Below are 69,161 nucleotides of genomic sequence, written 5' to 3'. Positions count from 1 at the left end.
TTATGCTCATTTTCTTTCTTGATGGTGATGATATATGATCATATCATTTAATACATTCTTTTTGCAACTGTCAAGTATTCTGATGCATAGATTTTGGGCACATATAGGTGTATGGTAGGATTGGGATGCAGGTTTATCTTCATGCATGTTAGTTTATTTTACGCAGTATTTATGACCCTTTTTCTTCACCTTATTGTCATACGATTGGATAGTATGCAGGTTTGCTTCTGTTTTTACGAATGGCGAATATATTCTTAACCATTAAATTGTATTGTAAGCATAAATATTATTTGGGATTTCGGGTTATGCTGCTCTGACATTTTTTTTTCTAAAAATACCCTTGTTTCCCATCCATTTCCAGCCCATATGAATATGGGTATGGGGAGACGGCTCTTATATGCTTCTACTAATTTACATTTGCAGATTGAATGACACGCCGGACGCAATGAGGCAGATGCCACAACTTCGGGAGAGAATAAAGGACAAGATGTTCAACTACCTCCTTTCTCCTCCACCCCATCCTATGCAGTTGTGATCCACCTTTTGACTCGTTAAGTTTCTTGACATAGTTTCCCTTAAAACATGGCACGGTGTGGCCTTGCTGAACGAGAAAATTACAGTCCATCGATGAGGTTAGCTCAGTTTTAGCGTTTAGGAAATTAGAAGACTTAGGGTTGTGTTCTATTTGGCTTCTGAACTTAATAGTTTGATTGTTGGTTGATGCAGTAGAAGGTGATTTAGGGCTTGTATAGGGGATATTATGCATATACAATGGATTAGTAACATTTTATTTTATTTCTTTGTGTTGGTATAGTTTTGAAATCTTTCTCTGTTTCTTCTCTTGTTTTTCTTATTTTCCTCTCCAACTCCGACATCGACCCTTGAATTATTATCATTAAAATAAATTATATTTTTAATATTTGTCAGTAATATACATTATTTAATATTCGCATAAAAACTAAATCATATAAATCTTTTTTAAAATATGTTAGGTTACCTATACTTAAAAATTTTAATAAAATGAAAATTATTAAATATAAAATTGAAATTAATATAAATATTTTTAAAATAAAAATATATTTAGGTTAAAATAAGCTTCAGTCATTTAAGCTCATATTTCAAGCTTAGGTAAGTATAATTTAATTTGGTCATATTGGCCTGACCAATAAAAATTATTATCCAAGTTAAGTTGAAGCTCAATTTAAAAAAAATATTTTGAGCTCAAATTGAGCTTGACCTAAGTTCATTTTATGGTTTAAAAAATAATATACCAAAATTTTGTTTTATTTAAATTTAATTATATAAGCTTATTTTTATAAATTTTATTATTTATAAACAGAGTTAAACCAGGCCTGCAAGAGATTGAAAAATATAAATCTAAACTTAATCCAAAACAAATTGAATTACCTAATCTATAAACATTTTTATCCATCACCATTACTCTTTAGTCCACTATCGTTATAAGTCCGACATAAATAAGTATATTTATTTTTGTATTTCATTCTAATGAATCAAACATTTATTTTAATTAAACAAATTTCAAGTAGAATAAAATCGAAGTTTATACTAATATAAAGGAATTTTTATAATTAAATTTAAATTAAAACATATTTATTGTTAAATAATAATTTGAGTCGTGTTCTGCCCTCGGATACGTATTATAGTAAAAATTATATAACCAAGGCCAAAACGAGAACGTATTATGGTAAAATTATATAACCAAGGCCAAAACGGGCAATGCGAGGGAAATATCTTCTAGGGTTTTGTCAGGAGATCCTATATTTTGTTGATACCAGAGAATCTAAAGGTTCGGCGCGTGCTGGGTTTCAAACTGAAAAAAGTCTCCAAAACTTTCAATCCAAAATGGTTAATTTCATTTCTCACTTCAATTCTCTCTTTATATTTCTGAATCTGTTCTTCAGTTGATGCTCATTTCCCCCATCTTACGTTAATTGCTGATTATTACTTCGGATCCTTTTTCTTGTTTATGTTTATAGCTTCCCTACTGCTGTGTTTTTTTCCCCTAATTGAAGTGGGATTGAACCTTGACAACTTATGAATGATGTTACTTAAAATATTGATTGGGTTTAGGGTTTATGCCCTAATAGTTCTAGGGATTGTAGAACTATGATAACTAGTACTTTCCATCGATGGGGTTGCTTAAAATATTGATTGGGTTTAGGGTTTTGATTTTTGAGCGCTGGTTTTGTAACTTTGATTCATCTGTGAAAATAACAATTTGTGTTTTTAGGCCTTGTTCTTTTGAGTTGTTTATTTGCTACATTGTCACCTTTGTGTTTGTTCATTTGGAGGTGTCACTTTATTATATCGAACATAAATTCTCGAATGAAAAATGAAGTCGGAGTAGAGGTGTCACCTTTTATGCTTGTGTGTGGTTATGATCTCTGATTCAGATGTTATGATGGACAGCCTAAGCAAATTCATGAGATCAAGGACTTCCTTCTCACAGCTAGAAGGAAAGATGCTCGCTCGGTAAAGATCAAAAAGAGCAAAGATGTAGTGAAGTTCAAGGTCCGTTGCTCCAAGTACTTGTACACACTTTGTGTGTCTGATGCTGAGAAAGCCGACAAATTGAAGCAGTCCCTTCCTCCAGGTAGATAGATATGCATTATTGGAAGTAGTCTCTTGTTTTCTTGTTTCGATTGAACCAGCATGTTATAGAATTGTAGATGCAACGACTTATTGTTTCTGTCTCAATGTTCTTGGTCCCGACCATTCCCTTTGTTCTTTTCTTGATTGAACAAGCATGTTAGAAAATTGTATATACATACATAGTTGAAATGAAGTATTGTTGCCATTGCTGTCATTCTTGCAACATTACAAGTTGTCCCAGTGTTCTTTCTTATCGTTCTTGGCCTTGACTATACCTTTCATTCTTAGTGTTGTTTCTATTATTGTAACATCTCGATGTTCTGGGTCATTAGTGTTGACCATTACCTCTCATTCTTTTTCATATTTGCAGGTTTGAGTGTCCAAGATCTGTGAAAATAGTGCTTCTCCAAGTCTGTTATTCAATTACTAGACCAAGAAATCTAGATTTTGATTTATGGTTTATTGTATTTCACGCCATTTGGTGTTTATAGAATTGTAGATGCAACGACTTATTGTTTCTGTCTCAATGTTCTTGGTCCCGACCATTCCCTTTGTTCTTTTCTTGATTGAACAAGCATGTTAGAAAATTGTATATACATACATAGTTGAAATGAAGTATTGTTGCCATTGCTGTCATTCTTGCAACATTACAAGTTGTCCCAGTGTTCTTTCTTATCGTTCTTGGCCTTGACTATACCTTTCATTCTTAGTGTTGTTTCTATTATTGTAACATCTCGATGTTCTGGGTCATTAGTGTTGACCATTACCTATCATTCTTTTTCATATTTGCAGGTTTGAGTGTCCAAGATCTGTGAAAATAGTGCTTCTCCAAGTCTGTTATTCAATTACTAGGCCAAGAAATCTAGATTTTGATTTATGGTTTATTGTATTTCACGCCATTTGGTGTTCGGAGGATGTACTTTTTCATGTTCAATTAAACCTTGGCACTCTTTAAATTAATTGATTGGGAGATTGAACAAAAGTGATTTTCTGTTGAATTCAATAATTGTCAAAATTTTCCATCATCTTTGTGTAAGTTGCGGATGTTGCCAGTATAGTTTATTTTTTAATGTTAATTTTGTTTATAGATTAAGCACTACTTCTAGACATGATTAGATCAATGAATTCATCAAATCTAATGGTTAAACGAATTGTATTGAGATTTTGCATCATTTCCATAAATCTAATATAATGACTGTTAACCGCTCCAACCCTTCTCTACAGAGTTATACTTCGGATCAAAACAACACTTCAATTAGTTTTCAGCCTTTCTATTAGCATACAGTTTGTTGAAATCTCTAACTAAATCATTGGAGCTCAAAATTTCAGTTTAAAAATACACATTTAATTATATAAATAACAAAGAACTAAGACTAGAATTGTTTAAGGAACTAAGACTAGAACTATGAAGCAGTGTTACTTAGACTCATTTAGACATAAAGGTCAAATAACATTATGCCGGTGTCAACAAGAAGAGTTTAAGGAACCTTGTTGACACCCCAGTGACCAAAATTTAGACTGTTAATGTAATTCCGACTTGGTACCAAATAAAAATAACATTATGACGGCGCAAGTTTAGCCAGAGAACATCTAGTAAGAGACAAACATAAGTTCTGTATACTCGAAACCAATTCATCAAGAAAGCATACCTACATGCATGTATGTAAATCGTGATCATCAACCAAGAACTAACAAATCAATATGCTGCTACATCCCAGTAAAAATCAGTCTCATAAAGTTAATGTTAGTGCACAATCAAATAAGCTTCTTTTGTTGATCTTTTGATGTTAGGTGTTTCGATAACATCCATTGCTTTGAATTGAAGTAAAAAGTAAACAAGACAAACTGAGAGAAGCAGATAAGCATGATCACTGCTTCGAAAAGGAAAAGATACTTATTCGGAGGATGCATGGTTAGGTAAATAACATGCAGAATCAGAGAGCACAAACCAAGAAAGCCCATTACAAGCGGGTGGAAAGTAATGGAAGTAATGAAATCCTCACTTCTCTTGGTCTTTTGGGTATTATTGAGAGTCTTGGTGCCGTGGCATCTTCCACCTGGCCCACAGGGTGCAAAATACACAAGGATAAAGAGCGCGTAAAGAGCCATATACGCTAGAACCAGTTTGTCCCGGTGTAGAAGAGGAAACATAGAGAACATAGCGAAGTGTGTTAACCACAATATCAAGCGACTTTCTTCCAGGGCTAATAGGGTAAGAGGCAGAAGCGGAAGCAGAATAGATTTCTCATGCACTGCATATTTCAAGGACAAGTAATGATTCTGAGAACTGGTACCAAAAAAAAAAAGGCTAGAAGGACGAAAATCGAAAGGAAATACATACCTTGAAATGAGAACAAGTAGAACGAGAAAGAACTATTAAGCAACGCATAGAGAAAACCCTTACTGCTCGGAGCAAGGATTTGTTGAACCATTGAGGGCAGACATGTTATAAGAGTTGCAGCAAGGCTAAAAATCCTCAATGATTGTGTAGAATATAACTTTTTCCATTTCACAAGCACTGAACTGGTGCACCAAAAATTAGCCACATAATCCTCGTATATCCCTCTCTCAAATGGTGCAAGACGAGATAGAACCTGCAACAGGCAAACATATTAGAGGAAGTCACAGTGGCATTCTTAAACGACTAAAATACCTCAATTTCTTAAGAACCAGTGAGAAAATTTTCTTTCAACAAAATGGAAGCTACTTGCAGGCACCAGCTTAGCAGCAGTGGTGTGTCAGTAACTCGGTATTCAACCCTATAAATATGATGTGTCACCTCTGGTCAAATGGAATATAACAAATTATTGGGTGTCGGAATTTTTTCTATCCATCGTTATGGGAATTATCCATGAGTTTCATTTAGTCCTCAAGCAATTATACTCTCCAGACAAGATTATTAGCATATGGGATACTTTGATGGGTGAATCTCAGGGGCTTTTGGCCTTGAGTTCCAATATCATTTAACAGATAGCTCCACACCAACTAGATGCAATATGATTAAATATTCAGAAGCATCTGGCCTCTTGTCTGACAAAAAGATTAACAACAGATATAGTTACTAATCCTAAATAAATCCCATAAGTAAATGTATATTCAATAAAAAAAATATAAAAGGTAATTAACATGGGTCTGTCTATTTCTCTAGCAAGCATGAATTCTTCATATATAAGAAGAGAACTGGAAAAGAGAAGCCCTATTAAAAATAATAATAAGAGCAAGCTATAAAAGAACAGAAAGCTAACTAGGGAGTAAAGAAATTTAGAGAGAGAACAAGAAGGAAAAAGATAAAGGGATTTTATTCTGCCACTTACAGCCAAAGCAGCATCTTTCGACTGAAGATATGGCCACCAGACGACAGCAAATGTTCCTATAACCATCAATCCCAGTTTTGTCACCTCGAGCAGTGGATTCTTTTTCCTCAGGCATTTACCCAATAGATAGCCAGAAAAGGCAGGTGCAAAATATGCACTCATCTGGAAAACATAAAAACATAGGAAGACCCATATTAAAATTCTAATCCTGAATATATCAACAAATAAACATCTTACATAGCACAAATAACAAATAAATTTTAAGTGGATGTATTGATTTTTCATGTTAATTTATTTCATACAGTTGGATTTCTCACTTCTTAACTGAAATATGGCCTTCATGCTAGTATATCCAAACAGTTTCACTAAGGCTCTTCTTGGTAGGATAAGGATGGAAAAATGTTTAGTTTAATGGTTAAGCTAAAAAGTAGGAAAGTGGCTATGAAATCTTTCCGCTAAATTACCTCTTTCCATCTTTTCAACCAAGCAAAGCCTAAGACATATAACCAGACCAAAGAAGAATCAGGTCATCCATGGCCCAAATTAGAATATCAGTTCTTATAAAGCTTGCTGGTTTTTCAAGATTCCAGCAGATAGACACATGCGATGCAAGAAAAGCTAATATTGTTACAGCACCTACAAGGACCTTCATCTCCTAAGCTAAAGCATAACAGTCATCAGCAAAGTTTTTTTTACATGGATCTATAATCAAAGGTTACAGGAATAAAGCTGGGCATTTTCTGAACAACTTATAACATCGTGAAGGGGGGGGGGGGGCTCCACATGACACAGCATGTGCATGTAACTTCTGAATAATTTTGAATAACAAAAATCTCAAACAGGTAACAGCTTGATCATGTTCAGAATTTAAAGTATACCTATAAAAGAGTATTCTCAAGAAAAGGCCCTATGTGGTTAACACAAGTTCTTATAACATTGAGAGTTTCCATGCAACATATTTAACATTAAACAACACGCTGAAACCTTGTCCAGCAAAAGTATAATAGCTATATTTTTCTTTTTTCTTAATTTTTTTGTCATCTGATTATTCCCAATGTTGTTTAAATTATAAAATTAAAGAAAACATCACAAAACTTCCCGTAGCAGTGACCTCAATAAAATTATAGTCATACCCCACTCATTTATGAAAATGATGTAAAAATCTGCTTGAAAAGGTATCTTCAATGTGGTACCTCACAAATGATCTACACTTCAACATGTGCCAATGTAAATCCTTCCTTTCACATCTATTAGCATTTATCAACCATCCAGGATTATAGGACATCACAAAGTTGTTAAGAAATGTAATGGACAACACAGATCCGCTAGTTATTAGGAGATTAAGTTATCTTTATTTTATATATTATATGGTTAATGATAACCTTCGTTTATTTAGGCTATTATAAATTATGTAGTGTATTTACTATGGGACAAATCTCAGATTTACACATGAATTTTGACCCAACATGTTGCGATTTTGCACAACAATACACATGAAACTTTGATTTTGGCTCAATCATACACATAAAACTTTAATTTTGAGTCAATTGTACACATTATTTTCATATTAGATAAATATAAGTGTTTGTAAAGCAATATGCAACTGTGGCTGTGCTATGTCCACAACAATGTTAATGCTTTGTGAAATTTGAAAGACAAAATCTCTTCTATAAAATTACACAAGATCAAAGTTCACGTATCACATTGCATTTTGGACTTTAGGGCTACAATTTGAAATAAATCAAAATCTCATGTATACTATTTTCTTCTTTTCTACAAATTAGGACTTTAGGGCTATAATTGATACTTGATGTTTCTATTAAGGTTCAGTTGAGTTATAAATATGCCAAGTTCTAATAGTTTTAAGGGCTTTTGACGAATGAAAGATCGATATTTCTGAAAATTGAGTTTTAAGTTACTTGTTCTCTATGGTACTGAGACTCATGTGAGTGCCAGATACGAGTATGTGTCCAATACAGCTATGTTCATTCTTTTAGATTTTTCCACATATTTGGACGTCTTTAAAGGTCATATCCCCCTATCCATGTTTGAAAAAAGAGTTGGACTCTAGTATTAGCTTGTCCTACAACAATATGAGTAGGAGCTTTTAATGAGAAACAATAAACAGTCCACGAATGCAGTAAATCACACATCTGATCAAACAGTTCTCAAATCCGAAGAAAACCTGAAAACTTAAAATTTTGCAAAACAATAGCTAAACCATAAATTACCTGTTTATGGTTGAGAGCAAGACAATATAGCACGGAAGCCACAAGATCCTTTTGAGAGAGTGCTGCAGCAATGGCAGCTATGGTAAGACCCAAGCTGATACAATTGTACTGCAAAAGGAACCAAGCAAATATCAAGATCCAATATAATTTTTCATAATTTTGTGGAAGTAGACTGGAAAAAAGGGCTTGAAAGTACCTGAAAATGACCGTGATCGATTAAGATCAGGCATGGGTTCAGTAAAATCATTGCAATGTGCCAAGCTACATCGCTGTTTTGGCCCATGCCGAACCGCATCGAACGATACACCAACACAAAATAAAGAACTGCCGGGAAGAATATCAGCACATCAGAAGATAAAACAGTCCATCTCATTAGCAATTTCCTGCAAACACGTGCCCAAACACCACAGTCAAATGCCTACAAATTGAAAATCTACAAACCTAAACGTAGAAACAATGAAAACCCACCCAAGATAAGATTCATAGCCTCGTGAAGTGAAGAGTGCAACGGAGTCAGGATCGAAGGTTTTAAGGAAAACCCCATGAACGTAACTCTGGTAAGCAGTTAATGGCGGATAATCAAGACCCCAATAAGAAAGATCGTTAACACTACTGTTGCGATACCAATCTTTTGGTGGAAGATTAAGAGTGATCTCCATCCAATGCCTCTGCGCCTCATAATCACCGAACTTGGGCAGAGTACCGGCACCGGAATATGGGTGAAGACCAACAGCGACGCGTACCAATAGCGCGAAAAGGGATATACAAAGGAAGGAGGGTCTGATCCCTTCTTGAACTAACCACCACCAAGGATCATCATCTTGACCATCGTTGACCTTATCTTTAACCTTTATAACTTTTTCCATTTCTCCTTTTTTCTTCATTCTTGTGCCGTAAAGTTCATTCCGTCAGTAAAACCTCGTCGGAAGCTGCCGCTGGCGGTGGCGAGTATGGATCTGTACTAGAGCGAGGTTAGCCTTTAAGGGTCTATATTTTTACAATACACATTTAAATTTTAAGCCTCGTTTACAAGTATGAAATCCATTTGAATATTGATTCGAATCAAATGTATTGTAAAAAAAAAAATGCGTAAACTTAATTGTTGGGACCTATATGGGCAATTTGGGGTTTTTCTTGGTTTAATCCAAAAAGTTTTAAAATGTTGAGACTTAAATTTTTTCTTAATTTTCTAAATACTCAGTACTAATTTGGGAGCATATATAAAATTCAAGTACCAAATGTATATTTAAATTAAAGAAATTAAAATATAAAATAGCTCAGAAAGGGAAAAAAATAAGGATTAATATAATTTACTTTAAAATTTTCGTCTAAAATAATGATATAATGCATTACTTTAACTTGTCATTATATTATTAATTATAATTAATAACTCAACTATCTAAATGCTTTAAACTAGATATTAGTAACTATATCGTGACTTTCAATAATATTAAAAATCATATCATAATTTTTTAAAATTTAATATTCAAAACATAATATAAATTATTCAAATTACTACACATAAAATAAAATATATAATAATATAATACTAGGTAAACACTAATAAATATGTTAAGTTGTATATTTAAATATTGAATAGAAAAACATTTAAAATATAAAATTGAAGTATAATATATTTAGAAAAAAAATTAATATAAATAGATTTAAAAAATGAGTGAATTTAAGTAAAATTTTAGAATATAAAATTAAGCCAAGTTTATATAAATATTATTCGTAAGCTTGACTCAATTAAGTATATTCTATTATCAATTAAATAAAAAAAAATCTCTCAAGTTTAAAATGATGTAAAATCTTTTTTTAATATTTTATTATTATTCATTATTATAAACATGTTGGCGAAGTTTTTATAAGATAATAATCTATTTAAATATAATAAATGGGTGAGAATTTAGTATAATGGTAATATAATTTTTTTATTTTATAAATAATTTTAAAATTTTAACATGAGTTTTTTAAAAAAAAATTAATTTTTTTTAAAATTAACTATTTTTAAAAATTAAATTTTATTTATTTTTATAAAATTTCCATAATAATAAAAAATAACCCCATACAATATCAATATTCAAAGGCAAATCTAACCACCCAGGCACCCAAAATAAAACTCGCTCATTATTGAGTGACAGCCCATAAATACACGTACTTTCTCTCACTACAGAGTAAACTTTCTGGAAAAGGAGAACCCATTTTAGAGAGAGAAACTGATATGCAAATGCTCTGTAAGGCTTCTTCTGCTGTCGCCTCCTTTCCTTGTTCCAGGGTTTGCTTTCTCTCCTTCCTTTTTCTTGGATTTTCTTTTTCCTCTGCTTTTTTATTAGGCAAGTTTGCGTTTTCATATGTTCAATTTGTAAATTATTTCTTTGTTTTTGGCAAGAGAAATGAAAATATAGTGGTAAAGATCTGATTTTTGCTTCTAGCCCTTCTAGGAAAATGACAATTCTTGCTGTGGCTAATTCAGGAAATGGGTGTATTTGTTTTTTATTTTGTTTTTTTTTTCATTTTTCTTTATTTTCCCTCTTCATATGGCCTAGAGTTAGTCTTAGTTTTGCTTAATTGGAAGGCTGAGTTTTGGCTTTGTATTATGTTATTATATTATAATTTTAACTATCTTTTCTTAGTTTCATTTCATCTTCCAAAATTTAGACATATGTTTTCCTATAGTTTTACCTTAATAAGAACAATTTAAACTTGTTTTGAAAAAGATAGCAAATTATTTTATCACCACTTTTTTATATGAATCTTGTCTTGTCTTGTCTTGAAATGGTGTATGCAAATTATTTTCAGTATAGTTTATTTGGCTTGTTTTGGAGTTTTGGTTTTCTGGATTATATGGTACGAATTGTTTCCAACAACTCATAAAAGTAAAGCATCGACTTCGATATGAACTCAAACAGTTGAACTTGTTGCTGTGTCCATATATATAAATATATATATTAAGTATTGTATGCTGATATGAACTATTTGAAATCATTTAATGCAGAGTAGTACTATGTATTAATGAGAAATGATTGGTGGTTTACAATCTGGTTAATAGTTCCAAATCGCTTTTTTGTGATATTGTATTACTATTTTCTGCAGAGCTTCTCTGAAATTCATTGATTTTTGTTGTGGGAACTTTTTCTTACATATGTGTTGGTTTATGGTATTTAAGTTTGAAAGCCTGGTTTGTGATGTTTTAGGTGAGGAGTGGACAGTGTTTGTGGCCAGGCATGAGACAGCTTTGCCTTAGGAAGGGTCTTGTGTATGGCTTTATGCGGTTATTATCAACACCCTTCAAAACCTTGCGTGGAGCAAGTCGGTCTCTTAGGGTTGCAGAGTTTTGCAGTGTTTCAAACATGTCTTCCTCTTTACAAATTGAACTGGTGAGTGCACTGCTTTCCATCTTTCTCAGTTTTGAATGTGCAGTTTTAATCATTTTCACTTTTTTCTCCCGTTCTGGTGCCATCCTTGTGTTTTTTTTTTTAAGATCTTCTGCCATTGTTAACAAGGATGCCTTCAAACATAGCTTTTATGAGCAAAATAGTTCAGTTCACATTTTCTTAGGACCGGGGCCCAGGGGGGGGGGGTCAGGTTGAGGATTAGAGCTCCTTGATCTATTAGGTTCTGTGTCTTCATTCTTGCTGATTGTTTTGAATACTTAGATATTCGTTTGAATAGCGAAACATCAAATTTAAGGTATTTAGTTGGTTGTCATCATTCAAATGAGTAAGATGACATCGGAGTTCAAATGGTGAAATGACAATGTGTAAAATATGAAATTTAAGGTACATCCATTCTCTTATTAATTATTTTCAAATTCTTAAGACCGTTTCAGTTGGAATAGTGGAAAAAAAGGAATTTGCCAAATGAAATTCAGAGGTTCTTATATCCATGTTTGGATATGGGTGCCAAAAAAAATGAGAAGTGGGAGCATCAGATAGGTGGTATCAATGGGCCCCTGCTGAAGTAGCTTGATACCTTTACCAACCGATGCCTATAATTTGTTGAACCGAGCTACCAGGTATTAGAGTTGCTTTCTTTAAGGGACGGAAACTGTGTAGTCTATTACTCTTAGGTTTGAGCTGATAGAGTGATATTGAATCTCATGCTCGATTTCCTAGATTCTGCCGTTGGAGTAACTTTGTTTATGCTTATAACTTGAAATGGAAGTTCTTCAATTTGTTGTTGTTGAAGGTTATAATAACTGATTTCATATACATTACCCATATACTAGATACGAACTTTTAGCTTACGGTTATTTTTGTTAGGTACCATGTCTCAGAGACAATTATGCATATCTTTTACATGATGCGGAAACAGGCACTGTTGGAGTTGTTGATCCTTCAGAAGCTGTGCCAATTATTGATACTTTGAGTCGGAAAAACTGGAATTTGACTTATATATTGAATACCCACCACCATCATGATCACACTGGTGGGAACGCAGAGTTAAAAGCAAGGTATGGTGCAAAGGTATGAAAATGTCATCTCCTTGTAACTTTTCTATCACTTTTCAGCTCATATCAGATGAGTAATTTCCTTTCAAAGGAACATTTAAATGGAATAACCATGTGTAGTCTAATAGGGTTTTTGTATCTTTCTCGTAATGATGGGTATGTTGCTCTGATTATCTTTCTTCAAGGACTGGCAATTGTCCCTGACACATATTCAAATAGGGTATAGGTATATATGACCCTCGAAGGACCCTCCAAATACATTAAGAATTTTTTTTTTTAAATTACATTCTAGTGTCAAACACTTACCTGTATCTAACATCACACCCATTTCTGGGAATAGATAATGACCTATAATAATGTTCTTCTTCATGTAGGTGATTGGTTCAGGAATAGACAAAGATAGGATTCCTGGAATCGATATTGTTCTAAAAGATGGGGACAAGTGGATGTTTGCAGGTCATGAGGTGCGCGTTATTGAAACTCCTGGCCATACCCGAGGTTTGATTCATTAGTCATTTCCATCGAAAATCGTTGAATTCAATATTTGTCATTATTTCAAAATTCAATGCAATAACACTTGAATTTAGAAATAAGAAAAGTCAGTCTTGGTTGTGCAAGCTTTGTGGTTGTTTATTCCTTCGAACCCCCTTTCGTCATTATTACTATTGTTGTTGTTGTTGTTGTTAAATTGAAAAAGTGTCATACAGGCCATATAAGCTTCTATTTTCCGGGTTCTGGAGCAATATTTACTGGAGACACTTTATTCAGCTTATCATGTGGCAAGCTTTTTGAAGGAACTCCAGAGCAGGTAATTTAGCTTCTATCATGTATGATCTCTTAGTTGACAACTATGCTATTGCTACTCAAGACTCGGGTTTGAGCTTCGGATATGCGTATGTGTCCAACATAGTATATTCAGATTTTTAAAGTTTTTCCATTTATTCAAGAAAAATGAATAGTTGGAGCAAAATAGCTTTTGAACATTAGTTCCTTTACTATTGAAGGTTCATGAAGTTAAAATTATTTCCGAATTAATGTAAAATTTGAGTAACATATTGTGATCTTTATATTAGGGCAAATCTTCTTCATTGTTCTTGATAGTATCATAATGGCTGAATTCTGTTCCACAGATGCATTCTTCCCTTCAGAGGATCATGTCTTTGCCTGATGGTACAAATGTATATTGTGGTCATGAATATACTTTGGTCAGTCTATTTAATTTTCGGGACCAACCACTTAATTTCCCCCAAATTGGCATTCTGAAAAGCACTAACCAATATGTGTACCCATTTTGGCAGAGTAATTCGAAATTTGCATTATCTATAGAACCCAAGAACGAGGCGCTTAGGTTGTATGCGGCCCATGTAACTCAACTTCGCAATAAAGGATTGCCTACGGTAATTTCTGGGTTTAACATCAAAATTATGCTCCAACTGCTAATTTTGTGTTCTTGTTACAATTCATCCAAGGATTAGATCATGAAATTTGTCAATAAATGAGCATTATTTTGTTTGACTGAGCCTGGGGCCAGTCTTTTTTTGTACTTTTTCTTCCATGCACAGACATAAACGGCTTTTGCACTTGCTATCTATACATTTGCATGCATGTTGTACATTCTTTACACCATATTTGACTGAGAACACGTCGTGAATCATGTTTTTCCTTAATGTCTTTGACGTAGGACAGTTTGTTGGTTTGACCACAGTTTGGTTATTTTGATATGAGCAATATTTCCCTATTTGATTTGCCCGTGTCGTATACATTTTTCTTGATTTAACATATTATGGAACTGCACACGCCGTAGTTTGACTCCATCTGTACTAGCTTGGCAGCAAGCACCCATTTTGTCGATGCTGCTGCTGCATATTCTATCTAAATTTTGTATGATAAGTTGATTATCAACTTGCTGTTTCAGATTCCGACTACGTTAAAGACAGAGAAGGCATGCAATCCCTTCCTTCGGACGTCAAGTACAGAAATCCGGCAGGCATTAGATATTCCAGCCACCATGAATGAAGCAGAAGCCTTGGGTGTCATCCGTCGAGCAAAGGACAATTTCTAGGATTACTTTTGGGGTTAATACAAAAATTGGTCCCCGAATGCAATCCGGTAAATCCGATCCCTCAACATATATTATTTTAGCTACGAATGAGTTAGTTCTGTTACATAAAATACTGATGTGACATAATTGATCAAATATTAAATTGTGATTTTAGTATTAGTTGATCATGTCACGTTAGTATTTTATGTTTTGTTTTTAAGTGTATAGTTTAGGGATCAATTTACGGAATACCCCTTAGTTATACTCGGTTCCTCTTTGTGTATAGGTTATGTAATAATGTTTAGCATGTCAATACACTTTCTTAAAACCCAAATTCATTCTTTACTATCGTATCATTAGCTTGGATGTTAAATGGATCAAATTGCAAATACATGGTTGCTTATTGCACAAATGTGTTAGAAGAAAAGAAAATAACTCTCATACATATTTAAAAATATTTCATGGTAGATTCAAATTGGTTAAGTTTAATGGTAGGGTCTGATTCATGTAATTTTGATAATTTGAGAATCGAATTAGAATTTTTTGAAGTTCAAGGATTGGTAAGAATCTCGGTGATATTTTGGGGACTCTTCGGGAATTAACCCTTTCTTGTTTCTTTTTAAAGTTCTGAAATTGAATTCTCAAGATGTTCGTTTTGTATTTTTCATTGATATTTTAAACTTCTTAAAGATTGAAATAATTAAAATTAAAATAATAAAAGCACCAATAAAATGGATTTTAAATAGAATCGGAGAGGTTAAAAAAATAAATGAGAGAAAATTGGATCAAAATATGATTGAATTAGAAGATTAAGGAAATTGATTGTAGTACATGTAATGGAAAACAATTTTTTAAAAAATAAATAGAATTTGATGAATAAAAAACTTGAATTTATACCAGCTTTAAGAATTGTGTAATGCAATATATGTATTAAAGCAAGCTTGGACGAGTTGAAAAATAAATGAAGTATTTTATATAGCCTAAAAATGGTGATAGGTAGTGTATCTCTTTCACATTGCTGCAAAATCTAAAAAATAATATCATTTTGTTTTTTATCAATATCAATTCTTTGATTGAATTTCATCTACTAATTAATTAGAGATTAATTCAATTGTGAAGTTATAAAAAGAAAAATTCTATATAAAATACATTTTGTCTATTATTAAAATAATTTTATTTCTTTTTTTATATTTTTATATGAAACATAGAATTTAAACTCACAATAAATTTTTAAGTTCGTCCTTAAACTTTTCAAAATTTTGGAATTCAGCCACTACACCTTTATCTTTAAGAATTTAAAATTCAAGTCCAACGGTTAACTTTATGTTTTTTTGTTAAATTTAGCATCATTTTTAATTACATGATAACTAAGTGAATATTTTTTTATTTTAAAATGTGACACCAATAAATTTAACAAAAAATAATAACAATATCAACTATTGAATGTGAATTTTAAAATTTAAAAAGTAAAAAAATTAAATTTATAAAAATAAAAATACATTAACTAAATTTTAAATTTTAAAAAAATACAAAAATTATAACATATTTTAACCAAATTCAAATTTATTTTCAATCAATCAAAAAAACCCTGCACTATCTCAATAAAATATTTATTTAATTTTCAATAAAGATATTTATTAGGAATATTTTTTTCAAATATAGTATTTTTTTAATTAATATTTATATCTATTCCAAAATTGGGGAATGTAAATAACATGCGACTAAATTACCAAATAATGCCTTTTTTTTATAAATTATGAAAATAGGCTGAATTTTTAAAGAATTATGGAAATGGGCCCTTTTTTTATAAAATGATTCCATCTGGTGTCGTTTTTAGGGAAAACTCAGAAAAACGCTTTCACTTGAAAGCGTTTTATCTTGTGTTTTTATTAGGGTTTTGGATAAAATTTAAGAGTTTTAGGGTTTATTATTAGGGTTTTATGGTTTTATGGTTAGAGTTTATGTTTTAACGACGTCGAATCGAATATGCGACAATATGGATATTCGAGACAGGTCAAACCAACAAGGTTATGCGGGTGATGTAGGAACTCGGGCCATACAATGCCGCTATGTCCACATCAAAAGGACCATGCAAAGTAGAGAACAAATATCAATTCCATTATAGTATGTAAATGCGCGGTTCTGTGAAATGATAACAAATATCAACTAGCATTTTGTTAAATGATAACAATATTCCTCTAAAAACATAATAATAAATATCATCAATACAATATAAATGTTTGATACAAGGACAAAATTAATCAGTGCATACGCCGATCAGAATCTGTGCCACATCAGGGTGGTCGATGGTTACGCATTGGATTCCTTTTTTATTCTGCCTCTGGGCGGGGTTGTGGAATCGATTGCTCCTTTTCTTCGCTTTCGGTCAATTGTGATCCTTGCATTCTCGGTTGCTATCGTGCATCCTCCAATCTTGGAATATGTGGTTGAGAAGATGACTTACCCTGGTAGAACAAAGATTTTGGAGGTGTTTACGTCACAAACAACGAATGAGCATAACTATGTTGAGTCTCATACACCAACTGGATAACGAGTGGACTTTTCGTCGGTGTCTGAGACATAGATGGCTTATACATCGTCGTCGGTGTCGACATCATAGGGAAAGTAGATGCTCAGGCGTGTAAAACATCGGGGATGGATGTCCAACAGTCCAACATATGGTGCATATTCTAACCCTATCGTCTTTACACAAGCACCTCGTATGGTGTCCATTCAAACTATATTAACGTGATAAAAACATTAGTTAGATATATACTACTAAATACGAAATTGACTACGTTATTTGTATATAGTTCAAAATTAAATAAATACATACCCCCGCTTCAGATCGTTGGTCTAATAAAAGCCGTATATCTTGAAGCTCAGTAGGTAATCCACATGACTCGGCGCATGGTTCCACCTATTTAAATAACTTATTAGCATAATAATTTTAATTTAAATCAATTTAATCATGGTAATATCTACTAAAATTTGTCTTATTACGAGTGGGAATGTATACGGGTAGTTCGCTCGAAGAAGTAAAAATGGAAATCGGAACTGAACCCATGATTGTAGTAGTAAAAGGTAACCCACCAATTTTGATTTTTCCTGGTTGCGTCGCCCTACACATCTCTCGGTACAATGTCACCAACACAACGGACCCCCTAACTAAGTATGCCTGCTGCTCTAAAATCGACGAGTTTCAACAGCCACCTAAGATAGACGAGATTCCGTGACTTATCCGGCATCAGGATACCCCCTATGATCTGAATGATGTACGCCCGAGCATATCGTTCTCTTTAGACTTCAGTCGAATCCTCAGCCAGTTACGTGAAAATTTTTCGTATTTAAGCCATTTCGATCCGACCTTCGTAAATCGTCTCTGGAGCCGTACCCAAAAGTTCACCACATATGGCTCCCCAATCAGCAGACTGAACAAACTCGGTGACTACTGACCCGTCCACGAGTAACCTCAATTGTAAATGCACGTCCTTTAGAGTGATAGTACACTCGTCACATGGAAGATGAAATATGTGCGTCCCGAGTCTCCACCTCTCCACCAACGCGCTTATGAGTTTCGGGTCCAACTTACACCCCTAGCCTACAAGGGCCATGTGCCAAAAACCAGTTTCTCTCAAGTATGGTTCGACCAACGATGATGGATGACCGAGTAGATTACGAATATGACATTGTAAAATTCGATCTTCTACCTATTTACTTAAAAATTATAAAAAATATTAAGTTAAAATATAACAATGAAACAAAAAAAAATTAAACAAGATTAAAATTTATTCTTACCATTTTCAATTGGTTGACGGAGATGTACTTGTAATCAAGACAGATTAGAGACCCGACCATTGCTAAATTATATAGAACACAAAATAATTTTTAATAAAAAATATTTCTTGAAAATATTAATAAAAATAGAATTTAGATAGAAATAGAATTTTAGTAAAAAAATAAAGAGAGAATTTGAGAGATTTTTTAGAGTGGATTGTGAAATTTGAGAGATTTAAAAGAGAAATGTGAGAAATGTGGGGATTTATAGTTTTTTTTTTTTAGCATTGGAGGGCAACAGCTATTTAAATAGCCATAGGAAGTAATCATTGGGAAAACGTGTTCACGTAGACGCATTTTACTGGTTGGTCAGAAATTCCCACTAGAAGCCTTTTTTTCAACTTTCCCTGAAAACAACATCAACAGAAAGTGTTTTAGCAAACACGGCCCATTCCAATAATTTTTAAAAAAATCAGCCTATAGGTTTTATTTGGTAATTTACTCAAAATTCATATAATAATTCTCTTATTCTAAAAAAAAAAAAAACTCCTCTTTTATGTTTATTTTATATAAAATAGCACTGTCTCAGATTTCTCGTTCTCTTTTCTCTGGAAAAACATTTCCCACTATGTGATTTCCTTGATTCGATTCTGTTCTCCTCATCCATGTTGACAATTGCTCTCCCCGATTCCTCTTTTCCTTTCCTTCCCTTCCCATTTCCTATTTTCCTTAGTGAGTTGTTTCCATCTTTCTCCTTTGTTTAATTTGAAGATCTACTGTTAGATTTTCTTGTCCCTGAAAATCCATTCCATTTTCCCGGAAAATCTTCTTTCTTTGCTGTTGTTTTCCATTTTCTTCACCGAATTCCCAGTTTGGTTTTACTTTCTACGTAATTACTTTGTGAAAGTCGTCTCCATTGGGTTTTCTTTATTCCTTTTCGGAATTTCAAGTTCATATATTTCCTAAAATGGAAAAGGATAAATCTCCATGTTTACCGCCAATGTCAGGTCGAGTTCCGGGGTTTTCATCTTCCGGAAATGCTGCAAACACTTCAAATACGATATCTGAAACGGGAAATTTGGGTCAAACTTCGGATTCGAATCGTTTTAGTCACGATATAAGCAAAATGCCTGATAATCCACCGAAGAATTTAGGTCACCGCCGTGCCCATTCCGAAATCATAACTCTTCCTGATGATATTAACTTCGATGGTGATCTCGGCGTCGTTGGGGCAGCCGACGGGCCTTCCTATTCCGATGAAACGGAGGACGATATGTTGTCTATGTATCTCGATATCGATAAGTTCAATTCTTCTTCCGTCACCTCAATGTTTCAGGTTGCCAAGTCGTCGGCAATGACTGCTCCAAATTCTGGTCCATCGGCTGCGGTGAGTATGGGAGCAGGGACGGCAACGTCCGGTGAGGAAAATGCGAGTGCTGGTGTTGGGTCTTCTGAGAAGCCTAGAATTAGGCACCAACATAGCCAGTCGATGGATGGGTCGACAAGTATTAAGCCCGAAATGCTCCTCTCTGGTTCGGATGAGGTTACGCCTGCTGATTCTAAGAAAGCAATGTCCGCTGCTAAGCTTGCTGAGCTTGCTCTTATTGATCCCAAGCGTGCTAAGAGGTATCCTGTTTTTCATTTCAATTTCTTATATTTGCTAAGTGAATGGAATTTGACTGCCATACCATTTTCTTTTGTTATGAATTCAATTAAAAATTCGCGTTTATAAGGAAAGTTTGTGGGGTTTTGGCAGTAAGTATTAATGATGACAATGAGTTTGGTCACTATATTTTGGAATGTAAGCGTGTTGTAACTCATGACTGAATGTAGAATTAATATGAATGTATTACCAGTTATTGAAGCAATTGTGCTTCATATAATCTCATTAACTTCGTAGTTGTTATTAAAGTTTGGCATTAAGTGCTTTGTCGTCTGGTCAAAACCATTTTGATAAAGATGTGGTGGCAGAGATCACAATGAGACTATATTTTAAACTGAAACCGTTTCGATAAAGATGTGGTGGCGGAGATCACTGTGAGACTATGTTTTAAATTGAAAATAGTCTTAAATTGAAACCGTTTCGATAAAGATGTGGTGGTGGAGATCACTTGAGACTATGTTTTAAATTGAAACTGTTTCGATAAAGATGTGTTTTAAATTGAAACCATGTTTTAACTTGGAACTGTTTCTTTAAAGATGCGGTGGCGGAGATCACTATGAGACTATGTTTTAAATTGAAACCGTTTCAATAAAGATGTGGTGGCGGATATCACTATGAGACCATGTTTTAACTTGAAACAGTTTCGATAAAGATGTGGTGGCGGAGATCACTATGAGACTATGTTTTAAATTGAAACCGTTTCGATAAAGATGTGTTTTAACTTGAAACTGTTTCAATAAAGATGTGGTGGCGGAGATCACTATGAGATTATGTTTTAAATTGAAACCGTTTCGATAAAGATGTGTTTTAAATTGAAACCGTTTCGATAAAGATGTGTTTTAAATTGAAACCGTTTCGATAAAGATGTGTTTTAACTTGAAACCGTTTCGATAAAGATGTGGTGGCAGAGATCACTATGAGACTATGTTTTAACTCGAGATCGTTTCTATAAAGATGTGTGGCGGAGATCACTATGAGATTATGTTTTAACTTGAAACTAGTGTAGTTTCATATGTTATAGTTGATATCTTTTATCTTCCCGTGTTCGTGTTTCTTGATAATTCTCCTCCTGTTCCCCTCCCGTTCCTTTTCTTCCCCTCTGGTTTAAGGAATCTCTACCTTTCTATAGATTTCATCTCTTCCAGAACTGAAATGTACGTTGTTATCCTGATATGTTTTTTTGTCTTTGCCATGCAATAGGATCTGGGCGAATAGGCAGTCTGCTGCGAGGTCAAAGGAAAGAAAGATGCGGTATATAGCTGAGCTTGAACGGAAAATACAGACATTGCAAACAGAAGCAACGTCGCTCGCTGCTCAGCTGACTCTACTACAGGTATTTGCATCAGCTCTGGCCCCTCTCTTCGTGTCTTTGCTAAATGTTTTCCACATTCATGGGTTCCATTGGTCATAAATATGTATTTATATATTCCAGTGGACCTTCATTTTCTTTTCTTTCTTACTTTTATGTTTTTTTTATCTAATGGTTCATTTGACTCTTCTCATGGTAACTTATGAGCAGAAAGACTCCACTGGTATGAGTGCTGAAAATAGTGAGTTGAAACTGCGGTTACAAACAATGGAGCAACAGGTTTACTTGCAAGATTGTGAGCACCTCTCAAAATATTTTGTTCAAATACCTAAATCTTTGTCTTACTGTCTTTTCTTTCCTTATTGTTTTTGTCTATTGTCCTCCTTATAAGGGAAAGGGATTTGAAAGGTTTTGCGTGTGAGAATTTAGCGGATGGGCAGTCAAAGAGAGAGAAAATAGACTGAATCCACAATACATTGGATGTGTGTTCTTTACATATACTTACCATCATAGATATTTAATAGTAATGAGGCCATATGTATGAGGGAAGAGAGGGGCTGAGAGGTCTGCTTGTTAGTCTTTCTTGATGAATCAATTCAAGTGCAGTGAGGACGTATAAAGAGTATTTATTGCAAATACCCCAATACATTCTTTCCCTTGGATATTCATATTATAACTGATGTTATGGTAGGTTACACCTTTTGCGGACTGCTTGTTAATATCCATTTTACACTTACAGTACCTCAGACTGTCTATGTAATGGAATGGTTCTTAAAGTAGGTTTTCTACTCTTGGGTTGCATATTAGTTGGGAATATAATGCCATTTGTTCTACTATGAGCACCTTGTTAATGTTTTCAGCTGCTTTTATTGTTGTCCATATTATGATGATTTATTTGTCTTCTGTTATCTGATAGCATTGAATGATGCACTGAAAGAAGAAATCCAGCATCTGAAGGTGCTGACTGCCCAACCTATGCCAAATGGTGGACCAATGATGAACTTTGCATCTTTTGGAGCTAGTCAGCAATACATCCCAAATAATCATGCTATGCAGGCTCTTCTAACGGCCCAGCAGTTCCAGCAACTACAGATTCAGTTGCAAAAGCATCAGCATCAGTTCCCACCGCATCAACTGCATCAACTTCAGCAGCAACTTCAGCTGCAACAAGAGCACCAACAGCAATCAGGGGAGATGAGAGTTAGAGGATCCATGCCTTCCCCCAACCGAAGAGATGGTCCATCTTCATCAGATGTCAGCTCAACGGCATCAAATGATTGAGGAGTTAATGGTCCGTAGGGCCAGGTATTCATGGCTCTTCACAATTGGTTCCAAGTTTTGGTTAACAGTCCATTGTTAGATAGGACATTTCTTCTTTCACACCTCTTTTATCTCTCTAGGCATTTCTATATAACATTTATTTCTAGGTATATATAATCATCCAGTATATCTTTTTCTGGAATTATCCGATTTTGATCTGTTACATTTGCTTTCATCGCTAGTTTGAAGGGCCGAGCTGCTGTTGAGGCGTTAGATAGGGATGAACTTGTCGTGCGAGCTTTATTCGCTTATGATGCTTACAAAGTTCCTATATGAATTTTGCAGGGCACAATGCTTTTGTTTATGTCTAGTTTTTATGACTATTGTAGTATTGTTTAAGCTTGTCTTGTAAGTGTTTGGCAACATTGTTTAGTTGCCCATCTGCCTTACCGGAGTAAAGAAAACGGGCTAGTTTGAACTTTGAACAAATTACATTGAACCCAATTCATATTTTTTTGAATCAAAGTTGATAATGTGCATCTCTAACATTAAACCAATTGATTGAAATTCATTGATAAAACTAGAGAAAAACAGGGATTAAAAAGTTCATAATCGAAGGAAAAGATAGCTATAGAACACATAGTTATAAGAGTTTTAAGGCAAACATAATATATAAGAGAAATGTCATGTAAAATGAGATGAAAGAGATTTTAAGGGTAAGACAAAGTAGCAATGTGATTATGAGCCACAGTTCCAATCCACAGTTTCCCTTCAACTTCTCTAACTTCACTCACCAACCTCATCACCACACCTTTTCTATCTTCAAGGACTTCGACGATTTCTCCATTTTCGTCGAAAAGCGAGATTACAGTGTACATCTTCATCCCCATAATTCTTGCTAAAATCTTCATTTTAATGGGTAATCTGAAGTATAAACTCCTCATCCATGGGTTATGAACCAGGATCTCTTGTGCTTGTGTTCTACAACAATCTATGGCTACCCAGAATTGACCTTTGTCGTTTATTCTTACGTTGTCTGGAAAACCAGGCAAATGTGCAACCAGTTCCGTTGTCCCTGCTCTTGGACCTTCAACCCAGTATTTCATTAGCCTGTCACCATGGCAAAAATCAGTATCAAAATGCATCCAATGGGCAAGTAGTTTTAAGATTCGAATCTCAACATTTGCAATCTTTTCTTTATTTTAAGATTAGGGTCTCGTTTGTATCCAAAAAAGAAAAGAAATGAAAAATTGAAAGAGAGGAAAAAATGAAAATGGGAAATGCCTGCAATTGCTAGTCTCAGTGAATAAAAGGAAACTCTGGCCCTTAGATAACTGAATTCCATTTGGAAAAGCTAAACCATCCAAAACTACATGAGTTGTCTTTGTTGGAGGATCATATCTGAGAATCCTTCCGGTCGTTTCGCCTTCCAACAATATGAAGAAATGATACCTGCTCAATAATCTTCTGTAAGTAACCCTTCATTGTATATATATATGTACATATGTATCCATGTGTGTATATATATGTTTAAGAATTTGGTTCACTTACACTCTATTGTACTTTCTACTAGTGTCAGTAAAAAAGATTGAACCATTTTTATGGATATCCAGATCATTAGCAAACAGTATTGGCTTCCCTTCGACATGAGTCGCTAATGGTGTGGCGAGTCCCCCTCCCGGTCCAACCACGAGCAATCCGTAATAGGCATCAGCAATGTACAAATCTCCACTGTCTTTGTTGAACCTTAGGCCTAATGGTCTACCACACCATTTCTCATGTTTCCATTGCTTTGATGTTGTTGAGTCCACACCTCTAGCACATAGCTTCTCTGACCTTTATTTTTTTATGTACATGTTCACCACGAATTAGCATTAAGGTTATATCTTATCATCTATCCGACCATATGTTGCTCAGACTCGAAAAATGAAGAATCCGAGCAACAAAGATCCGTAGATTTTCATTTCCATCAAAGTTCTAAACAAAATGATTGAAAGAAGCTCACCAGTTTGATGTAACAATGGCAAATGTCTCCCACCCGAAATCCTCACCCATCCATCGAACAATACGCCCATCGGCTAATCCAGTGTAAGGTCCACGACCGAATCCATCAAACTCCAACGATTCGGGACCGAAAACTTCGCCGACAAACTCGAGTTTCCCATTTCCCAACCGGCTTTTATTGTCTCTAGGCCAACTTGCCATGACTTCCTTGTATGGTGCAATGTCATGTTTCACAGGCCTAAACTCGATCCCACCGACCGGACCGATTTCAAAAGGATCCATCAAAACGAAACCGAAAACCAACACAACGATGAACAAAACTGGGTGCTGCAAAAATGTTTCTTCTTTATGTTTGCCTTTTTGCTCCATTGATGTCTATTTTTTTTTTCTGTGAAAGATCAATCATATCTCTGGTAGGATGAAATTAGTGGTTAATTTAGTGCTATTTTTTTTCATTACAAGACATGGGTAGGAATTCATTGGTTAAGAAGTTAGAGAACATGCAATTGATATGATAATTCCAACTATATTTTGATATTATGATGAAAGCAGGTTGCTTATTGTTGGTCATGTTTGTTTTATGAGAAAGATTCATCCATGGAGCTTTTACTCATTCATTTTTTTTACACTTTGATTATTATTTACCCTGAAATCTTTCAATTCCCTTTATTGAAAACTTTATTTACACATCTAGAAATATTCATTAAAATATTTGAAAAATCACATTATCTCCTTTGGTTCACTAAATATTTTTTTGGGACTGAAATGAAAATTTATAAATTTAATCTTACAATAAACTTTATTAGTAATAAATCTTGAATTAAATATTTAATAGTAATATTTTAAATGATAGTTTTTAATATTATTGTTTTAATTTATAATTTTAATTGAAAAACTATTTCAAATTTATCTTGTATGTATTTTCTAAATATAACAAAGCATATACAAAATCCTATATATATAAAATTTGTTTTAGAATAAATTTTCCGCCTTTTATCATGGAAATCACATTGCCATGTTCATTAGAAAGTTAGATTGTAAAAAAAAAAAAAACTTAACATACCAAAAGTTAAAATTACTTTTCAACTAATTAAATTCCCAGAAAAGTTATCACTTTCCATCATACCAAACGCTTTCCATAGGTGATTAATCTTTCAAATACTTTCATGTTGATCTCCCTAATTTGGTAATATTTATTTATTTCTTTATAAAATTTATTGATTAATCTCAAAAATTTTAAGATTATGACCTTGCTTGTGATTGATTAGGATTTTTATGTAAGATTATACTTTTTAGTGGTTTAATTATATTGATTTTGTATGAGATTTTTAGCATCTTGATTGAGAAATAATATTTAGAGGTTGATTAATACAAATCCTTGAAGAAATAAGAATTTTTATTTTTACAATCTTGAATTTCTTAAATATTCATTAAAAATTTCGTATTTTAATTTAGAAATCTTGTTATTATTGTGAATATTGTGTTTGGCATATTGCATTTTCATGGCACAAAAAAAAATACTTTAAAGTAGTTTTTATTTTTTTTATGAAAGAAAATGGTTAGTTGCAAAGGCGAATCTAGAAAAAGTTTTAGATGAGTCAAAATTAAATTATAAATTTTTTAGACGTCAAAATATAATTTTATCATATATTTATAACTTGATCATTTTTGAAAAGGACTAAACATATTCTTTCATTTTTTGGGGGACAAACTGAAATTTTATCATATAGAAATTTATAATTTAATAACTTATAAGAAGCAAAATTGCAATTGTCATTTTTGGAGACTAGGGACCTGCCTACCCCTTTTTATTTGCCTTTGGTTAGTTGTATGTTGGTTTTATGAAAACTTATAACAGAAGGCATTGATGTTTGAATAACTTTTTAGGTTTAAATATAGTGTTAGTTATTGTGATTTAATCAAATTTGAGATTTAGTCTTTATACATAAAATGTTAAAATTTAAGTTTTTTTACTTTTTTTTATTTAAGAATTTCAATTTAGTCATTAAAATCATATTGTTAAAATTTGTCAATTTAAAATTTTGATTAAGTTCTCCTCATATGATATGGTATATGATTGAAAAAAAAAAACAAATGCGTTAAATTAACAAATTTTGATATAAACTATCAATGATGATAATAATTGGACTAGAATTTTAAAATTGAAAAAAGTAGAATGATTAAATTTTTAATTTTTAAAGTATAAAGCTCAAATCTCAAATTTTATACAAATACAAGGACTAACAGCAAATTTTAACCAAGCTTGTATTTCGAATTTTGTGCCAAATTTGTCGGGAAATTAGGGTTTTTCGGACAGACTTAATTCGGACTGTGGTGATTACCACAATTTTCAAAACACAAGTTGAATTATCGTCTACAACTTATTAGGTTTTTGTTTTTTGTTTTTGCTTTTAATAAAGAAGTTTTATTGTTCAAAGAAAATGGTGCATAATTTAGGTATGCATAAATAAGCCCATCATAATTCCACCACAAATTACGGTAGCCAAAATAAAGCAAGTATGGACTTGTATCTAACAAATTCATTTTTCTTTTTTATATTTGTAATTGCATTTAAGTGTGCTGTCCTATTTGAATCAAGCTCTACACTTGCCGCTCCCACGGTTGGCGAGAGTGTTTCACTGGCTGGGCTACCGATTCAGAGTCAAAATAAAGTTTAAAAAGCGAGAGAATTTAGATAAAAATATAAGTAAAAAATGAGTAAAATTTTTTTAGTTTGGATTCTATTTGACCTAGCTTGAATGCTCGTAATTTTTGTTACCGTCGTTTGTTATTGTTTGTTGCTATTTTAATTTTTTTTACTGTTATTTTTTCGTTATTATTTAGATATTGTATAACTCTTATTTTATTATTAATTTTATTTTTATTTTAGAGATATTTTCTTAATAAGTTAAGACTATCATAGTGTTATTGAAGTATAAATATTTTTAATTTGTTGGAAAATATTTATTTTAATCTTTGTAGTGTATTCAAATGTATTATATTTTTTATATAAAAAGTAATATAAAAATTTTTTAACACGAGTAGACTAAATCGAGCTCGAGTTTAGTATTTTTCATCTGATTCAAGCTTAAATAAAATTTTAAAATCATTTTTCAGATCAAACCTAACATTTTACATTGACCCAACCCAAACCGAACCTGGCATGAATATGGCGCTTAATGTATCACTTCACTTCATGAATATGGTTTCTATTTTTAAAAATAAAAACATTTTAGTAAATTTAATAATATTATTGAAATATTATCTTATTTTATAAAAAAAACATCAATTAGAATTAAGTGACCCAAATTCTTATTTAAATAAAATACGATGGAAAATAAAATAAAAGTAAAATCCATATAGAACTAGACTTCTTTTATTTTATTTTAGAATAAGGTTTTTAAACCTTATTAAACTCCATCTATTTTATATTGATTAGGATAATGTGTTTCAATCCTACTAGAATATAGCTTTGCAAGCCTATAAATAGACATAGTCTATTCCTCTTATATTTGATTCAAATTTTTCGACATAGTTAATTTTCTTCTCCTCTGCCCGTGGTTTTTTCCCGAAAGGGTTTCCACGTAAAACTTGTGTGTTCTTTATTTTATTTATTTATTTTATTTTATTTTTCACAAATTGGTATCCGAGCTTCCGGGTTATTCATCTCGATCACGGTAATGGCGTCTTTGAAGTATGAAATTCTGCTGTTGGATCGCAACACCAGATTTGCGTTGTGGCAAATTAAGATGCAAGCAGTTTTTGCACAGATAGATTTGGAGGATGCCCTGCTAGGGATAGATAAGATGCCTTCGACATTAACAGATGAAGAGAAGAAGCGTAAGGATCGAAAGGCATTAACACAATTACATCTGCATTTGTCCAACGAAATTTTGCAGGATGTGATGAAAGAGAAAACTGCTGCTGCATTATGGAAGATGCTAGAACAAATATGTATGTCGAAAACTCTTACAAGCAAGTTGCATATGAAGCAGCGTCTTTATGCTCATCGTTTGGAGGAAGGTGCGTCTGTACACGAACACTTAACAATGTTTAAAGAAATTCTCTCAAACTTGGAGGCCATGGAGGTTCAGTATGATAAGGAAGATCTAGGGTTGATTCTACTTTGTTCGTTGCCCCCGTCTTATTCAACCTTTAAAGACACGATTTTATATAGCCGCGAGTCTCTCACAGTTGATGAGGTTTATGATTCTTTAACCTCGTATGATAAGATGAAACATCTTATGGTTAAACCCGACTCTCAGGGAGAGGGTCTCATTGTTCGTGGAGACAAGATCGGAATGCTGATGATGATCGTGATAGGACACAGGAACGGAATCCTCGTGGTAAATCTAAGGGTAGATCGCAGTCTTCAAACAGAGGTAAAACTTGTAACTTCTGCAAGAAGAAATGGCACATTAAATCTGAGTGCTATAAGCTACAAAATAAGATTAAAAGGGAGGCTGCGAATCAAAAGGGAAAACAACCAGAAAATTCTGGTAAAGCTGATGTTGTAGAAGACTACAGCGATGGTGAACTTCTAGTTGCTTCTGTCAATGATTCTAAAGTAAGTGGGGAGTGGATACTTGATTCAGGCTGCACCTTTCACATGAGTCCCAATCGGGATTGGTTTACAACTTACGAAACAGTATTTGAAGGTGTTGTTTTGATGGGAAATAATGCTTCGTGTAAAATCGCAGGTGTTGGAGCAATTAAAGTTAAGATGTTTGATGGAGTTGTCAGAACACTTAGTGACGTGCGGCATGTTCCAGAATTGAAAAGAAATTTAATTTCGTTGAGTACTCTTGATTCAAAAGGGTACAGATACACAGCTGAAAGTGGGGTTTTAAAGATTTCCAAAGGGTCCCTTGTTGTGATGAAATGGCAGAGAAAGATTAACAAGTTATATGTTTTATAGGGTTCTACTATTAGTGGTGATGCAGCTATCGCTTCCTCTTCCTTGTCAGATGATGATATTACTAAACTTTGGCATATGCGCCTAGGGCATATGAGTGAGAATGGCATGACAGAATTAAGCAAAAGAGGACTTCTTAATGGGCAAGGAATTTGTAAACTGAATTTCTGTGAGCACTGTGTTTTTGGGAAGCAAAAGAGAGTTCGATTTACTAGAGGAATCCATAACATGAAGGGAACGTTGGAGTATATTCATTCTGATCTGTGGGGGCCATCTAGAGTGTCTTCGAGAGGTGGAGCTAATTATATGCTAACCTTTATTGATGATTTTTCCAGAAAAGTTTGGGCGTTTTTCCTGAAGCAGAAAGCGAAGTGTTTTCCGCATTTAAGTCTTGGAAAATTATGATTGAAAAACAGAAGGGAAAACAGATAAAATACCTCCGTACAGACAATGGCTTAGAGTTTTGTTCTGATGAGTTTAATAGATTGTGCAAGTCAGAAGGGATCATGAGACACTTGACAGTTCGTCATACTTCACAGCAAAACGGCGTTGCAGAACGAATGAACAGAATGATCATGGAGAAGGTTCGATTTATGTTGTCAAATGCCAACTTACCGAAGGCATTTTGGGCAGAAACGGCCTGTACTGCATGTTTTTTGATCAACCGATCTCCATCCGTTGCCATTGAGAAAAAGACTCCACAATAGGTATGGTCTGGTAATCCTGCTAATTATTCCGATTTAAAGATTTTTGGGTGTCCTGCGTATGCTCATGTTGATAATGGAAAATTGAAACCGAGATCTATTAAATGCATTTTTCTTGGTTATAAAGCTGGTGTAAAAGGGTATAAGTTATGGTGTCCTGAAAATAGAAAAGTTGTGATTAGCATTGATGTTGTTTTTGATGAAACTGCTATGCTACCTAATTTATCTCTTAAAAAATCTTCCAATAAAGAAAATCAAAAGCAGGTAGAGCATCAGATTAACAGATTAATACAGAGTCAACTCCTCAAGCCAGAACAAAAATTGAGAATAGAGTTGCTTCTTCACCACAATACTCTATCACCAAAAACAGAACTAGAAGAGAAATTAAACCTCTAAAGAAGTATGCCGAGGTTGATCTAGTTGCTTATGCTTTAAATGTGGCTGAAGATATAGATGTGAATCAAGAGCCATCTAATTATTCTGAGGCGGTTAGCTGTGAAGACTCAGAAAAGTGGATGTTTGCTATGCAAGAAGAAATGGAATCACTCCACAAAAACAGAACATAGGACCTTGTGAAACTTCCTAAAGGTAAAAAGGTTGTTCGTTGTAAATGGGTGTTTAAAAAGAAAGAAGGGACTTTAGGAGTTGAAGAACCCAGATATAAAGCAAGGCTTGTTGCAAAGGGTTACAGTCAAATTCTAGGAGTAGACTTCACAGATGTGTTCTCTCCAGTTGTTAAGCATAGTTCGATTCGAGCTTTGCTTGGTATTGTGGCCATGCATGATTTGGAGCTTGAGCAGTTAGATGTAAAAACTGCATTTCTGCATGGAGAACTTGAGGAAGATATTTACATGCAACAACCAGAGGGTTTTATAGTCTCAAAAAAAGAGGACTATGTTTGCTTGCTAAGAAAGTCCCTTTACGGTTTGAAACAGTCACCAAGACAGTGGTACAAGAGGTTTGATTCCTTTATGACTTCTCATGATTTCAAAAGAAGTAGTTTAGACAGTTGTGTTTACTTTAAGAAAAACAGTGATGGTTCTTTTGTGTATCTACTTCTTTATGTTGATGACATGTTGATAGCAACAAAAGATAAATGAGAGATAAGAAAGGTTAAAGCCCAACTAAGTGAAGAATTTGAGATGAAAGATTTAGGACCAGAAAAGAAGATACTTGGTATGGAGATTCTCAGAGATAGAAAAGAAAGTAAATTGTACCTAAGTCAGAAGGGGTACATTGAGAAAGTTCTTTGCAGGTTCAATATGCAGAGTGCTAAGCCTGTTAGTACTCCTTTAGCAGCCCATTTTAGACTTTCATCAGCCTTGTCTCCTCAATCAGATGATGAGATTGAGTACATGTCACATGTTCCATACTCTAGTGCAGTGGGATCTCTTATGTATGCTATGGTTTGTTCACGTCCAGATTTATCATATGCAGTCAGTGTAGTTAGCAGATATATGGCAAATCCAGATAAAGAACATTGGAAAGTAGTTCAGTGGATTTTAAGATACTTAGAGGCACTACTGATGTTTGCTTATAGTTTGGAAGAACTAAAGATGGAATTATAGGGTATGTTGATGCTGATTTTGCTGGAGACCTTGATAAAAGAAGATCTCTCACAGGTTACGTCTTTACAATCGGAGGTTGTGCAATTAGTTGGAAAGCCACTTTGCAAACTACAGTCGCTTTGTCTACCACTGAAGCTGAGTACATGGCGATTACTGAGGCTTGTAAAGAAGCTATTTGGTTGAAGGGACTATTTAGTGAACTCAATGAAGACCTTCAAATCAGCAAAGTATTTTTTGACAGTCAGAGTGCCATCTTTCTTACAAAAGATCAAATGTTTCATGAGAAAACAAAACACATTGATATTCGCTATCATTTTGTTCGTGATATTATTGCTCGTGGTGATATTGTTGTGAGCAAAATTAGTACTCATGAAAATCCTACAGATATGATGACTAAGTCACTTCCTATAACCAAGATTGAGCATTGCTTAGACTTGGTTGGTGTTCATTGTTGAAGTTAAACCCTTAAGGGGTTTTATGGAAGAGGTGGAGAACTTGTTTATTGAAAGTTCGCGATGAAGAACTTGTTCATTGAGAATTTGTGTCAAGGTGGAGATTGTTAGAATTAAGTGACCCAAATTCTTATTTAAATAAAATACGATGGAAAACAAAATAAAAATAAAATCCATATAGAACTAGACTTCTTTTATTTTATTTTAGAATAAGGTTTTTAAACCTTATTAAACTCCATCTATTTTATATTGATTAGGATAATGTGTTTCAATCCTACTAGAATATGGCTTTGCAAGCCTATAAATAGATATAGTCTATTCCTCTTGTATTTGATTCAAATTTTTCGACATAGTGAATTTTCTTCTCCTCTGCCCTTGGTTTTTTCCCGAAAGGGTTTCCACGTAAAATTTGTGTGTTCTTTATTTTATTTATTTCATTTTTCACAACATCATTATTTTATTCATTAATATATTAATAAATATGCCATTAATTTCTGTATTATATGTAAAATTTATATTTAATTATGATACTCTAATTTAGTTTTTATTAAAATTTATACGTCTGAGATAATATTTAAAAGAAATTCTCGTTATTGAGTTAAAATTTAATTTTCAAAACCTTAAATATATAAAATTAAAATAATCAAATTTAAAAATAAAAATTAAATATACAACTTAAACATTAATCTAACGAAAACCCAAGGCAGTATAGAGGTTTGTCTTTCAAGACTAATTTAATGTCCTCTTTCCTATTCCATTAGAGGTTATTAAAACATGGGTTCCCTAATCGAACAATTTGATAGAAAGAAGGGTAAATTACATTAAATGCTATTAACTTATTAGTAAATTCCATTTAAGTCATTGAACTATTTAGATATTTTTATTTAAATTATTGAACTATTAATTTTTTTTTCAAGAAAATCCTACTAGTGAGTCTCAAGCGACGATTTGAAATCGGTACACTGAATAATACCCTATCAATAAGTAGAAAAACATATCTTAGATCCAATTTGATTTGGCGGTTAGTGTTGGAGATCGGAGAAGAAAGTTGTTTGGATTTTAGTTTGTAAATTTATGACTTTCAAAGTTGTATTATGAAAAGAAAATTGAACTGTAGAAGAGAAGGAGAATGTGAGTTTTCGATTGGTGCAGACGTTACAAATAGAAAATGTTATACAATAACAAATTTAACGTCCTAATTACTTAAATGAAAATTTTCACATAATTCAATGACTATTTTGTAACTTTTTAAAGTTAATTGATCAAAATATAAACTTATTAATAATTTAGTGACATTGAGTGAAATTTACCCTAAAAACAAACCAAATTCGATGCATTTCACATTCTCACCATCCACGCACACCACTAGATTTTAGTCAATTTACATAATCATGATGATCATAAAGATCTCAAACTCACCTAATCAATGGTCCATGAAACAACTTGTACACCTTTATTGAAACATAAAATAAAACCATACCATAAAATCATACCCCCCCAATTAAAAATATCCAACAATAATGGGTGACCACAAAACGCGTTTTTAGTTGTTCGTATGAACACATTGCACTATCCTTCACCACACATTCCCCATAGCTACATGCTACTACTGTTTCATTGACCCTACTCTTTGCCTTGTTGTATTCACCAAATTTCTTGTTTTTGATTACACAAAATCTCCCATACCTTATCTTCAGTTTCCTGGATTCTCGTCCAATCACTTGCGTCTCTCTTGTATCCTGTTTTGATTCTAAGCTTTGTTTGCTTACTTGTGTGTCTGTTCATCACATCATCTACATTTCCCTCCACTGTTTCTCTCTTCTATATTTTCCCAAGATTATTTTCTCTTTCCGTTTTTTCCTCCCTATTTTTTTTTTCTCGGGAGACTTTTTTTTAGGTATACCCAGATCTTGTTTAGTTCCAAGCTTTAGGTTGTCATCGTTTTCTCGAGGTTTTAAACTATGGGCTCTTGAATTTGTGAAACAAAGGGAGATATATTGGTTAAAAACTAGTAGCAGTGTATTGAATCAAGTTTTACAAAAAAAGAAGTTAAAAAGAAAGATGAAAATCCAGTGTGATGTTTGTGAGAGAGCTCCAGCAACAGTGATATGTTGTGCAGATGAGGCTGCACTTTGTGCTAAATGTGATATTGAAGTTCATGCAGCTAACAAGCTTGCTAGCAAACACCAAAGGCTTCTCCTTCAATGCCTTTCTAACAAGCTTCCTCCTTGTGATATATGCCAGGTACCTCCCCTTTTAAACCTTCACTTTTCTGGTTTAGTTTATGTAATTTCCTTACAATTGTATAGATCTTATTGGCTATTTTCTTTAATGTTGTTTTTTCATGGTTTGTGTCCTATAATCTTATTGATCTAACTGAGTTGTCTATTTACATGTCATGCAATTGATCTGCTTTGTTTACATATTGACAATATTTTATCATCAATTGGCTTATATCATGTAATCTTATAATCACTGGTTTTGAAGAAGTTTTTAAAAGAAAAGATCATATTAGTACGAGATATATATGTATTCAACACTATATTAGGCATGATCCTTAAAAGTATATGAAAAATACTTAAAAAAACTAAATATATTTGTATCAAATACATATTCATAGCACTTGAGTGAAATTAACTTAGGAATGGAAGGCAATTAATTAACAAGTGTCTTGCTTGAGTTCATTTGGCCAAATTTGGTCCCAAGCTTAAACATTTTCTCATAAATATTTTAACATATTCTCTTATACATGTATATGATATACAGGAAAAAGCAGCTTTCATCTTTTGTGTTGAAGACAGAGCTCTTTTCTGCCGGGATTGCGACGAACCGATCCATCCAGCCGGCAGCCTTGCTGCAAACCATCAAAGGTTCCTCGCCACTGGAATCCGAGTTGCCTTAAGTTCGAGTTGCAATAAAAACACTGAAAACAATGTGTTGGAGCCACCTAACAAGAGTGCACCTCAGACTTCAATGAAAATGCCTGCACATCAACAACATTCGAGCTTTTCATCTCCATGGGCTGTTGATGATCTGTTAGAACTTTCAGATATTCAATCTCTAAACAAGGTGAGAAACATAAATGAATGATTCAAAGATGTACTCAAGTTAGATATATATCCGTACCTAACAATCATACCATGTCCGATTCTCTGGTTGCAGAAAGAGCACTCTGAGCTTGGAGAGCTTGAATGGCTAGCAGACATCGGTCTTTTTGGTGATCAATTGCCACAGGAGGCTTTAGCAGCAGCTGAAGTTCCTCAACTTCCGATATCGCAATCAAGCAGTACAAACTTATACCGACCCACCAAATATTCCATGGCTCTTAAGAAGCCTAGAATCGAAACCCCGGATGAAGATGACGAGTTCTTCACGGTCCCTGATCTAGGTTGAGTTGGATAACGAGACTCGTGTGTCAGTAGTTCGACCAAACTATAGTGTTTCATATGTTTGAGTACACTTATGCACGTACTCATTTTATCACGCTTTACTATGTTGCCTTTGTTTTTAAGTATCCGACATATATTCAAACATTGATATGTTGATATAATCTTTTATATACTTTTCAAATACTAAAAACCTATAAAAAGAAGTATTGCGTTAACCCATTTTCGACCTTCACACTAGTTTCGCATGTCCCGATTATAAAATTTTTGTAATAACTGATAGAAAGTTGATTGAAAGGAACAAAGATGGAGTTCTCTGCCTAACTTTAAAAAACCAGTTCACTATCTTTCTACCTGATGTTAAGGGTACCTTTGTTTATCATCTTCTTCTAATATTAATTATTTATATACCTTATCCCCACGCTTACGCCATTCAATTCCTCAAACCCAGTTTTCCTCCAAAGACAAGACATGGACTACCATATCTGGTTTTCACCATCATCTTCAACCTCCATTGTTTTAGCAATGGTTTTAGCTTTAACTCTCACATTTGTTCATTCACTAACATTGAGATCAGATACGGAAGCTCTTCAAGCACTTAGGCGTTCCATTGATCCCAACATGATTCCACCATCATCATATATCAGTTCATGGGATTTCTCAGCTGATCCATGTGATAGTACTGGTGCTAAATTTCTGGGGATTTTGTGTTCAAACCCTGGGGATAATTCAACAAACCGGATCATATCGATCGAGCTCGATAGTGCTGGATATGATGGTTTTTTGACACACAATATAGGAAACCTTACTGAGTTAACCTCGCTTGATCTTAGCAGGAACCAGTTTAGAGGGCCATTACCAGATACCTTAAAGAATCTCAAGAAACTAATCCAGATTTCTCTTTCAGGGAATTTCTTCACCGGTGGCATTGCTGGATGGATCAATGGATTGAGGAACGTTGAATCGATTGACTTATCGGAAAACCTCCTTTCTGGTCCGATACCACCGAGGATTTCCGAGTTAAGAAGGTTAACACACATAAGCTTCTCCAACAATGAATTCTCAGGGAGAATTCCCGACATTAATGGCTTATGGAAATTGCAGACATTAGACCTTGGATCCAACATGTTTGTTGGAAACTTACCAAAGCTTCCTACAAAACTAAGATCATTAACATTGTCGCATAATCAACTTTCAGGACATATTACATCGTTGGGGTCACTTAAAGAGTTAAGATACATTGATTTAAGTGATAACAAGTTTACAGGTTCTATTACTAGATCGATTCTGTCATTGCCCGAGTTGAATCAACTCAATGTTTCCTTCAATCAACTGGCTTCCATCGAGGTGAACACTCATCTCGGGAGCGGCTCGCCGCTCCAAGTGTTGAATGCACAAAGGAATCGTTTGCAAGGTCATTTGCCGGTGAGTTTGGTGAACTTTGAGAACTTGCAGGAGATCAATTTAGCATACAATGGATTGACGGGTCGGGTACCTGTGGCGTACGGCCAGCGATTGGGGAGACCGTGGAAAAGCTTGTTTTTGGATGATAACTTCTTGTCGGGTCGGATTCCACGGCAGTTCAATAGTAGTGCCCTCAGGATAAGCGGTAGCCTTGCGAATAATTGCTTGAGTTGCCCGGTGACGATCCCGATTTGCGGCGGTGGGCAGAGGCCGGCTTCAGCTTGCATTGGTGAGATTGGTAACCACTGATTAAAACGGTGACCGAAGGATTTGAAATAAATTGGGCAAAAAGAACGTAAATTTTATTTCTATCTCTTTAGTTTTAGATCTTACAATTTGTTTACACTGCAATCATTCAAAGAAAAAAAAAACTATTGTTGAACTTTATCAGTCAATAAAATTCGTTTTTTTAAATGAAATGATAAACATGAAAATCACTTGAAATTAATAATAGGATCATCCAAGAATGTCAGAAATGTACTTTGCAGTGCCAGAATTATGTTTGTCTGTGCTTCATGGTACATAGACAGTTAAACTTACATGCACTCGCATTGTTTCAGAAAAAATACATTTCTAAAAAAAAAAATTATTTAATCCCTTTTAATTTTGAAATTTTTGAAATTGAATAACTAAATAGGTTTAATTTTAATTTTTGTTAATTTTATATCAATTTAATTGGTATATTAATAAATTTAATTATTTAATTTATAAATTTTATCAATTTGATCGTGATTTAATAAATTTAATCCACAATATTTTTGTAAATTAAAATTAATTTTATTGAATTTTTTAGAATTAAAACTAAATTAACAAAATAGGTAAATATAGAGAGCTAAATTTATTATTACACTAACTAAAATTATACACAACTAATAAAAAATATTAATATCGTGATTAATTATAATTATTTTTTATTTTCAAAATTAAGAAAGGGACTGGAGAGAATATTTTGTTTCCCACATAAAAGTAAATTTATTTTAAGGGAGAAGTTGAATGTAGTTTTACCAATTTTAAATGTTTTAGTGTAAAAAAATATGTTGCGGATATAACAACAGTTGAAATGACAAAAAAAAAAAAAATCAAACTTTAGATTTTGAGATGCGGTGATGGTAATGCCGTTATGTATCAAACATTTGCATTTGTTTTTGTAATATTTGAATAAAATTTCATCAAACCTATTTTAAAATCAAAATTCGTTTATCAAAATACGCATAATGTTCAGATTTACTTCGATGTTCAGTTTAAACTTTAAATGATGACAGAACAAGTTCGATAATCACATTGCAAAATTATAAAAGAGGGAAAAGAATTTCCTACACGCTTAAAACCACAAAGTCTTTTCCATCATTAGAACACAAGCAATTGGGCGTTGGGGGAACAAAGGTCGCATATCAAAGGGGAATAAATTGAGAACTCTTTGAAATGAAAGGATAATCACGGGAGGCAAAACAATGTGCAAATTATTCAAGTTGCTTAAAATCTAAGCTCCATTGATTAAGGCAAGGGCATCGGCCTCGGTTGGTAGTGCAGGGATTGCTCCCTTTTTGGTCGTCGTGATGGCTCCACATGCATTTGCAAATTTCAACACTTCCCTTAATTTTGCTTCATCCTGTAGTATTTCAGGAAAAACCACCCATTTTTAGAACAAATTTTAATCAAAATTGCATATATAGACGTAGATGTAGATGTGGTTTACCTCAAGAATGGTTGGGTTTTCAACAATCTTGCATAGCAATGCACCAACAAAGGAGTCACCGGCGCCAGTTGTGTCCACGGTATTGACATGGAAAGCATCGACTGCCCCACGGAAATTCTGATATTTTAAAAGAAACAAGAATCGTCGCATTAATCATTATCGATTCTATCAAGATCTGATATATACACTAAATGTCATTTAATCGTGCCCAAAGTTTAAAATATAAAACATTGTTTTTGTTTCTTATATTTTCATACCTAAAAAATATCGAAATCTGTCATTGGTGGACCATTTTTTTCTGAAATTAGATATACCCAAATGCACACAGTATTTTAGTTCAGGTTGAAGAAACCACCTACCACCAACCCTGTATAATAATAATTAACCAAAGAAAAACCCCACAAGTTGCAGAACAGGGACCCAAAGCTTTAGTTTATTAATTATTTTCAGCCTTTGGCATCACTCAATGGACATCAATTCCAATGGAGTGAAGAAAAATATATATTTTTTAAATGATTAGATTACATAATTCTATCAATTAATATATGCTAATTTAGTGTTTTTAACTTTTACCAATTAGAACTCTTTAAGCATATATATATATATAATCAGCAATACCAGCACAAGCAATTCAAAACCTAAAAAAATCTCAACCAAAAAGCCAATTATCAACCAGCAAAAATTAAATGCATCACCCACACTGACAACTAAGAGTCAAATATTAAGTTACTATACTCAGATATAAAATGCATCTAATAAATGTATCTGATAAATTTTTTTATAACTTTTTTCATATAATCTTTTATCTGAGTTAGATAAGATAAAGATTGTCCAATAAGAATGCACAGAGACTGATGGGCTGAATTTAAGCATACCTTGGTGTAGTATCGGCTACCCTTTTCACCAAGGGTGACCAAGAGCAGTGTAAAGTTAGGTCGCCAAAGTTTCATGGCAGTTTCGTCGTCGACTTTGTTGCTACCGGTGAGGAACTCGAGCTCGACATCACTAACCTTGACAATATCTGCCTTATCCCAAATGGACAAAATCTGTTTCCTAGCCTCATCAGCTGAAGGCCAAAGTGGCAAGCGAAGGTTTGGATCATATGAGAGCAATGCACCAGCTCCTTTGGCTACTTCCATTGCCTTTAAATGAGCTGATCTGCATGGCTCCACGATCAAACTTATTGATCCATAGTGAAATACCTTGGACTGCAAGCAAAAAAAAATTAAAATTAAAAATTTAATTTAAAATTTCCCTAAATAATATCCCACCAAGCAGTAAAACACATTAAACTCTTAAAAGAATAACACAGATTTAAAACTTAGACAGATATCTCTGACATAGAGAATAAAAAAGATATGAAAAATAAAATCTGCAACACAAATAATTAGAAAGATATGCAAAATAAAAAACCTAGAATTACAAATTAAGGAACAACTAAATCTACACTATAATTACAATACTTTACACGCCGAAGTTGATAGACAAACTAGAATAATTGTTTGTTTTTTATTTCCCACATTCCGCCATTCCATCAACGGCAGGTGACGATATCAAAGCCAGAATTTTGAGAAAATTGATCGAGAAAAAAACAGACAAATATTTCAGAGCTTAGATACTGTGCGTGGGTCCTCTAAAGAACCGATGGATCTTTTAATACTGAAAGGCAACGCTCACATTCTGGCGCGTGAGAACCACCGCTCCTTTTCATTCAAGCTATTGCTTTCAAGTCAACATTAAAGAAAGAAGAGAAAACGCAGAAACAACAAAATAAAAAAGATCAAAGAAAAGAAATTAACAGATTTGTTAAGTTGAAGGAAGACTATGATAAGATCACTTACAGATCTGATAAGATCAAGGTTCAACTCCTCCGGCTTCAACAGCATATCGGCGCTAGGATTCCTATAGAACATGAACTCACGCTCTCCGTCGGCGCGTAACGTAACGAAGGCAAGAGCAGTTCTAGCGCCTTGGTCAAACAAGATCCCGTCACCGGAGACACCGTTTTGCTTGAGAATATCGGCCAGCATGTGACCAAACTCGTCGTCTCCAAGTTTTCCGACAAATGACGCTTTGCCTCCGAGTCTAGCAACAGCAATGGCCACGTTAGCCGGAGCACCGCCAGGGGCTTTGAGGAAGCCGGGAGCTTCGGCTAGAGAAACACCGGAGACAGTGGGGACAAAATCGATCAGCATCTCACCGAAGCTGACGATCAAGCTCTTGTCAGAAACAACGCCATTTGCTGCCATATTGACGAGAAAGAGAGATTTTGATTCTGAAACAGAGGAGTGAAGAAGGAGAAAATAGTATAAGAGAGAGAGTTACAGAAGGCGAGAAAGGGGTGCTTATATAGGGAAAATAATAAAGAAAAAACCGGAATTTTGATTTTTTTTATTAATTTTACAATTAAATTTAAGATTTTGTTTGCATATGTTTTAATTCCGGTTTTTCAGACCGATCTAATAGGAAAGGTGGGATCATTTAAATTGTTTTTTTTATGTCTGTTTTTCAAATTTATCCAAAACTCCATATCCTTTTTTAATTTTTTTTTAAAAATATAAATTTAGGTAAAAAAATTATAAAATGGTGATTGGAGTTTCACATTCAAATTCATAATACAATTTGTGTGTACAAAAATAATAATTGTTTTGCTAGATTTAGCATATTATTAGAATTGTTTAGGTGAATCATTTTACTTTAGACTTTATATAAAAAAAATTTTATTGTGGCAGTAGTAGTCCGATCCATACACAGATCTAAATTAAATATTAAAATAAGTAATATAATTAGATCATTTGCAACGGAAATTTGATGAAAGATTGAAGACGGTAATGGCAAAATAAAAGAGTGAGAGGTCTTATTTGGGAATAAAATTAATGTTTAGTATTCATAGTTGATTCGGAAGGCTTGTTTATCGTCCATATCTATTGACTACTCAATACTGGATAAAGACGATAACAATTTAAGCATGTTTGTTAAGTTGTGTAGAAATTTACGAATCATTTCCGTGCCACATAAGCTTTTTAGTCTTAAGGAGTCTGAACTTATATAGACATTATGCTTATTAGAATCAAAACTCTCTGAAGCTTTTCATGGGCTTTATTTGAATATTGATCCATTTTTATAAAAAAATTAATAATAATTTCAAATATATAACAAATTTAGAAGTATATATTTATTTTTATGGATCAACATTGTTTTTTTTTTCTTCTCTAAAATGTTGATCTTTTCGTCAATTAACCATTAATAGAGTGATAAAATAATTTACTTATTAACATCAAACACTGAATTGAAACGTGAAAAACCTCAATTCCAGCCCATAATTTTCTTTTTGCTAATTTTGAGTGAAAAGGAAGAAATAATAATAATCACATCATGTGATTCACATGGCATGCTTTCCTTTTATTTTATAGGAATACTGTATTAGTATATGAAATCTTGAAAACAACTTTATAATATCTAAAAAAATTATTCCTTATTTAGATTTTATGTGATGCTATTTTTTTATATTTTAAAAATTAAAAATAAAACATAGTTGAAACTCATGCCTTGTTTAGGGTCATTTTGGGAGATCTCATGCGTAGAGCCAATTATTTGATAAAAATATATAATAATAATAAAACATATATTTTTATTTTAGTCAAACCAAAGTAATAAAAAAACAATAAGTGGCTGTATAAGTTTTCTTACAACATAAGAATATTTTATGTTAATTAAACTGTACTGAATTAGAATTTGTATATTTGTTCATTCTCACATTTTTTTTAATTATTGTGAAAAATGAGAAAAAATAGAGGAAATATAAAAATATATAGTGAAAATGATTTAAAAAAATCATGAATTTAATGAAAATTGTAATGCAAATTAATTTAGATATCAACTAAAATACATGGAAAAAATTGAAAAAGATAATTATTGAAAAGGTAAGATATGTACCCATATAACAAGGGGATATTTTGTAAAGTTTTGAATGAGACATAAAATCATCTCATATATAGATATATACAAAAAGACTAAAACTTTATTTGAAAATTACCGAAGAGATAAAAAGGGATAAATTATTTTTTTAAGGAATTATAAAAATTTTCGGTAGAATTTTTCTCATTTTATAACCTAATTGATAAAAAAAACCCTAATTTTATTTTCTTGATTAACCATTTTTTTTGTAAATTTTAATTTTGTAACATTCATTTGCAATAGTTGAAGTTGTTAACATTAATGGAAGACAATTAATAATGGTTGCCATTAACATTAATGGGAGACAATCAATAATGACAACCACCAACTTTGGAAAAGTGGCAAGGGATAATTTTTTTTTGGTCCTTGAGATAATGGGCTATTTATTGTTTGGTCCTTGAACCTCAACTATAAATAGGCCTTCTCATTTCTCATTTCAATTCATCCCAACCAATCTTTCTCTCTTAGTTTTCTCTCTTCTCCCATTTGAGAATTCTTAAGGAATTCTATTTGTTTGTAATATTTTGGAGATAGTAAAGTTATCATCTGGTTTTAGTAGCCCGAGGATGTAGGTATAATTTACCGAACCTCGTTAAAACTCTTGTGTTCTTTTTGTCCTATTTTTCTTTCAATATTTGAGGGTATAATAGTAGTATTTAATTGTGCTATTAAATTACGTTAGAAGGAATATTCTGACTAAGGAAAGACTTGGTATTTAAGAGATCCTTGTGATCCACCTCTCTTCCCTGGGAATTGAACTTTGTGTGATTTTTTAGTACAATAATTTACACGCTTCCGACCCTATTGGAACTACAAGTGGTATCAAGAGCCGAAGGTTAATCGTAGTATGCTCTGTGGTTGCAGTTTAAACTGATCTTCCACATCAGAAAAGATTTCCTTAGGTATATTGAAAGATTATGGAGAAAACGGTCGGTGTAGGAGCTTCAACATCGTCCATGTGGACAAGACCGACAATTGCAAATACAAGATTGGCCGTGGAGATCTTTGATGGCACGGGCAATTTTGGTATGTGGCAAAGTGAGGTTTTAGATGCCCTTTTTCAGCAGGGTCTAGACATTGCCATTGATGAAGAGAAACCAGATGATGTACAGGAGAAAGATTGGAAGGCGATCAATCGGTTGGCATGTGGCACAATTCGATCATGCCTTTCTCGAGAGCAGAGGTATGCTTTTCAAAGGAGACTTCTGCAAATAAGTTGTGGGTGGCACTTGAAGAAAATTTTTTGAAGAAAAACAGTCAAAATAAGCTCCACTTGAAGAAAAGACTATTTCGCTTCACATACGTCCCAAGTACCACAATGAATGATCACATCACCAAATTTAATCAGTTAGTCACTGATTTGCTGAATATGGATGAGACATTCAAAGATGAAGATTTGGCTTTGATGCTGTTGGGGTCACTTCCTGAGGAGTTTGAGTTCCTAGAAACTACTCTACTTCATGGCAGGAGTGATATATCTCTGAGCGAAGTCTGTGCGGCCTTATACAGTTATGAACAGAGAAAGAAGGACAAACAGAAAAACTCAATCAGAGATACAGAAGCTTTAGTAGTCCGAGGTCGTTCATACACTCGGAAGAAAACTCAAAAGGGGAGATCAAAGTCAAAGTCCAGACTCGGGAAAGATGAATGTACTTTTTGTCATGAGAAAGGCCACTGGAAGAAAAATTGTCCAAAGCTGAAGAATAAGGGAAAAGCTGCTGTAGATGCTTGTGTTGCTAAGCATGATACTAGTGACTCTGAACTATCACTGGTTGCATCATCATCGTCGTTCCATTCAGATGAGTGGATATTGGATTCAGGTTGTACCTATCATATGTCCCCTAACCGGGAGTGGTTCTCTGATTTAGTAGAACTAAATGGAGGAGTTGTTTATATGGGCAATGACAATGCCTGTAAAACTGTTGGGATAGGTTCAATCCAATTAAAGAATCAAGATGGATCAACCAGAGTTCTGACTGATGTTCGGTACGTGCCCAGTTTGAAGAAAAATCTCATCTCATTGGGAGCCTTGGAATCCAATGGTTCAGTTGTTACTATGAGAGATGGGATTTTGAAAGTGACATCTGGCGCACTTGTGATATTGAAGGGCATTAGGAAAAATAACTTGTATTACTACCAAGGTAGTACAGTTATTGGAGCAGTCGCTACAGCTTCCGGTAACAAAGAATTGGACTCAATGCAGTTGTGGCATATGAAGTTGGGACATGCCAGCGAAAAATCCTTGCAAATTCTAGCAAAGCAAGGATTGTTGAAAGGTGCAAAGGCTTGCAAATTAAACTTTTGCGAGCATTGTGTTCTAGGAAAGCAAAAGAGAGTGAAATTCGGTACTGCTATCCATAATACAAAAGGTATTTTGGAATATGTTCACTCAGATGTGTGGGGGCCTTCCAAGACACCTTCATTGGGAGGAAAACACTACTTTGTTACTTTTGTTGATGACTTTTCCAGATGAGTTTGGGTGTATACCATGAGAACTAAGGATGAAGTGCTTAGAGTTTTTTCTTAAATGGAAAACTATGATCGAAAACCAAACTGGCAAGAAAATCAGGCGGCTTAGGACGGACAATGGAGGGGAATATAAAAGTGATCCATTCTTCGATGTGTGCCAAGAGTATGGTATTGTTCGACACTTCACAGCTAGGGATACACCACAGCAGAATGGATTGGCAGAGCGTATGAATTGAACATTGCTGGAGAAAGTTTGATGTATGTTGTCCAATGCTGGGTTGGGCAAACAATTTTGGGCTGAGGCTGTGACATACGCTGGCCATCTTGTTAATCGTTTGCCATCATCTGCATTAGAAAGAAAAACTCCTATGGAGGTATGGTCTGGAAAATCGGCTACAGATTATGATTCCTTACATGTGTTTGGAACCACTGCATATTACCATGTGAAGGAGTCAAAGTTAGATCCGAGGGCAAAGAAAGCTCTCTTTATGGGAATCACTTCTGGAGTGAAAGGATTTCGTCTTTGGTGCTTAAGCACAAAGAAAATGATCTGTAGCAGAGATGTTACCTTTGATGAATCTGCCACATTGAAAAAGGTAGCAGATAAAGATATTCAAACGAGCAATACTCCACAGCAGGTGGAGTGTACTCCAAAACAGGTGGAGTTTGAGCAGATGGAGATTTGCCCAATTAATAAGTCTAATTCTCCAGCCACAATGGAGGAATTAGAGGTTGAAGAGGTTCTGACCTAAGAACCACTAAGTACACCAGAACCAGTTGCAGTTGCAAGGCCACAGAGAGAAATTCGTAAACCTGCTCGATTTACTGATATGGTGGCCTACGCCCTTCCCGTTGTTGATGATATTCCTATCACTTATCAAGAAGCAATGCAAAGCTTAGAAAGTGATAAATGGAAAAGCGCCATGGATGAAGAAATGCAGTCTCTCCGGAAGAACAATACTTGGGAGTTGGCGCAATTACCGAAAGGTAAAAGGGCAGTCGGATGCAAGTGGGTATTCGCAAAGAAAGATGGATTTCCTAGCAAGAAGGATATTCGCTACAAGGCAAGATTGGTAGCTAAAGGGTACGCTCAGAAGGAGGGAATTGACTACAATGATGTATTTTCCCCTGTTGTGAGGCATTCCTCCATTAGAATTTTGTTGGCCTTGGTAGCACAGTTGAATTTGGAGCTAGCTCAACTTGATGTTAAGACGGCTTTCTTGCATGGTGAGTTAGAAGAGGAGATCTATATGACTCAGCCCGAAGGATACACAGATGCTGGTGGTAGAAATTGGGTTTGTAAGCTGAACAAATCGTTATATGGATTGAAGCAATCCCCGAGGCAGTGGTACAAGCGATTTGATAGCTTTATGAGAAGGCAGAAGTAGATGCTGGTGGTAGAAATTGGGTTTGTAAGCTGAACAAATCGTTATATGGATTGAAGCAATCCCCGAGGCAGTGGTACAAGCGATTTGATAGCTTTATGAGAAGGCAGAAGTACACAAGAAGCAAATATGACAATTGTGTGTATTTGCAGAAGCTGCATGACGGATCTTTCATTTATCTACTCTTGTATGTTGATGATATGTTAATCGCTTCGAAGAGCCAAAAAGAGATAGATAAGCTGAAGGCTCAGTTGAATCAAGAGTTCGAGATGAAAGATCTAGGTGAGGCCAAGAAGATTCTCGGCATGGAGATAAGTAGAGATAGACAGAGAGGCAAGCTTTGTTTGAATCAGAAGCAATATCTGAAAAAGGTATTACAATGTTTTGGTGTAAATGAAAACACAAAACATGTAAGTACCCCACTTGCTTCTCATTTGAAACTTAGTGCTCAATTATCTCCGAAAACTGAAGAAGAAAGAGAATATATGGCAAAAGTCCCATATGCTAATGCAGTTGGGAGTTTGATGTATGCGATGGTGTGTACGCGGCCTGACATTTCACAAGTTGTTGGAGTTGTGAGCAGGTATATGCATGATCCTAGAAAAGGACATTGGCAAGCTGTGAAATGGATTCTACGGTATCTTCAAAAAACCGTAGATGTTGGTTTAATTTTTGAACAGGATGAAGCACTTGGTCAGTTTGTAGTTGGATATGTTGATTCCGACTTTGCTGGTGATTTAGATAAACGTCGTTCAACTACGGGGTATCTGTTTACTCTAAAGCCCCAGTGAGTTGGAAGTCTACCTTACAGTCTACAGTAGCTGTGTCTACTACAGAGGCAGAATATATGGCAGTTACAGAAGCTGTTAAGGAGGCTATTTGGCTTAATGGATTGTTGAAAGACTTAGGAGTTGTTCAAAGTCACATAAGTTTATATTGTGACAGTCAGAGCGCTATTCATTTAGCGAAAAATCAAGTCTATCATTCAAGAACCAAGCATATCGACGTAAGATATCACTTTGTGCGGGAAGTCTTTGAAAAAGGAAAAATTCTACTTCAGAAGATTCCGACAGCAGATAATCCCGTAGATATGATGACCAAGGTGGTAACAACAATCAAGTTTAATCATTGTTTGAACTTGATTAACATCCTGAGAATTTGAGCACCTTCAGGTGTATGGCGCTCGAGAGCGCATTTGTAGGCACTACAAAAGATAGCTTTATCGAATTTGGGGAGTTGAAGGAAGTGTGTGAAGATGTGATTATCCTAATCAAATCTTTAAGGTGGAGATTGTTAACATTAATGGAAGACAATTAATAATGGTTGCCATTAACATTAATGGGAGACAATCAATAATGACAACCACCAACTTTGGAAAAGTGGCAAGGGATAATTTTTTTTTGGTCCTTGAGATAATGGGCTATTTATTGTTTGGTCCTTGAACCTCAACTATAAATAGGCCTTCTCATTTCTCATTTCAATTCATCCCAACCAATCTTTCTCTCTTAGTTTTCTCTCTTCTCCCATTTGAGAATTCTTAAGGACTTCTATTTGTTTGTAATATTTTGGAGATAGTAAAGTTATCATCTGGTTTTAGTAGCCCGAGGATGTAGGTATAATTTACCGAACCTCGTTAAAACTCTTGTGTTCTTTTTGTCCTATTTTTCTTTCAATATTTGAGGGTATAATAGTAGTATTTAATTGTGCTATTAAATTACGTTAGAAGAAATATTCTGACTAAGGAAAGACTTGGTATTTAAGAGATCCTTGTGATCCACCTCTCTTCCCTGTGAATTGAACTTTGTGTGATTTTTTAGTACAATAATTTACACGCTTCCGACCCTATTGGAACTACAGAAGTTTCAATGTCTCCTACCAGCAAGCAACAACCATTTGCTTAGGTTAATATAAATTATTTCTATGATTATTTGTTTTTCGATTTGAACTATATTGAGTTTAAAATGAATTATTTTTACTTCAATTCGATTTAGAATATTAAATATTTTATTAAAATAATATATTTTAAATAGAAAAATAAAATTTCAATGTTTTTTTTTCTTAAATCTATGCCTAACTCAATTCAATCCATACATTTCTGTTGATTAGAAATGTTGGATTAATGCTAATATATCTTTTTTACAGTTACCAAATTACTATTAATCAATTATAATCTATATTTTTAATAAATCAATTACAACATTAAATATGTAAGATATTTCAAAACAAATCAATTATAATATTAAATTATGCGAGATTTCTCAAAAAATATAATAATATGTACAAATAAATAAATTAGGGTTCTACCTAATTGAAGATAATTTATTTTTATTTTATTTTAAATCTATCCTAAAATCATATGATAATATTTTAATTTAATTATGAAATTAGAAAGAAAGGTTGAAAAAAATAAACGGAATTTGGATAATGAAAGGTATAAATTGTGAGTTAAGTTTCATTTAAGTTGGGGATTGGGACTCCTTATCCTACCTTTAAAGGAAAGATTGGTTTTAGGTATACACTTTAATTCATCCACTTTTCTATTATGAGGTCCAACTAATCATATTCTCTCTCTCTCTATATATATTTCTGTGAATAGTTTTCTTTGTCATTATTGATTATTTTAATTCGATGATAATTAAATTTTTTATTTTTCTAAAGTGTAAATATAGTATTATCTCATGTAAATTTGTTTAAAAATTAAATTATTTATGTTGATTAAATTTTAATTCGATTGATATAAATATTGTTGTCAATATAAAAATATATGAGTTCAAGCGCAATGGATATTTAAGAGTTGAAAAGAAACTAAAAATAATTTTAGAAGTTACATAAAAAAAGAGATAAAAACTTTAATGAGATTAATGCTCAAAAAATGATATTGTGCATGTAACATCTCACTTATTGTTAATTCTTACAAATTCTTACAAATCGAACATTGTAAATTAAACATAAACTCAAACCATCAAAATAACATGAATAGAATGGGTAAAAACCTTGGTTAGATCACCTTTATACTAAAAAAGGGGAGAAGAACTGTGACAAAAAAAATATTATTTACTCAGGTTTCAGATTTAGTTGTTCTCTTAAGAATTCAATTGTTTAGAATCATATCTTTGGGAAACACTGAATGAACCCAATCTTGTATACGAACTTCCTTCACCATCTTCGTCACAACAAGAATCACTTAAAGACCAGTCCTCCTCATCACTCTCATGCAACCCAGATGTGATTCCCTCACTTTCTTCATCAAAACATGAAACTTCCTTTTCGGAATCCGATACTCTCATTGGTGAGTCCTCACCTTTTAAGTCATCTTCAGTTTCTGATAGTTCTTCATCTATGGGATCTACTTTTTTAGCTGAAATACCTGAAGAAAAGCGTGTCGGAGTCAAATCATGACTATCTTTTTCAAGTGTTTGTGTTTCCTTGTTTTCCCTTGTTGGACTATCCAAGATTGAGATCGGATCACGGTTATTTGGATCACCATAGAGTGCAACGTGTCTGTAATACAACTCCAGTTCCTTCTCTGCAATAGCGATGAAGCGTCTCACTGACTCGAGTGATTGCTCGTATTTTGATTTTTCAAGCGCCTGCAAAGAAGAGACAACGATGGCTTAGTTGACAACTGTTATATACACCTCAATAAGAATATTCATGAAACCCAAAAACAACATGATCATTATTAGCTGCCAGAGGACGGACAGTGGCGATAGTTAAATGAACTACCAAATGAAATCTTCCCCCTCCCTCCCATTCTCAAACAAAGCAAGAAAAAGATTAGAAAAATGACAATAATATGATACGACTGAGAAATAAATAAAACGAATGGTTAACAGTAACAGCAACCTATCAAGACAATGAAGGCCACTGACATCTTTAAGATGATTGAAACCTGTCATTGCATCTTACAAACGATTGGAAAATACTGTGAAGTCAAAGGACTAAAGAGAAGAAAAAATCTTGCAAATGAATGAAGATTGTTCCATATTTTAATCTTAAGCATCATGACCACTGCAAACAGAACAAACTGTGGACCAGTTTTCTATCTTACTCAGATTCAAGTATGAATGTAAGATTCCGATACTGGTATTTTAATTTTTTTCCAAGGCTTTCATGCACGTGGAGGGTTTATGGAGGATAATATCCCCATAACCATAAAAAGGAAATGGGAATTAGAACAAAACATACACACACATAATGGCAATGCTATCATTTCGTTGAAACCTATATCACCATAAATGTGGTTATAAAAATGATGCTATGCCGGACACCAAACCAAAATGATGGTTGTGCATGTGAACATGAGAGAGAAACATGATTAAATCAGAAATCGAAAAGTCTATTCACTTTAAACACTGCTAAAGAGGACTATTTCAAGTTTGCCCTTATCAAGAGTCCAATTTGCTGGAACTATAACCAAATAATGGCCTTTGTCTATGAGGATACGAAGTATAGGACAAGTGGAAGGTTCCTTGTTAAATTAATCAGAACTTACAAATTCGCAAATTGTTTAGATGCGTGCATGTCCAAAAGAAGATATAGGTAAGTACTTGAGAAGCAAAACTCACCCTTTTCTTGGACAATGTATCTACTGGAGACATAACTTCAGGCTGCACATAGTTTTTCCCTCGATAGAATACTATAGTGTCGTCACCAATAATCTGAACTGGGATTCCACCACTCAGTCTGGCAATTTCGTCTGCATAGTCGCATACTTGGCCAGGCTTACAAGGTTTACAAATGACCTTAACAGTTTCATGTTTCTTCCAATGCATATGCATATTAAGAATAACCCCACCAAATATTCCTCTTCTCCCAATTGGCACATAGTTGGACCTCTTCTGAGCCATTTTTTTCATATAGAACCGTTCTTCACCTGTCAGCTCATGTGGTTTCACCACAGGTCCCTGAACTTTGGGAACTTCATAGCGCTTAAGTCTTTCGAGAAGTAACCCTTCCTTTATTTTGGCCTTGACAAAATATCATAGAGACCGAAAACCATAAATTAAAGGTTTATAAGCATGGGAAACTAAGAAAAGAAAGAAGACGGTAAATCATAAAGAGCAAATCCTGAAACATAAACTGAGCTAACCAGTTTTCACATAACAGATTCTAACAAATGCAGCAGAATGACATCAATGAAGTTCGGGAATGTGTGTTAGATACGGGTATATATTAGACATGGGTATGTTCAGAAATTTTCTAATTTTTGGAAGATCTTAAAAGGTTAAATCAAACAGAATGGTACTAATACCTTCAGTGCCGGTAAAAGGAACGGTACATCCACCAGTTCGGTACTGAGTAAAATTATACTAAATAAGTTCTCAATATTTTAGGAGGATCTTAAAGGATTATATCCCTATACCCGTGTTTGAATATGAATCGGAAAAGGGTGTCAAACACGAAGACTTCAATAAAAAAAAGAATCCAACAACAAAGATAATGCCAACATTCCAATGCAACAAATCATACTAAATAAGGTTTATACCTTACATTAACAGCAAAAGATGCATACTTTAATATCAAGCATTCATGATATAAACCTCCTTTTGCAAATTATTATCAAATTGTGCATTACTTGAAAACATAAAGATGAACCATCACAAACTAACTGAAACATCTATTATACCAATGTCATCTATACATCTTATCATTAATCTACTATTATCATAAGCTTAACCAGTTGCTGTAAAATTAAGATACAAATCAAGGAAAAGAAAACAATGGAAACTATTGATTTACCTTGTCAAGCTTGTACTTAATTCTCTCCTCTGCATTAGCAAACTTCTTCTTCGGCTTCCTAGTGAGACCAAGACGACGTGGGTCTCTCCTATTGGCAGCTTTTCTCTTCTCTTTCTCTCTTTTCTTCTGCAACTTGAACCTCTTCTTAGTCTTCCATTTCTCCTTCTTTGGAGGGTCAAATTGGTGGGTTTCAAACTTGGGTTTCCCTTGTGATATAACCAGGTTCACGGTTCCATGGCTCAAATACCTCGAAACCCACGGAAGAGTTGTCGGGTTCCGTGGAACTAAGAGTTTCGATGGACTAAAAATTGTTGCTTGGGAGCTGAGGGAGAAGGAATGGCGAAGAATTGAATCGGAAAGTCGAGAAGCTCTGCGTAGGCTACGAAATAGCGCTGTCGCCATTACAGCAATTACATGGAAAACAGAGAGAGGCAAAGATCGATAATTTCTTGATAAACCATAAACCCCAAATCAAAGTGCTTAAACCCCAGAAAGAGTATGGCGGATTGGGATTATGCATTTGGCAGTACAACCCGACCCGGCTAAACATAAATGGTGCGCCCGGCTTCAGAATTATACATAAATATTTTTTGTGATTTAAAAGGTAAATTTAAATTTTGATTTAGTCATGTTTAGTTAATGATATAATATATCAATTTATTTTTATATTTAATAAATATAAGTATATAAAAAAGGTAATATATAAATATAAATTAACGTTATATTAATAATTGTGTTAATAATTTATGAAAATTGAATCAAATCAGAATTATATATATAAAATTACATAAAATTAAAGTTAATATATATAACTGCACATTAAATTATAATTTATGTATAATTTTAGGATTTATCCCTTTTTTTTATAGTTTATCTACTCAATTTCGGTATTAAGCAAATTGAAATTGATTCTCTCAAAATAATTAAAGTAATGTAATCATGTCAATTTAAAAGTAAGCTATTAATAACGTTAAAGTCTTTCATCAGTTGTATATAATTTTGATTAGTATAATAATAAATTTAACATTGATGTTTATATATTTTGTCGATTTGATATTGATTTTTAAAAAATTCAATAAATTTAGTTCAATATTTACACATTTATACAACATTATGAGCTCTATTTATTAAATCAGAACCAAATTAACATAATATATAATTTTTTAAAGACTAAATGTATTTTTATATCAATTAAAATGATATATAATTTATGAAAATACTAATGTTGTAATTAGTTATATTTTATTATTTATTTTTTAAATTTAAAATTTTTAATGACATAATGATGTTGCCACGAGCCGAAGAACTTAGCCCATGGATTGATTTAACTTAAAAATAAGTAATTCAAAGTTTGATAAAAATTTTGTCATAAGGGACAGCTCGGGCTTTTTTTCATTTTACAGAAAAGCCCAAGACGTCCTTCAAAGAAATCACATCTGTCCATAACTAGAAGTGTCGGTGGACTAACTTGTTGGTACAACGTGGATGATTAATTATTGATTTTTTATAATAAATATTTTGAGAAATCAGAAAAAAGTAGAGGTGGATCGGTTAATTCAGTCCGATTTATAAAAAAAATAAAATAATTTTTATATATTATATAATTAAATTAATCTATGTAATTTTTTCTTATCTTTTAAATAATGGGGGTCTCTATTGGACCCGACTTTCCCCACTAACACTATCGGTAGCTAATTATTAAGCTGGCTGCTGTCAAATTCACAAGGCGCCTACCCCAGATAGCCTCTATTGTGCAGCAATTTAAACAATTATTTACAAATTATTCTTTATAAGATAAATTTGAGAAGTTTTTTTAAGTTAAACCTCGTAAATTACAGCATTTGGGACTGCCTCAGTGGAAATAAATGCTGTATGCTTCCCTATTTTCACATTCAACTTTGTGTTAAAAAGCACTGTTAACATTTTAGATAGCCTCAGTTATTTTGGCATTGTAAGACATGAGTCATGCATGTTGCTCTTCTTACAGGACAGGCTCCACATTTCCATATCTGGGTAACATAAAACCATTTCATTGTTATTATCGATTGATTCTCTCTATCAAAACTTGAAATCCCACCCATGGTAAGAAAAAGAAAAAAGAAATAATCCTCATAACGTTATATATACATTTCACTTCATTCATAAAAAATCATTCATTTTTCAATTGGTAGCAAATATATAAATATCCAAATTTATAATATTTAAATCCTAAAATCAAACCTTAGTATTGGTTTCATCAGTTAAGGGTGTTTGTCTCATCTACAAGATGGGATGGATTCATAAACTACCATTGTGCGGCAGTTTAATAATGAGAGTGTGTGAATTCTACTTAAATGATATACAAAGAAATTTCTAAAATTAAAATATCCAAAAATTAATATTTAAATGTGCATTATCTTTTCTTTTTTTTTATCGAAACTTAGGTGTTCACTGTCGTTGATGGTAGTGACTAATTCCTTCATCCCGAGTGCTCTTTAAAGAAGTAAATGACTAACCATAAAAACTGCAGATGCTCTCTAAAGAGATAAACAGTTGATTATGAAATGCTTTCTATTCTCATGGATAGGAATCAAACCCCCAACCTCATACTTAAGAAATGAGATAATTGTGCACAACATACTATCATATCTATTAAGATTTTTTTATTACTTTTTAAAAGCACCTTTTTTTTTAAGCTATAAGCAATGTTGAATACATTGATTTTGAAGTTAAAAAGTGTTTTTGAACCCAAAGGCAAAATATGTAATTTTTAGTTTCCATGTTCAGAAAATACTTTGAAAATCAAATAATATTTTTAATCCTTATTTATAATCAGATGGATTTTATATAATATTTATGTTGGATATACAATTAATTTCTTATCGAAATGTATTTTAAATATACAACATTATATATTTTAGAATTTGTAAGAATTATATTTTAATATTCAAATTTATGTTTCATACATCAAAATATTAATAACGAGTCATAATATTTTTTTTATATTTTTAACTAAAATATCATAATATTAGTGGAATTGAAAATCTTCAAATACATATACATCTATTTTATTTTATAATATCATGTCTAAAATAAATATCATATTTTTTAAAACCACTCCCAAATAAATCAATATTTACAAATATTTTTAAATTAAAAATTTAATTTCAAATCAAACTTTTTTTAAAAAACACTTTTCAAAACACTTTTCTAAAGTAATATTAAACTAAAATTTAACCTATGTTGCAAGCTACTGTCATCTTGCAAGATTTAACCCTAGCTATGTACACGTATGATAAATGTTTTTTAAATTAAATCGATAATTAAATCAATTAAATTATAGATTGTTAATTTAATTAATTTAAATTAATAAATTATAAAAAATATAAAAAAGAAATTGTAAAAATCCGATCCAATCCGTTGGTATAAATTTACGAATCAACCATTTTTCTATCGAACTAATGTACCGGTTTCAACATGACAAATGTGTGGTGATACATGTATATGGTGAACAACCCAGAACGATATATAAGAACTACCAGTTGGAAGCAATCGCCAAAGAGGACAGAGCAAATGGACAGGACGACAAAGATTTTACGTGGACGATATGGACGGTACATAATTACATCTGTGATCTGCACAAACCACGTGATCAGATTCTCTTCTTAAGCTCCATCACTTTGCTTTCAGTCTGGACTTTCAGCTTTCCCACCACTGACTTTTTTTCTCTCATTTCCCCCACTTAAATTTTTAATCTAAATTATTACTTTTTGATGAGATTCTAAACTAATCCTACTCCATCACTGAACCCTCTAGAATACATGCATTCCCCCCTCTCTCTTTATGTATATATATATGGGGTGTAGAACAAGAGCTTTTCACTCCAAAGCTTAGCCAACAAGGTTTAATCAGTATTATAGATTGTTCATCCAGAGATCTAAGCTTATTAGCTTAAGCTATAAAAATGGTGAAAAGATCGTTGGGCTTTTTCTTTCTTCTCCTCATTGTCTTAGCCTCCCGTAAGTATATTTCATGTTCTCACTAATATTGATTCACTTGTCATCTTAATATGTATGCATAAGTAATGTTTGGGTGTGTGTGCATGCAATGCACGCAGAATGGGGGGTGCAGCCAACTGAGGCAAGGGTTTGCCAGTCACAAAGCCATAAGTTCCACGGTGCATGTGTGAGTAGCCACAACTGTGCGATGGTGTGCAGGGACGAAGGTTTCTCCGGCGGCAGATGTCGAGGATTCCGTCGCCGCTGCTTCTGCACTAAGCTTTGCTAATGCAAGCTTGCCCTTAGCTCATATTTTAAGGATTTTTCTTGAGTAAAAGACCTTTATGTTTTTCGTGCATGCATGTCAATGTTTCAATAAGGTATCTCCTAATTACTTCTGTTTTGGGAGATCATTTTCGTCTCTTTTTCATGCCTTTAAGGGGGTTCTCTTTGTGTTCTTTGCTGTACTCGAACTGCATTTGCAGCTACTTTTTCATCTATAAGCTCCATCAAAATCTGTTTATCATTGCTTCTTTATTTTTTATTATTATCTGATCTTTACAGAAATATTTTTAGCACTATTAACTATTTTTCCAAATATTTAGATATAAATAATTTTTTACCAACAAGCATGAACATAGTATAAATTATGTAGTGACAAGATACGTTGTATTTCCATTTGAAAGAATATATAATTAAACTTTAGATATAAAATTATTAAAAAAATAATCACAATACAAATATTTTATAAATAAAGAATACAATGATATCATTAACGTTGAGTGTAATATTAAGTTACACTACATTATTAGATTATTAAAGAAAGTCTATTTGATATAACGATAGCGCACATTGTATTTTAAAAATATTTATGTATAAAATAATAAAAAATATTTACTACGTTACAGATTTTAAGTTCCAAAGATTAGGGGTTTATAAATATCTCTAGTAAATTATTAAAATAATTAAATATTTAAAACAAACACGAGATAATTTTTTAAAATTGTTTATAAAATAAAAAATATAATATTAATGTACCAAAAACTAATTCTTAAATAATAAATTTTTTATTTTAATTCCGTAGAATTTTGTTTCCTTTTGCATATAAAGATTTGGTATAAGTGTTTCTATATATATGTATAAAAGTTAAATAACTTGACATCTTAAAATTTTAAACTACTTTTATTTTTATACTATTATTTTATAAATTTATAAACTAATAATAAATCAAATGACAATATTTTATAATATAGTTTTTTACTCATGTGACCAAGGGTTTTTATATCTAAACTTTTAGATGTATTAAATTTCTTTGTAATTTGTCAATAAATAATATCATAAATAAATATTAAGATTATTGTGAACTGCAATTTTCTAGATTTTATTTTATTTTCTCTTTCATAACCTCATTAATCCAAACATAAATTTCAGTGTATGCAGTTCTTGATCTTGATAAATCTAATAATAAGTATTTCTAGTTCATCATTTCTTACCTTTTAATTTACATTTAAATAAATTATTAATATTTTAATTTATACTTAAATAAATTTTAACATTTATTTCATAATATGGGCAAAATCTTATTTGCATAAAATCAAATTAACAAGGATTTGATTCAGTATAATCTAAAATATTTTGAAAAAAATTTGGATTGATAAAAATATTTCTATTATATTATTAAACTCATATTTAAATTTTTTATAATATTTAATTTAGAATTATTAGTTTGAAAATTTGAAATAAAAAAAAGTTGGAATAACTATACATTTAAAAATAATTATAATTTAATAGAAGTTATTATAATTACACATTTAAAAATGATTAGAATTAAAATTAAAATTATTAGTTAAATAGAATTGTGCTAATTTTAAAATAGAGTTATCACATAAAATATAGGGAAAAAAGTTGTGATAATTATAATTATAATTATAATTATAATTATAATTTACAATTATTAGTTTAAAATTTTTTGACTTAAATAAAAGTTGTGTTAGTTTTACAGACGTAAAATATAGTTCTAAGCATCTTAATTATCAATTAATTAATATTAAAGTTAATTAGTTATTATTTTGAATAATGTTACTTTAAATTAATTAAATAAAGTAAACTTGTAAAACTATATCATATGTTGAATATATTAAAAATGCTTTAATTATTATTTTGAAATTTTTATTATAATATTTAAATTGATAAACTAATATATTATTATATTCAATAATTCAAATAAAAAATATTATTTTACACTAACTATTGCAATTAAAAATATAATATTTAAAAAATTAATTAAATATTAATGTAAAATCATATGACATTAGAAGCTAGTAAAGTAAAATATAAGTAGTTAAAATAAATAATTTAAAATTTAAAACAACACGATTAAAATAAAAACGAATTATATATTTAGTATAAAATGGCATTATAAAATATAATTTAATTAATTTTAGTAAAAGCCTAACAGAACGATTACAACCGATAAACATACATTATTGATGATTATTTTATTTAATTATAATATTTATAAGGAAGAAACATGCATGATTGATGATCTTCTTTTATCTTAATTTATTACTATTAAATAAAATTCGTTGCATATTTCACGCTCATTTACTTTCTAATGCAAGATAAAGTTTTAACTAAGCTATTCAAAGCCGTGTACGAACTTCCATCCATTTGTATTGCATCTAGTGCGGCCTGCCGAAGCTTCATGGCTCGAGCCCTTTCAGGTTGATCTGCACTCACCGACTTGGACAAGACTCGAGCCAGTTTGTTTGGGTCAGGTACAGTGGTTAAACCCTCGCAAGCTCGAATAGCCACTCCCAATTTATCAACTAATAGATTAGTGTTATCGAAGTGGTCGACTTGCATGGGCCATGCCAGTAACAAAGCGCCACCAAGGAGTCCCTCAAGTGCCGAGTTCCAGCCACAATGAGTTAAGTACGAACCCACAGCTCGATGGTCTAGAATTGCTTGTTGAGGAACCCACCCTTTGATCACTACTCCCTTCCCAGCCAAACGTTCCTCGAAACCCAATGGAACCATATTTTGAGAGTCACCCTTGATACCCCAAATGAAACGAACCCTACTCTCCTCCAATGCCGATGCTATTGCTTCCATTTGTAGTTTGGTCAAGGAAATCTGGGATCCAAACCCAATGAACACTACTGAGTTGACTCGTTTACAAGAATCTAACCATGCAATGACTTCATCTCTTGGTATAGAACTCGGTCCACCTCTCTCGTTGTTAGTAGCTTTAATGGGTAGCAATGGTCCTATAGCCCACAATCGGTCGTGTTCAGTGAATTCCTCTTTGATGATCTCCATTTTATCACCATCTAATTCCAAAAACGTGTTGAAAATGATCCCCCAACTTTTGAGACTCGGCACAACTGCATTCTTAGCGAATCGTTCTATCGAGGGAGACAATTTTTTCATCCCCTTTCGCACCAATGGCAATGTTGAATTTGCATTGGTAACCATGAAAGTTAAATGGTGAATATTCAGATTAGAAGATAAGGTATTGACCCAAGAACTGAGTAACATATCAGAGATAATAGCAACAGGAGGTGATGGGTGAGTTTGAAACCATTGAAAGAGAGGATTGTAAAGCTCAGCCATCGCTTCCATGAAGATGGGTCCGAAAGAAATAGGGAAACCCACCATGTTTTCTACACCAGGAGGGATTGAAGGGTGAGAAGGGAAAGGAAGGACTAGGGTTTCAATATTGTTTGAAGAAGAGTACAAAGAAAGGATGGGATTAAGGAAGTGAAGGTTTTTGGGGGTGACCAAGATGGTGACTTTTAAGCCACGGAGGAGTAGTTGGTGGATGAGATCTATGTGAGGAAGAATATGGCCAGCAGCTGGGAATGGGATGGTCAAGATGTGAACGGCACCATTGCCAAGATCACCAGTTGCAGCTTGCATGTTTCCAATATCACCTTGCGGTTTCATGTGGGTTTTTGCTTCCATTATGGCATTTGTCACCATTTTTATGAAGGCCGTTAAATAAATGTAAGAGTAGGTGAAGCTTTTGATATTTTAATGTCTATTTTTTTTTAATGTGATTCACTTACCTAGGCGAAACTGATATTTGATTTTGGCTCTAAGTACAGAATTAAATTTATACATATTTAAATTAAAATATTTATTTATTATAATATAAAATATCTTTTTTGGGTAATGAACATTTCAATTCAACCATGAAAAAACAGCAAAGTTTGAATTTGCCTTGATGACTTCCCATGCAATCTTCCATTCCTCTCCTCCTAAACATAGTAAATGAAAGCATTCAAAGAAACACATATAACAATGAGACTTCTCTTTGCCATACTTCAAAACCCAGTTTAACATATCAGCCCAAGATATTCATGCTACAAAAACTCCCTACATGCCAGCAAAATCCTCACACAAAGCAAGTTAGAAAACGAACAAGAAGCAAATAAACGATCTCTAAACTCATCCTCAATGCCAACAAACCAACATAAAGTATCAATTTGACCACCCCAATTCAAAGTTCTGGTTTTTGTAGGCAACCTGTCTTGGACAGCCAACCATGTGATGATTACATGTCTTAGAATTGTAGGCTCCCCCATACCACTCTGCCGAGAAGTTTTATCAAGTTTTTGTCTAATTCTTTCGAAGATTCTGTTAGGTTTAAATGGCTCTTGCAGATCCCCTACTTTCAACATAACATCCTAAGCTTTAAAAGGTTCTTCGCTCAACTATACTTAGGTAGATACTGCACTTGCCAAATATTTGCACCCTTGAGAACATATGGCTCAGACCAAGCCATCCAAAGAGAACCAGCCTTGATTAGGATAAGGTACAAACATCTCATCATGCAAACTTTGTTCCAAACCGAAAGGTTCTTGAGACCAAGACCACCTTCCACCTTAGGATAGCATACCTTATCCCAACCAACTTTGACACCTTTAGCAGAAAACTCATGTCCTTTCCAAAGAAAGGAACTGCACAGCTTATTCACCTTTTTAACAACTTTAGAGGGAAGAAGAAAAATACGACACCAAAAGTTTTGCATACTAAATAAAACAAATTGAATAAGTCGGAGTCTGCCAGCATAAGATAAGCATCGAGAAGCCCAACTTTGAATGCATTTAGTAATCTTTTCCACTAAAGAATCACAGTTCCCATTGTTCAAGCTTCGTGTAACAAGTGGAATCCCAAGATAACGTACTGGGAGTGTTCCAATCTTCAGCCCAGTAATTTCCACAATTGAAAGCAACTCAATTGAGCCAACCCCTCCACTATATAACTCACTTATGGAAAAATTCACCTGAAGCCCTGACATTTTATAAAATAAATCCAATAAATTACCAACTGTTGGGTATGGGTCCCACTATGTGGGAAACCCATATTTTCTGGCACAAATGTTTTGCCTTCCTTTTTCTTTTGGTTTTGTCAAAAGCCAATTTTTTGGCTTATTAACGGGAGTGGGCAGAAATTTTTCTGCAGGGAGCTAAAGAAAAAATAGAGAGAAAGAGAATAGAAAAAAATCAGATTTTCAAGCTTGGTGCAGCAGTGATCAACTCTTCGATCGAAGGTCCATCCGTGGTTCGATTGAGCTGATTTTTGGACAGCAGCTAGGTGATAAGGTGTTCTTGACTTTGTACGGTCGGATTTTTCATCCGAGACTTGTAGCGTCGGAAATACCCATTTTTCAGCAGCTACGTTTTTGGTGATGTTCTCTCATTTTTCTCTCTTTTGCTAAAGATTACATATTGTTAGCCTTGTCGGAGTTGAATGCTTGTTGTAGGCTTGATATTGTGATCTTGTAGTTGAACATTTAATGATAGTGGAGCTCTTTATCGGACTCTAAAGTCCCGTGGTTTTTACCCTTAATTTAGAGGGGTTTTCCACGTAAAAATATCGGTGTCTCTATTTATTTTTGTTGTGGTTGCATTAGTTGATTTGTGGTTGATTAAGGTTGCTAGAGAACATATCTTGTGCTATTGTGCTTGCCATAATTTTTACAGGAGTTATAAGGAGAGAAAGAACACCGGTTGTGCTTTCGCTTTGTTTCGGTTGTTCGGTTTCTTCCCAACAAACTGGTACCAGAGCTTGGTTATTGTGTCAGATAATTATGGAAATTAATACGAGCAAGATGATTATGTTGAATGGCACAAATTATCAACTTTGGCGGAATAAAATGAAGGACTTGTTGTTTGTGAAGGCTTTGCATCTTCCGGTCTTTACTACTCAAAAACCCGATTCGAAAAGTGATGAAGAATGGGAATTTGAGCATCAACAAGTGTGTGGCTTTATTCGGCAATTTGTTGAAGAAAATGTTTACAATCACATTGATCAGGAGACACATGCTCGAACATTGTGGGAGAAGCTTGAAAGCTTGTATGCTTCGAGGTCGGGCAATAACAAGTTATTTTTGCTGAAGAAAATGATGGCGCTGAAATATAAAGAAGGAATGTCTATAGCTGACCATGTTAGTGAATTTCAGAGTATGATGAATCAGTTGCTTGGTATGGGTGTCAAATTTGATGACGAGATTTTAGGACTTTGGTTGCTTGCTACTCTACCAGACTCTTGGGAGACCTTTCGAGTCTCACTCATTAATTCTGCCCCACAGGGTATTATTACTTTGAATTTGGCTAAGAGTGGTGTGTTGAATGAAGAGATTAGAAGAAGATCTCAGGGTTCTACATCACAGTCCGAGGTGTTGGTTATCGAGAATAGGGGGAGAAACAGAGACAAAGATGGAAAGGGTAGAGATAAAAGCCGAAGCAAGTCAAGATCGAGATACAAGAATCTTGAGTGTCATCATTGTGGTAAGAAAGGTCATATCAAGAAATATTGCTTCAAGTGGAAGAAAGAGAACAAAGGTGGTGGTGATAAACACGACCGGAATGACGATGAAAAATCCGAGCGTGTTGCTACTGTTACTCGTGAAGATTTGTTAGTTATTTGTGATCAGAATTTGGTCAACCTAGCATGCGACGAGACTAGTTGGGTGATTGATACTGGTGCATCACTTCATGTCACGTCGAGGAAGGAATTCTTCACATCTTATACTCCTGGTGATTTTGGGGTATTGAAGATGGGTAATGATGGTTTGGTTTCGGTTATTGGTATGGGAGATGTTAGCTTGGTAAGTAACAATGGAACAAAGTTAACTCTCAAGGATGTCAGACATGCACCGGATGTCCGTTTGAATTTGATTTCTGCAGGAAAACTTGATGATGAGGGATTCTGTAACACTTTCAGTGAAGGGCAGTGGAAGCTGACTAAAGGCTCCTTGGTTGTGGCTCGAGGAAAGAAGAGCTCAAATTTGTACTTGATGCAAGCTTTGACTTCTCGAGAGACGGTGAATGTGACACTGAATGACAACTCAACTGAGTTGTGGCATAAACGACTCAGTCACATGAGTGAGAAGGGGCTTAGCTGTTTAGCGAAGAAGAATCAACTTTCGGGTTTAAAGAATGCTACACTGAAGAATTGTGCTCATTGTCTAGCAGGAAAGCAGAAAAGAGTTTCATTTAGAAGCCATCCTCCTCATAGGAAATCAGAGTTGCTAGAGTTGGTCCATTCAGATGTTTGTGGTCCGATAAAAGTAAGATCACATGGTGGTGCACTTTACTTTGTGACTTTCATTGATGATTGTTCAAGAAAGCTATGGGTTTACACTTTGAAGTCTAAAAATCAAGTCTTTGAGGTGTTTAAACAGTTTCAAGCATCAGTTGAAAGGGAAACTGGGAAGAAGTTGAAGTGCATTCGTACTGATAATGGTGGCGAGTACACAGGGTCGTTTCATGAGTATTGTCTGCGACAGGGAATCAGACATCAGAGAACACCACCAAAGACTCCACAGTTAAATGGGTTAGCTGAAAGAATGAACCGAACATTGATTGAGAGAGTCAGATGTTTGTTGTCAGATGCAAAGTTACCAAGATCGTTTTGGGCTGAAGCTTTGAATACAGTGACACATGTGATAAATCTGTCTCCTAGTGTTCCTTTGAAAGGTGATGTGCCAGATAGAGTTTGGTTTGGTAAAGACGTGTCATATGATCACCTACGTGTGTTCGGTTGTAAAGCATTTGTTCATGTTCCAAAGGATGAAAGATCCAAGTTGGATGCCAAGGCTCGACAATGCATTTTTATTGGTTATGGTCTAGATGGTGAGTTTGGTTATAGACTCTATGATCCAGTTCAGAAGAAACTCGTGAGAAGCAGAGATGTTGTCTTCATTGAGGATCAGACCATTGATGACATTGATAAGACGGAGAAAGTGGATTCACAAGGTAGTGGTGACTTGATCGATGTGAATCCGGTTCCCCTAGACTCTTCACCAGATCCTATCCAGGATGATGTGCATGGTGATGTTAGTGGTGACCATCAGACTATAGGTGACTTTGATACTCCCATGGATGATGTTGTAAATGATCAACAACAAGCACCTATAGCTCCACCAGCAGTTCCACTTCGAAGGTCTTCTAGAGATCGACGATCTTCTGTCAGGTATTCTCCTGATGAATATGTTCTTTTGACTGACGGGGGAGAACCTGAATGTTATGAAGAGGCTATGGAGAGTGAATGCAAAGATCAGCGGGTTGAAGCGATGAAAGGCGAACTTCAATCATTGCATGAGAACCATACTTTTGAATTGGTGAAACTGCCTAAGGGCAAAAGAGCTTTGAAGAATCGGTGGGTTTACAGGTTGAAGCAAGAAGAGAAGTCTTCATCTCCACGATACAAAGCTAGATTGGTCGTCAAGGGTTATACTCAGAAAAAGGGGGTTGATTTTGAAGAAATATTTTCTCCGGTTGTGAAGATGTCCTCTATCAGAACTATACTGAGTTTGGCAACTTGTTATGACCTAGAGGTTGAACAAATGGATGTGAAAACTGCTTTTCTTCATGGTGACTTGGAAGAAGAGCTTTACATGGAGCAGCCAGAGGGTTTTGTTGCACAAGGGAAAGAGGACTATGTGTGCAGATTGAAGAAGAGCTTGTATGGTTTGAAGCAAGCTCCAAGGCAATGGTACAAGAAGTTTGAGTCTGTTATGGGGGAGCAAGGCTACAAGAAGACTACTTCTGATCATTGTGTGTTTGTTAAGAGATTCTCTGGTGATGATTTTATTATTCTTTTGCTCTATGTTGATGATATGCTTATTGTTGGTCAGAATGCTTCTAGAATTGAGAAGTTGAAACAAGAGTTGAGTAAATCCTTTGCAATGAAGGATTTGGGGCCAGCAAAGCAAATTCTTGGCATAAGACTGACACGTGATAGAAAGGCCAAGAAATTATGGTTATCACAAGAGAGATACATTGAGAAAGTACTTCAAAGGTTTAGTATGGACAAAGCTAAAGCGGTGAATACTCCTTTTGCTATGCACTTTAGATTGAGTGTTAAGCATAGTCCTTCCACAAAAAAGGAGAAGGAAGAGATGCAGAAAATTCCTTACTCTTCAGTCGTGGGTAGTTTGATGTACGCAATGGTTTGCACGAGACCAGACTTGGCTTATGCCGTTGGTACAGTTAGTCGGTTTCTTTCTAATCCAGGCAGAGAGCATTGGAATGCAGTGAAGTGGATTATGAGATATCTTCGTGGCACTTCCAACATGAAACTTTGTTTCGGCAATGAGAAACCTGTTCTTGTTGGGTATACAGATTCAGACATGGCCGGAGACATTGACTCGAGGAGATCTACTTCAGGTTACTTAATCACTTATGCAGGGGGAGCTGTGGCATGGCAATCGAGACTGCAAAAGTGTGTTGCATTGTCCACCACCGAATCAGAGTTCATTGCAGCAACCGAAGCGTGTAAGGAGATGCTTTGGATGAAGAAGTTTGTGCATGAGCTTGGTTTTACTCAGGAGAAGTATGTCCTGTACTGTGATAGCCAGAGTGCTATTCATCTTGGTAAGAACTCAACTTTTCAAGCTAGATCTAAGCATATTGATGTGAGGTACCATTGGATACGAGATGTTCTTGAAGCTAAGCTGTTAGAGCTTGAGAAGATACACACTAATGATAATGGTGCTGATATGTTGACGAAGGCCTTACCAAGAGGAAAGTTTGAAGCATGTTGTTTGACCTCCGGCATGGAGGCATTCCCCACATAGTTGGAGGGGGAGATTTGTTGGGTATGGGTCCCACTATGTGGGAAACCCATATTTTCTGGCACAAATGTTTTGCCTTCCTTTTTCTTTTGGTTTTGTCAAAAGCCAATTTTTTGGCTTATTAACGGGAGTGGGCAGAAATTTTTCTGCAGAGAGCTAAAGAAAAAATAGAGAGAAAGAGAATAGAAAAAAATCAGATTTTCAAGCTTGGTGCAGCAGTGATCAACTCTTCGATCGAAGGTCCATCCGTGGTTCGATTGAGCTGATTTTTGGACAGCAGCTAGGTGATAAGGTGTTCTTGACTTTGTACGGTCGGATTTTTCATCCGAGACTTGTAGCGTCGGAAATACCCATTTTTCAGCAGCTACGTTTTTGGTGATGTTCTCTCATTTTTCTCTCTTTTGCTAAAGATTACATATTGTTAGCCTTGTCGGAGTTGAATGCTTGTTGTAGGCTTGATATTGTGATCTTGTAGTTGAACATTTAATGATAGTGGAGCTCTTTATCGGACTCTAAAGTCCCGTGGTTTTTACCCTTAATTTAGAGGGGTTTTCCACGTAAAAATATCGGTGTCTCTATTTATTTTTGTTGTGGTTGCATTAGTTGATTTGTGGTTGATTAAGGTTGCTAGAGAACATATCTTGTGCTATTGTGCTTGCCATAATTTTTACAGGAGTTATAAGGAGAGAAAGAACACCGGTTGTGCTTTCGCTTTGTTTCGGTTGTTCGGTTTCTTCCCAACACCAACTACTAAGATAGATCCCAGGTTGCCCTTAGTGAAGATCAAAAGGTCATCAGCAAAACAAAGATGAGTTAGATGTAGGTTTCTGACACCTAGAATGATGACCAAACACTCCATGTAGACCTGCCATATTCAGTAATCCAAATAATACATTCATCAGCAAAATAAAAAGGTAAGGGGACAATGGGTCCCTTTGCCTAACCCCTTTTGCCCCTGAAAAATAGCCAACTAAACCTCCATTAAGAGACACAAAAAATTTAGAATTAGGATATACAAGCTTCAATCCATGCTATAAATTCTTTCGGATAACCCAATACCCTTAAGACTTGAAAATTAAAACTCCAATGTAAAGAGTCAAATGCTTTCATGAGATTAACTTTCACAGCAAATCTGGGAGAGATATTTTTCCTACCATAGTCATTAATAATTTCCTGAGCAAGCAAAACATTATCAGCTAAGTCACGTCCAATCAAGAAAGCACTTTGAATATTTGAAGAAATGAGTGAAGGCAATGACTGCTTCATCTTATTAGTGAGGATCTCTAAAATACATTTATGTATAGTAGTGCAGCAAGAGATAGGCCTAAAGTCCAAGACTTTGCTGGGATTATGGGAGTTAGGCACAAGAGTGAATCCAACATAAATCCAGTAGAAAAGAAGAATTTTACAGCATCCACTACATCTTGACTTACTATATTTTAGGCAGCTTGAAATTTTTTTGCCGAAAACCCGTCTGGTCCAGGAGCCTTACTACCATTCATCAAAAAAGTTGTAGCTTCAATCTCCTCCTGAGCTATAGAAGAAACCAGCAGGGAGTTTCCCATGCTCTCTGTTAGTTCAACATCAACTACAACTCTAATAAATTCATCAGAAACTTCATGAACATTTGTGTCAATTGTCTCTAGAGTTCTGGTAAAATAATCAACAAACTCAGCTGAAATTTTTTCAAACGAATCCAACTTATCACTTTCACAATCAAATAACACTTGGATTTTTTCCTAGTGAGTTATATTTTTTATGAATGATATATATTTGTATAAACACATTGTTTCTAATTTTGGATTTTTAGTGTTGATATTATCATCGTGTTTCTGTTTTGGTTATCCAATTATAAAAATTTTTAATTTAGTCACTAATATTTTAGATCTTTTTTATTTTAATCACTCTTCGAGTAATTATGTGATTTTTCTTTAACTGGTATAATAATACATTTAATTATCAATACTTACATGTTCTATCAATTTGATCTTAATTTTAAATAGTTCAATAAATTTAACCCTCCATGTTTATAAATTCTATCAATATGATCCTCAAACACATATAATTATTTTAATTTTAAATAATATATTTAAAATAATAGGTTAAAACTTTCACGATTCACTTTCTAATGCAAGATAAAGTTTCAACTAAGCTATTCAAAGCCTTGTACTAACTCCCACCTTTTGGGATGGCATCAAGTCTAGCCTGCCGAAGCTTCATGGCTCGAACCTTTTCGGGCCTATCCACACTCACAGGCTCAAACAATACCTGAGCCAGTTTGTTTGAGTTAGGTACAGTGATTAAGCCCTCGGAAGCTCGAATGGCCACTCCTGATTCGTCAATTAATAGATTGGTGTTATCGAAGTGATCTACTTGCATGGGCCATTCCAGCAATAATGCTCCACCAAGGAGTCCATCGAGTGCCGAGTTCCAGCCATAATGAGTTAAGTATGAACCGACAGCTCAATGCTCCATAACAGCATGTTGAGGAACCCACCCTTTGATCATTAGTACCTTCCCTGCCAAACGCTCTTCGAAACCCAAGGGAACCAGATTTTGAGAGTCACCCTTGATATCCCAAATGAAATGAAACCTACTCTCTTCCAATGACGATGCTACTGCTTCCATTTGTAGTTTGGTCAAGGAGATCTGGGTTCCAAAACCAATTAACACTACCGAGTTGTCTCGATTACA

At 33.9% G+C, this 69,161-nt stretch overlaps 12 protein-coding genes across 14 annotated transcripts in view; 6 read left to right on the top strand and 6 right to left on the bottom strand.

Annotated features, from left to right (window-relative positions):
• Positions 1-795, top strand: part of LOC107957187 (uncharacterized) — a 6,289-nt gene extending 5,494 nt beyond the window's left edge. The window contains exon 8 of the mRNA XM_016892635.2: positions 424-795. Coding sequence (XP_016748124.1) covers positions 424-535 — 112 coding nt within the window. The 3' untranslated portion in view covers positions 536-795. The remainder of the gene's footprint in view (positions 1-423) is intronic.
• A 912-nt stretch (positions 796-1,707) lies between these two features.
• LOC107957186 (60S ribosomal protein L38) lies at positions 1,708-3,638 on the top strand. 2 transcript variants are annotated; one of them, XM_041077183.1, is made up of 3 exons: positions 1,708-1,866; positions 2,431-2,614; positions 3,406-3,638. In XM_041077183.1, exons 1-3 carry the CDS (start codon positions 1,738-1,740, stop codon positions 3,426-3,428), a joined length of 336 nt encoding a protein of 111 aa, XP_040933117.1. In that variant the 5' UTR covers positions 1,708-1,737; the 3' UTR covers positions 3,429-3,638. The 2 variants fall into 2 exon arrangements, with proteins under 2 accessions (XP_040933117.1, XP_016748123.1); XM_016892634.2 differs by having other exon boundaries at positions 2,984-3,638.
• A 664-nt stretch (positions 3,639-4,302) lies between these two features.
• Positions 4,303-9,228, bottom strand: LOC107957185 (probable dolichyl pyrophosphate Man9GlcNAc2 alpha-1,3-glucosyltransferase). The gene is made up of 6 exons (XM_016892633.2): positions 8,627-9,228; positions 8,355-8,541; positions 8,159-8,266; positions 5,928-6,089; positions 4,955-5,207; positions 4,303-4,865 (listed from the first exon to the last, which is right to left on the bottom strand). Exons 1-6 carry the CDS (start codon positions 9,040-9,042, stop codon positions 4,369-4,371), a joined length of 1,623 nt encoding a protein of 540 aa, XP_016748122.1. The 5' UTR covers positions 9,043-9,228; the 3' UTR covers positions 4,303-4,368.
• Positions 9,229-10,239: 1,011 nt separating this feature from the next.
• LOC107957184 (probable hydroxyacylglutathione hydrolase 2, chloroplastic) lies at positions 10,240-14,986 on the top strand. The gene is made up of 8 exons (XM_016892632.2): positions 10,240-10,436; positions 11,356-11,538; positions 12,424-12,627; positions 12,986-13,109; positions 13,319-13,419; positions 13,742-13,816; positions 13,910-14,008; positions 14,527-14,986. Exons 1-8 carry the CDS (start codon positions 10,383-10,385, stop codon positions 14,671-14,673), a joined length of 987 nt encoding a protein of 328 aa, XP_016748121.1. The 5' UTR covers positions 10,240-10,382; the 3' UTR covers positions 14,674-14,986.
• A 3,940-nt stretch (positions 14,987-18,926) lies between these two features.
• On the top strand, positions 18,927-23,186 carry LOC107957182 (probable transcription factor PosF21). 2 transcript variants are annotated; one of them, XM_016892630.2, is made up of 5 exons: positions 18,950-20,055; positions 21,293-21,425; positions 21,612-21,696; positions 22,318-22,706; positions 22,904-23,186. In XM_016892630.2, exons 1-4 carry the CDS (start codon positions 19,397-19,399, stop codon positions 22,680-22,682), a joined length of 1,242 nt encoding a protein of 413 aa, XP_016748119.2. In that variant the 5' UTR covers positions 18,950-19,396; the 3' UTR covers positions 22,683-22,706; positions 22,904-23,186. The 2 variants fall into 2 exon arrangements, with proteins under 2 accessions (XP_016748118.2, XP_016748119.2); XM_016892629.2 differs by having other exon boundaries at positions 18,927-20,055; positions 22,318-23,186.
• Positions 23,187-23,209: 23 nt separating this feature from the next.
• LOC107957183 (protein STRICTOSIDINE SYNTHASE-LIKE 13) lies at positions 23,210-25,272 on the bottom strand. The gene is made up of 4 exons (XM_016892631.2): positions 24,667-25,272; positions 24,213-24,497; positions 23,946-24,113; positions 23,210-23,771 (listed from the first exon to the last, which is right to left on the bottom strand). The coding sequence occupies exons 1-4, from the start codon at positions 25,032-25,034 to the stop codon at positions 23,372-23,374; spliced, it is 1,221 nt and encodes a 406-aa protein (XP_016748120.2). The 5' UTR covers positions 25,035-25,272; the 3' UTR covers positions 23,210-23,371.
• An 8,536-nt stretch (positions 25,273-33,808) lies between these two features.
• LOC107957181 (B-box zinc finger protein 24) lies at positions 33,809-37,573 on the top strand. The gene is made up of 3 exons (XM_016892628.2): positions 33,809-34,548; positions 35,071-35,373; positions 35,467-37,573. Exons 1-3 carry the CDS (start codon positions 34,366-34,368, stop codon positions 35,695-35,697), a joined length of 717 nt encoding a protein of 238 aa, XP_016748117.1. The 5' UTR covers positions 33,809-34,365; the 3' UTR covers positions 35,698-37,573.
• On the top strand, positions 36,162-37,403 carry LOC107960507 (receptor-like protein kinase HSL1). The gene has a single exon (XM_016896847.2). It carries the CDS (start codon positions 36,162-36,164, stop codon positions 37,401-37,403), a length of 1,242 nt encoding a protein of 413 aa, XP_016752336.1.
• A 902-nt stretch (positions 37,574-38,475) lies between the features above and the next one.
• Positions 38,476-41,160, bottom strand: LOC107957180 (probable fructokinase-4). The gene is made up of 4 exons (NM_001327651.2): positions 40,692-41,160; positions 39,726-40,058; positions 38,851-38,967; positions 38,476-38,763 (listed from the first exon to the last, which is right to left on the bottom strand). Exons 1-4 carry the CDS (start codon positions 41,097-41,099, stop codon positions 38,635-38,637), a joined length of 987 nt encoding a protein of 328 aa, NP_001314580.2. The 5' UTR covers positions 41,100-41,160; the 3' UTR covers positions 38,476-38,634.
• Positions 41,161-49,526: 8,366 nt separating this feature from the next.
• LOC107957179 (uncharacterized CRM domain-containing protein At3g25440, chloroplastic) lies at positions 49,527-52,953 on the bottom strand. The gene is made up of 3 exons (XM_016892626.2): positions 52,404-52,953; positions 51,230-51,631; positions 49,527-50,251 (listed from the first exon to the last, which is right to left on the bottom strand). Exons 1-3 carry the CDS (start codon positions 52,803-52,805, stop codon positions 49,745-49,747), a joined length of 1,311 nt encoding a protein of 436 aa, XP_016748115.2. The 5' UTR covers positions 52,806-52,953; the 3' UTR covers positions 49,527-49,744.
• Positions 52,954-58,791: 5,838 nt separating this feature from the next.
• On the bottom strand, positions 58,792-60,445 carry LOC107961166 (flavonol 7-O-rhamnosyltransferase). The gene has a single exon (XM_016897382.2). It carries the CDS (start codon positions 60,362-60,364, stop codon positions 58,985-58,987), a length of 1,380 nt encoding a protein of 459 aa, XP_016752871.1. The 5' UTR covers positions 60,365-60,445; the 3' UTR covers positions 58,792-58,984.
• An 8,485-nt stretch (positions 60,446-68,930) lies between these two features.
• LOC107960506 (flavonol 3-O-glucosyltransferase UGT89B1-like) overlaps positions 68,931-69,161 on the bottom strand; it is a 10,585-nt gene continuing 10,354 nt past the window's right edge. The window contains exon 4 of the mRNA XM_041076240.1: positions 68,931-69,161. This exon is cut by the window's right edge and continues 574 nt beyond it. Within this exon, the coding sequence (XP_040932174.1) occupies positions 68,931-69,161 (231 nt within the window).

The sequence above is a fragment of the Gossypium hirsutum genome, chromosome A09 (genome assembly GCF_007990345.1).
Source record: "Gossypium hirsutum isolate 1008001.06 chromosome A09, Gossypium_hirsutum_v2.1, whole genome shotgun sequence".
In the NCBI taxonomy this organism is placed as follows: Eukaryota; Viridiplantae; Streptophyta; class Magnoliopsida; order Malvales; family Malvaceae; genus Gossypium; species Gossypium hirsutum.
The sequence above is the reverse complement of the archived record's forward strand: the minus strand, read 5'-3'. Positions and strand labels throughout refer to the sequence as shown.

Excerpts from the sequence above, each read along its gene's own strand:
- LOC107957186 (XM_041077183.1), top strand. The coding sequence starts at position 1,738 with ATGCGAGGGAAATATCTTCTAGGGTTTTGTCAGGAGATCCTATATTTT. Across the intron at positions 1,867-2,430 it reads AAAACTTTCAATCCAAAATG|CCTAAGCAAATTCATGAGAT; the intron begins GTTAATTTCATT and ends TATGATGGACAG. Across the intron at positions 2,615-3,405 it reads GAAGCAGTCCCTTCCTCCAG|GTTTGAGTGTCCAAGATCTG; the intron begins GTAGATAGATAT and ends TCATATTTGCAG.
- LOC107957185 (XM_016892633.2), bottom strand. The coding sequence starts at position 9,042 with ATGAAGAAAAAAGGAGAAATGGAAAAAGTTATAAAGGTTAAAGATAAG. Across the intron at positions 8,267-8,354 it reads TCGATCACGGTCATTTTCAG|TACAATTGTATCAGCTTGGG; the intron begins GTACTTTCAAGC and ends TTCCTTTTGCAG. Across the intron at positions 4,866-4,954 it reads CTACTTGTTCTCATTTCAAG|TGCATGAGAAATCTATTCTG; the intron begins GTATGTATTTCC and ends TGAAATATGCAG.
- LOC107957184 (XM_016892632.2), top strand. The coding sequence starts at position 10,383 with ATGCAAATGCTCTGTAAGGCTTCTTCTGCTGTCGCCTCCTTTCCTTGT. Across the intron at positions 10,437-11,355 it reads CCTCCTTTCCTTGTTCCAGG|GTGAGGAGTGGACAGTGTTT; the intron begins GTTTGCTTTCTC and ends GTGATGTTTTAG. Across the intron at positions 14,009-14,526 it reads GCAATAAAGGATTGCCTACG|ATTCCGACTACGTTAAAGAC; the intron begins GTAATTTCTGGG and ends TTGCTGTTTCAG.
- LOC107957182 (XM_016892629.2), top strand. The coding sequence starts at position 19,397 with ATGGAAAAGGATAAATCTCCATGTTTACCGCCAATGTCAGGTCGAGTT. Across the intron at positions 20,056-21,292 it reads GATCCCAAGCGTGCTAAGAG|GATCTGGGCGAATAGGCAGT; the intron begins GTATCCTGTTTT and ends GCCATGCAATAG. Across the intron at positions 21,426-21,611 it reads CTCAGCTGACTCTACTACAG|AAAGACTCCACTGGTATGAG; the intron begins GTATTTGCATCA and ends ACTTATGAGCAG.
- LOC107957183 (XM_016892631.2), bottom strand. The coding sequence starts at position 25,034 with ATGGAGCAAAAAGGCAAACATAAAGAAGAAACATTTTTGCAGCACCCA. Across the intron at positions 24,498-24,666 it reads GCCATTGTTACATCAAACTG|GTCAGAGAAGCTATGTGCTA; the intron begins GTGAGCTTCTTT and ends AAAAAAATAAAG. Across the intron at positions 23,772-23,945 it reads ACTGAGACTAGCAATTGCAG|GCTAATGAAATACTGGGTTG; the intron begins GCATTTCCCATT and ends CCATGGTGACAG.
- LOC107957181 (XM_016892628.2), top strand. The coding sequence starts at position 34,366 with ATGAAAATCCAGTGTGATGTTTGTGAGAGAGCTCCAGCAACAGTGATA. Across the intron at positions 34,549-35,070 it reads CTCCTTGTGATATATGCCAG|GAAAAAGCAGCTTTCATCTT; the intron begins GTACCTCCCCTT and ends TATGATATACAG. Across the intron at positions 35,374-35,466 it reads ATATTCAATCTCTAAACAAG|AAAGAGCACTCTGAGCTTGG; the intron begins GTGAGAAACATA and ends CTCTGGTTGCAG.
- LOC107960507 (XM_016896847.2), top strand. The coding sequence starts at position 36,162 with ATGGACTACCATATCTGGTTTTCACCATCATCTTCAACCTCCATTGTT.
- LOC107957180 (NM_001327651.2), bottom strand. The coding sequence starts at position 41,099 with ATGGCAGCAAATGGCGTTGTTTCTGACAAGAGCTTGATCGTCAGCTTC. Across the intron at positions 40,059-40,691 it reads ACCTTGATCTTATCAGATCT|TCCAAGGTATTTCACTATGG; the intron begins GTAAGTGATCTT and ends TTTTGCTTGCAG. Across the intron at positions 38,968-39,725 it reads GTAGCCGATACTACACCAAG|AATTTCCGTGGGGCAGTCGA; the intron begins GTATGCTTAAAT and ends TTAAAATATCAG.
- LOC107957179 (XM_016892626.2), bottom strand. The coding sequence starts at position 52,805 with ATGGCGACAGCGCTATTTCGTAGCCTACGCAGAGCTTCTCGACTTTCC. Across the intron at positions 51,632-52,403 it reads TTAAGTACAAGCTTGACAAG|GCCAAAATAAAGGAAGGGTT; the intron begins GTAAATCAATAG and ends TATTTTGTCAAG. Across the intron at positions 50,252-51,229 it reads ATACATTGTCCAAGAAAAGG|GCGCTTGAAAAATCAAAATA; the intron begins GTGAGTTTTGCT and ends TCTTCTTTGCAG.
- LOC107961166 (XM_016897382.2), bottom strand. The coding sequence starts at position 60,364 with ATGGTGACAAATGCCATAATGGAAGCAAAAACCCACATGAAACCGCAA.